Raw genomic sequence first — 62,567 nt, forward strand, 5'->3', positions numbered from 1 at the left:
ATATCTGTTTCACTTGGAATTTGCTGAGATACGCTGGAGATGGGAGGGAATTCTGTCTGCCGTTGTTCAGAAGAGTAACTCTCGCTGGTGTGAATCAGAGTCCGGCAGGCAGGGCACTTTAATATTTTGACAGGACAAAATATAAAGCGGTGTTTTATCCTGTAGAGAATTCACTAGACACGGGCATGGAAGTGACCGTAATCAATAAACGCTGCCGTATGGGGGGGTGGGGTGGTGGTGATTTATTTACAGCCATGTCTTATGTAGAAAGAAAGCTGGGATATTACAGCGGACAGAGAGTATAATGGGGCCCCTCAATCTTGCCGGGAGGGCAATATTGTCATTGTTGTTCCACTGGTATTCAAACATGCCGTCCCATCAGCCTCCAAAGATATCCCGCAACTGGACGGATGATTAGTTGCCGCAAATGGTCCTCGTCACCAGCGGAAACTGACGACTCAATAGAGCCGATGACGGACGATTCCGCGCTTGGCGGATGGGGTGCCAGGCCAGCCGTATCCATCATGATAGAGTTATTATTGAGCGTACAGAAAGACACGTTTAATATCATTAATGCCAGATATCCGTCACTCGCACATCTGGCATTCCCCTCCGTGTGCGATGGGGAGCAGGAAATGGGGAAGAGCGGCACAGAGAACAAATGAAAAAAGAGAGAACACTTGGGGCAATCCTTCCTAGCAGTGTCCTGGCAACTCTAGTGTTTTTGTAATTTCAAAATGTTTCTCAGCACCCCAGCTAGGTTCAATAACAGTTTACAGATTGCTTATGTCATCACATTTTGACAAACTTCTCTATCTGATTTGACCTTCATCTTTAGCCATCTGCTTGCTTCCCTTTCTCTCTCTCTCTCTCTCTCGCTCTGTTCTCTTTTCCTCCCTCTGCTATCAAATTCTCTGAGCCCAGAGCCGCCGCATTCCCAGTCTCCCCGGGTCTCATTGTTTCCAAAGCCAGCATGGCAGCATCGGCGGAATTAATATTTCCGCTCCCGTTTAATTACCTGCATGGAAATGCCCTGGGCCTTTGGCACCTCTCGGCAGACCGCTGTCAGGCTCGCTGCTAAGAAGCCTGGTGAAACCACGGATGCTACATCTCAGCCATTGATTACATTATGTATGACTTAATCCAATGAGTTATTCTGCCGATTGGATATTTTTGCGTGATTGGTTCTCCAAAAAGGCATATTTTCACAGATTCAGGTTCGCAGGGATTTTCGTAAGACGTTCGGTTGTTTAATTATATAACATAACAAAAATGTAAATGAATTATGATGAAAAAATAAATCGTTTCTTCATTTTATACAAAATGTTAATAATAATTTGGTGCAGATTTTCGTGAAGCATGCTGTGTTTTATTTGTGAGTTAGCCTTATTTAAGCGATTTTCTCCACAGTTTTAGTCGTAGCCAGCAAAATATCTTTCGCTCCATTCTGCAAGGACTGCCCACCTTCCAGGGAGCTGGCGATGGAATGGGCATGTGTCCCTCGAATCACCCCACCCCCAGTAACAGCTCTGTTCTCTTTTGATAGAGACAATCAGAGGTCACTGTCCAAGAAAGTTGAGTACTGATTGGTGGGGTGATGCGGCAGCTGTGGCTGGTAATCAGAAATTCCACAGCTCCTGATAGGTCGGTGAGGCCGGTTATCAGAGCAATATAATCCTGAGGTGATTGAAGCTTTCCTCCCCTTTTCAAAATTGGCAGCGTTCCACCACTAGGGGCTCTTGGCCACAATTGCTAAATCAGGTCCATTGAATTTGAATTGTGATCTGGGCTCAGTGTTCAGTCATAACAAGGTTTTGGTAAGTATAAATATTTATAGAATATCGGAAATTCTGATAATAACGGTGCATGTACAACCCCTCTAGGGTGAACATTGCCTCTTGCCCTGTGCTGCCTGGGATAGGCTGCAGCAACCCTGCATTGGTTAAGTGGCTTTGGAAGGTTATGGATGGATGAATGGATGGACAGATAGATGAATGGATGAATGGTTGGATGGACAGACATGCAAATATATTTTTTCATATTTGTTTTTGTTAAGCGCGAAGCTTGAAGTGCATTGATGCGCTTTCGGATAATGCTTTCAAAGAGGTGAAAAGGTCATGTCCGGAAAGTAAAAATCCAGACCAAGATTTTGTTTCAACCAATCAGTTGACTACTTTGTGACTGTGAATCTTTATACTCATCTGGTTGGTTGAAACAAAACCTTGGTCTGGATTAATACTTTGTGGACCTGAACTTTCCACCTCTGCTGCAATCACAAAGTTATTTGGGCTTTTTTTTCCACGCGTCGAGCGCAGAAACTTGACATCTTGAGCCCCCAGACATGCGCTGCTGTCGCAGGTAATGCATGCTGACGTAAAGCTGTGCTGCGTGATATGCAAAAATCTCACAGAAGTCAGCCTCTTTCTACCCTGTGATTCACCGCTTTAAACATCAACCTCCGGGTGAACCCCTCTCTTAAAAAGTCTGTGACAAATAACCCACAAATCACCCAGTACGGCGAGGACGTATGATCGCGAGCGAGGCATTTTTTCTCATATAATTTACATCATTACGGGTGACTCACACGGGACCCAGAACAAAATTCAATGGTTAACACTCACGTCTCTCCTTCTGAGCAGTATTTCAGCCGCACTGTGGGTCACCTTTCTGAAATGACAGCACGGTGACATCAATGTTAGCCCTCGGGTTTTGAAACAAATGGCTAGCCGATGCTGTGGTGGGGGCCGGAGAGGTAAACCCAGGCCCATTTTTCAAAAAAACAAAAAAACAAAACATCTCGCCACAAAGCAGCAGGTGAGTGTCCATATCTGGGACCTTTATGTTACCTGTCTTTCCAGGTATCAATAAGGGAGGACAGTTGTAAGAGCCAAACCAGCCGGATATCTGGATTATTAACACTTAACATTTAAACATAATTTTAAATTAATCAATTTGAACATATCTATGGAAGATACAAAATAAATAATGAAATTCTTAAATATATAAATTAAAATAAGCAAGCAAATGGTAAATACGTAGTGAATACATAGTATAAATGGTGCTGTAATTTCCAATTTGGATATTTCCAGGTGTTTGACAATAGCAATATAAGGTAGCTCTTGGAATCAGATTCCCCCCGGATTTCCTTTGTCTGACGGACACGTACCTACTGTGTTTTCGGGCCGCTAATCCTGTCAACACCGGTGAGTGCGTGCTGCGACATCCTTCACGAGAGCCGCTCCTCAACAGATAAAAGGATCCAGGGTTAGCCCGAGATCTGTAGAGTTTAACTTCATCTGTCACAAACCCGGTTAGTTTCGCCCACTGATGGCCACAATAAACACAAGTCCCGAGAAATTGAGCCCGCCTGCGGTCTGACATTTACTGGCGATTTTCATATCTCGGGCCTGGGAGATAGAGGATGTAATGTGTAATGCCCTTAAAAATGTCACTTTAGATATGAAATCAATTTGCATTTTACTTGTGTCTGGATAACATGCCCCAGTCAAAAGATTCCCAAGATATATATAGCTATAGATAATGTTGCTATGGAGGGAATGTGGTGTAAATAAAAGAATGAGCACAACAGGAAGAAAAAATGGCAGAATTTGTTCACTGAAGAGCTGATCAAATGAGGCCCAGGTGGTTTATGTCGTGTAGGGTGAGGATGTTGTTGATGTGCTCCTATCTAATGCCACCCTATTAAGTCACCGCTAGCAGTACATCTGACTTTGTGAGCTTTGATGGGTAGAGACACTCCTGGAGCTCCTGACTTCAGCAATACAGCAATACAGCAATACAGCATTAACAAATAAAAATAAAACAGTACCCCTATTATACACCTACTTTTCACTGGTGGTTACTATATTTAAAATGACCTCCAATACAAGCTCTAAGTATTACAGTCAATTAGGGATTCCAAATAGTAATTAAGATATTAATGAGAAATCAAACTGCCAGACTTTGTACCACCCCAGTGTTATGTCTTAATTTAGCATTGTAATTAAAATGTAACTTTGGAATTTTACATTTAAAACGGGCAATTGCTGAAAAATTAGTACAAGCATTTAATGTCATTACTCGGATGAAGGAGGGGAAGAAAATGATTAAGATTTTAATTCCGAATAATGGATTTTTAGACTTCCGTTTTCTGGAATTAATGAGAATATTTACCGCAAGTGGACCAGCAGCACAGGTATTGTTAATGATCGTCGCATCATTAAAATGACTCCTCAGCACCCTTATACACGGCGCTGAAGGGTAACTAGGTGACACCACGATGTCTTGCCACCAAACCTGGTGCTGACTAAAGACCGGCAGCAAAACAATCACAATGACCTGGAAGGTACCATTTTTAATGATGGGCTGGGGGTGGGGGGGTTGTTTTATTTGTAAGAAACCACGGGGGTCACTGGCTGTGACCACCTGCCAAGATCAGGATTCATTTAGTAGCCGCTGCATGCATGTCGACTCCAGCGAAACTGACGGATTTCGACAGTGTACGTGGGGGTGTCTGTCGGACACCGACAGAGAGAGTCCTCTCACTCGGCAGCCACTAGCAGGGTGTCAGTCGCTGTCCGTGAGCGGTTGGGGGCAGGGAGAGGATTTTAGACCCCAGGGACTCTCCTTTCCTCTTGGAATCTTGCTCAGCCTAACCTGGGGGATCAAAACAAAGGCTGAGGAATTTAGGTGTCATCGTCATTAATAAATAAGGTTCAGAAGCAATCATGTTATTTAAGCTAATGCATTTGAATAGAAAACTTTTTACCAGAGCCAAAAACAGACATTAAACACAGGATAAGTATTTGATTCACAAGTATCTATCTTTCCCCGTTATGGGATTATTCACCAGATTATTACCTTTTTTGACAATCAATTTATTTAGTGACTATTGACAGCTTTACTAGAAGTGTGTGCAATGGTGTTTCAGGATGACAAAACAACGACAGATAGTGGTGCGGGGAGAGAAAAAAAGAAGTTTTAAAGATTCATGAAGGTTATCACATATTTAAAACCATGCTAGTGTTCAAAGCAATTTCACAGACAGTTGAGGGACAGTATGGACAAAGTATTAAAAAGTATGAAATGAAATTAAATCTCAAAATCTAAATGCTTTGCTTTGCTCACTCATGTGTACTTCATGTTGCAGGCTGGTTAGCGCTGGATGTTAATACTCTACGTTATGTTATGATTTACTTTATTTTACTTGAATTTGATTGGTTACACCATAACAAATACCTTGTACTGGGGCTCCATGGGGCAAATAAAAATGATTGTGATTCTGATCTAGACTGTAATGTACACATTCTGGATGGTAGGATGTAAAATAACAGAGAGGGGTTTAATAAATACTGTAGAGCTAGTTATAAACATCCATTTGTAGAAATAAGTAATGTGTTCCAGACAGTGATGAAAAAAACATTCAAGTTATTGTGGAGCCCAGTTTTATTATTGAGAACCGAGTAACCCAACTGTTCACCAGTCAAAGGGAGCAGGGGGTGGTGGTAATGGCGGGGGGGGGGAGCAATGGCACTTATTCTTTTGGAGAGACTTCAACTGTAACTGGACCAGGGCCATGGTTGACAAGGAGCACCAGCACTAATTGGCCAATCTGGACACTGGGTGAGCAGAGACAGGGGGTGGTATGGCCTTACCTGAGCCCCCCCCCCCCAATGGTACCTCACTCAGAGCCAGTCGAAATTATGAAATGAGTGGCGCTCATTGTGAATTTTGATGGCTCCTAAAAGAAGAAAAAAAGTCTTAAAAACTTCCCCCCACAAAATTACTGGCTAACAAGCCAACTGTCTGTAGAGTTTTTGTGTTCCAGAATTCATACAGTTCAACAATATTTGTGACGGTACTGTTTTAATTGCTACATCAGGGATATATGAATAAACATGTATTTACTTACAAATAAAAAGTAGTGTCAGTCTATTTCGAGGTACTTTTGTGCCAATCACTAGGCCTTAAATGCAGAAAAGAAACCAGGATTCTGTCATCTAAATGTCCATTAATTACATGTGCATACAATGCAGAGGAAGGAAACAATGGTCACTGTAGTGTTTATCTGTCACAGTCAAGACTAGTGTGACAGCTTGGTTCCTCAACAGGATTTCAGACACAATGGCAAAGCTGACAATGTAAAGCAGTCAGAACTTCGGTATTAAAGCCTTAAAATCCTTCCCAAACACTTTTATTCCCTTAATGTCTGCAGCTTTTTAAGTGATGGGGGGGGGGGGGGGGGGTGGATTAAACGCAGAAATCTGAGCGTTGCGGAGCACAACTCGGATCAAAAACTACGCTTGACTGTAGTAAAATGCAGGCCTGTGTTTTGGGGGTTTACAAGTGCATGATGAATAGCTGTTAAAAAAAATAAACAAGAAAAAAAAAGACGAACTGGAAATCATATAAAAACTGGCAAGGAAAAACTTTATTTTAAAATTCAAGCTAGTTTCCATGTTCGGGAATGATAGGAATTAATAAGAAGTAAAATCAGTCAAAGTCATTTTGACAGTGTAAGTCTTCCCTTTATCTATAGGAGATGGTGCAGGGTCTTGTGTCGCTATCTAATGTTTCACACACTGATAGATACTCATTAAGTCAATTTCAACTTATGATGAACCAGAGACGTTAGTGGGCTGTTGTAGACTTATTCCTGTATGTTATTAACAAAGGCCTGCAACTTACCTGTGACTTAAAAAAAAACTACAGTACACTGAATGTGTTTATAGGCTGATCGTACATTTCTAAGTAAATATAACAGTCATTTCGTTACAAAAACAAATCCAGGCTTCTGGGGGGAAAAAATGAACAGCGTGAAGCCAAGGATTTTATTTTTTTTATTTCTGACGGCTTGTTTTGGATGTAGCTGTGTTATGCCACCTCTGCTTGACTTTCAGAGAATGCAAGTATTGCCAAAAACTGTGATATCTGGCAGCTCCTGTCTAAGATCTCAGAAACCTTCCACGAAACTGGCCTGTCTGTTATTGTAGGTACATGCGGTGATTAGTCTTTTTTTTTTTTTTTTTTTTTTTTGCTTTTAGGTTGATCTCTAAATACTGGGTTTATATGCATGATAAACATCCTGCTGAAAAAAAGGCATTTAATAGGTTATTAATATCACAATGTCATGCATTAAAGATGCCATCTACTTTGCATATATTATCATAATGTATTTCATAATTTGCATAGAAAGATATGTGTCCTAACAAACCAGAATTGCAACAAAAGCATCACTTTACATAATAAGTATCTTTAACGTTAACTGTGTTGTTTTACTTAAAACGTCCCTCGGTATTTGGATAAGTTTAATATTTAAATAGTTAAGCGAAAGACATTTTCTCCAACCTACTTCTACTAAGTAACAATTTCACTGTCTTTATATTGTTTGCATTTTTATTATGATTTCATTTTTTTTTTTTTTTTTTTTACCTTTCTTCAGTGTCTTTACACTCAGTGATTAGAGGATGAGATCCACCAAATTCAGCCATGCTGGGTGGAGATGAAAAACCGCGATGTAGATGGCAAAGTCTGTCGGAAAGCAGGCTCACCCGTGCTGAGCTATGCAAGGTGGAGGGGTCACTGTGGGCCTGCTCATACTTCACAATGAGCAGAAGCAACAAAACACAGTCTGTCCAAAGGAAGAAAAAAGCCGAGCTTAATTGCAGGGTTTAGTTTACAGTATTCACATTGCTGCAAGTTCAGTCATTTTTGTTTTACATACTGGACTGATATTACACAAGTCATTTCCAAGAAACAAGGAATATTGAGTTTTCAGGTGCAAATGATAGGACTGAGATATTTACAGTTTTCACCTAGGATATAACAGAGTATAAATAATGGCTGTTACTGGTTATTACAGTCTGTTTATATGCTAAATAAGAGACCTGATAATTAACACAATTCGAAATATAAAATATGGCAAATGATGTTTTCTGAATTTGGGGTCAATTACACATCACAGGTTTTTTCCCCCAAAAAAATCCAAGAAATTTTTTTTATAATTCGATACAAAGTGAATAAAATCTGCCTGCAGAATGAGGTTATTTTTCTGTCTTTAGAAAAACAGAATAATCAGAGGCAGGCTGCTTTACACAGCTCCCACAAAGGCGCACATGAAATACATAAATGTTTTGAAAATGCACTTAGCATCTCGGTATTTTAATCCCTTTCAAATAAGAATGTAAATAAGGAATAAGTGTCTTGAATAAAGAGCCATTGAATTAAATCTATACGTGTTTATTCCAGTTATGCGGAGAGTGAATAGGAATGAGCATTAAAAGATGGATAAAATTTATAATGATTTTTTTGAAAGCATGTAAGCTCGCGGTTAGAAGGCTGGAGTTGTAAGGAAAGAGGTAAACTCTGAACATTTTTCTTCGCGGTTTTATGAAGCTGGTTATGGCTTTGGCTCTCTCTCTCTCTCTCTCTCTCTCTCTCTCTGTCTCTGTACACAGCAGAGACACAGGTATAATCAAGGGTGTTATTTTAATATATGGTTGGGCCCGACTGATAATGAGACTCCCTGGTTATAATCAGGCTCGTGTAGCTTTAGAACGGACCGTTAATAAATGGGTCTCGTGGACGCAGAGCGCACCAGCCACACTTTTCAATTAATGAAGATGTAATTTTGTCCCGGGTCCCCCAGGATGCAGATTAAATATGACTGGAGGGCCCAATCAGACACTGCCAAACCCGGGCGGCGTTTCCAAACTCAGGCATGTCCGTTCCCCCCGCTCCCAGCCTACCCCCTGCCTAGCATCCATTGCTTACGCGCTGGTTTGTCAGCACTGCAACATTATTAGTGCCCGAGAGATAAAACTTTAAGTGTTGCACCCAATTAGCACAACAGTGACCATGCACTGTTCTCTGCCTAATGCCTGCTCCGGGAGAGTAGCTAGTTATGGGGGTCTGAGGAGAGGAGATGGAGAGAGAGAAAGAGTACGAGAGAGAGAGAGAGAGAGAGAGAGAGAGAGAGAGTGCACGCAAAATGGCTTAAGCATTCATTTTGAGTAGAGAGACAGGTCCTATTAACATTTAACAGCATTTGTGCAACTTGGTTCGGAGGTTATGATGCAAATGAGGAAGAATTAAAAGTGGCCAGGGGTTTGTCATTGATGGATTGCAGTCTGGCAGTGCTCACACTTCCCAGTGTCCATCAGAGGCGATTACTGTGTAATTAAACCTTATTTCTGGACTCTCCAGCGCATAATTACTTTGTGAATGTAACCATCATCTAAAAGCTACCAAAATGGTTTAGCATTTAGTCTAGCAGTCGTTCCCCAGGCTTGTGTCAGATATAGCCATCAGACAGTGCAAAAGAACTGTCACTTTTAATAAGAGAGAAAAAAATTAAATGAAACAGTATGCTTATTACAGAAAAATTACGCTTTCAAGTGGTAGAGTCCTTTCTGTCATTTGCATAATTTATTCTTTTTTCCCCCTCTCTCTCTCTCTCGCTGCAAGCTTTAGGCAATTTCCCTCACATTTAAATAGATCGCACATTTAAGGCTACTTAAGGAAAATTATCACTTTGCATATTTTAATTGTTGCGAAGGAAGTGAATCGAGAGAGGTGCGCGCCTCATCCTCTCGAGCTGCACGGATGTGGCACCGCCTGATTCGGCGCGGCCCAGCGCTGCAGCGTCGCCGATAACCTCCGAGTTCACGCACATCCACTCCAATTTCATCAGAATGCAAATGTAGCGGAGGGGTCTGGGAACAAGTGGATCTTTGATATTTACAAAATAGCCACTAATAACCCGAATGTAATTTGTTTGACATAACTTCAGGCTCTCTTATCTGCATTATTTTTTTTCCCGTTTGTGTGTGACAAACATTTTATTTTAGTTCTTGCCATGAAACATCTAAGAAAGCCTGGAATCAAAAAATATTCCTGGGATTGAAAATGCGATACTATATGTGCAGGGAAAAGCACGGAGCAAGGGAAGCGTCCGGAATGTCTGCAATGAATGTGATTGTCTCATTTGAAAAAAAAAAATGAGAGAAAACTATATTTTAAAATACAAAATGAATGACACTTTGTTTTTAGAACTAATAGAGTGTACAGAAAGCTTCCAAGATTAAAAAAAGATAGCAAAGCAGACAAGTCTTTTTGTTAAATGAGATCTCCCTGGCCAATAGCCCAGCAAGAGTGAAGAAAACAGGAACGATGAGTAACTGATCGATACGTTACGTTACAGCCTTGGCATTAAGTAATTGGTTGTTTGTTCACATTCCAAAACAACTTCCTGTCTCTAACATGAGTTTCCTGTACAACTGGATCCTATAAAAATGTTAATGCTGATACATCCAGCCCTCTAACTTTAAATATCTGTGGTCAACAATCATCTATTTTGTACTTGCAAGGTGTGACAACTTTGCTGCCAAATAGCCCAGCCACACCAGTATGTGCTTCACCCCCATCACAGAAGCCTGATGGCCACATTACGTCAGCGGGTAAACTCTAATTAGACTAGAACAGGATGCAGGGATGTGTCGGTAAGGTATATCAGCCGTGACATAGCCTTGATCCCACATTCAGCTCACAGGGAAACCAACATCTGCTCTCTGTAGGAGTACATAGCGCATCTCGGGGCTGGTCACACGGAAACACCCAACATATGACTTTAAACAAACTTTATCATACAATAACTCCATGCCAACAGCTAATTTATGCCAACAGCTACCAAGCAATATACTGCGAAAGTTCGTATTTCAGCACGAATTCATACAGAGGCCAAGCACTCACAGTACAAACCGTTTCCTTTCCGGTAGGTGAGTCTCGCCAATTTAACATCAGCATAACTGTGAGGTCTCAGTACTCAGTACTAGGCACCTCTCGCAATGTATGTACACAAGCAGTACTGGGTGTTTCCTTGTCTAACATATTTCACCAACGGGAAGATTCAAAGTTTTCTAATTAGCAGAAAATAGCTTCAATGTTATTTGCCAGCGTTTTAAGCGGTATATATGGCATAGGCTTGTTGCTCTTGTGGATAACACAAAAAAATCCACTATTAGTTCTCCTCTAATGGCAAAGGAGATATGCATTTTTTTCCATTTGCCATTATGAACTGCTACAATTCTACTCCACATAACTGCAATTCATGGTTATGTGTGTGTGAATGATTTTTTTTCCACCTGTGATCTAACTCTGGATATAATGCATTATTTTCATTTGTTGGTGTAAAATGTACTTTAAAACAAAAATGCAACGACAAACGTTTTTGTTCTGCTCCGCAAACGTTGTCGTGCTTTCATTGGTACCTTTTAAGGTCCCTGGTTTACCTGTCACATGGCATGTAGAAACACACATATATAATCAATCATAAAAGAGAATAGTCAATTAATATTCAAATTTAATTTGGCTATCTGATTCCCCTTCTTAATTTCTTTAAGTGACAGTGGTAGCCTGTCAGAGATACTGATGGCAAAACCAGACTCCTCATATACTCTGAAAGTCGATGTGCAGCATTACTGTGTGAACTCAAAGGAAAACAGATTAATTATAACTGGTAAGGGTTTAAGGACAAAATGTACTGCAACTTGTGTTACCTCAAAGTTAATTGTATAGCAGCTTCCTACACAATTCAAAGCAAAAAATGCCTGATTTACATTAATAATGCCCACAAATTATACGAATTCATTATGCTGCCGATAATTTAAGCTTACATTGTTTGAAGGTTGTCATTTTTTTTCCGATGGAGAGAAATGCAATCGTACATCATAATTGGCGCAGTAATAACACATTTGGTTTCTGCGAATGCAGAGTAATGCATGACAAAAAAATATTCTGAAATTGGACACTAACAACTGCAGGGGGAATCAGTAGCTGTATAGGTAGGGTTGTGTAAGAGTTTGGAAAGAAAGTGTTCATTCGTGTCACCTCTGATTCAGCCATGAATTTGTCTGTTACGCGGGAAGCTCATGAATTAAGCCGTCAGAAGCCCTGAACGTGACGGTCTGCAGCAATGAGACGCGCATGCAACCATTGCGTCAAGACACTCACAGACCTACCTAACGATACGTTTTCAGCAGACATAAAAGGAGAAGAGGGAAGTTTCAAGAAAACATCTTTAATGGATTCTTCGCTGTACTTTGTACCTCAGAATACATGAAAATACATTTAAGTCGACCGTAAGTATGGCAATATATACACACATATAAACATGTATGTGGTGCATTTGAACATGTATATATCAATAACAAATGTACACTTAGTAAGTTTGTGCAAGTGTGTTTTATATATATATCGCTTATATATAAAATCCCACACATACACACTGAATTGTACATGTGCACACACACATACACATTCACACGCGCACTACTACAATTCACAAAAGATTAAAGCGACGCATTATGTTCGTAAAATTGAATTTGCATTAAGAGAGACCGTGGAGGAGACCTATACAGTCCACAAGTTTCCTCAAAGAAATTTAGCATCATGAATTTACTCAGAAGTCAGTCAATATCCGGGGTTAGTGTGCTCTATCTTCCAAAACTCAATGACGTGTCTTGTCAGTTCCGTTGTTAATACTGTTCAGTGTAAGGACAGTCTTTTTGAGGTAGACTGTTCAAGTTCAAGGACAAATCTTTTTTAGTGTTTTTTTCCCCCAATATTTTCTTTTTGTGTGTTTTTTTTTTTAAATCTTTTTTCCTTTTTTTACAAATGCATGACATTCAGAGACAGAAAATAAATACTACATGTACAGTATGTAGCAATGAGGTAGAAATGGTTATAACAATGCTTGAATATAAAATGAATAAGACAGATAACACACACAAAAAACACAAAAGAACTTCCTTTGCAGTTTTTGCACAAAAAAGGGAACACAAATAAGAAGGGACACAGACATTGGCTTAGAAATTAAAATTCAAGTGATTTGGTTGTGTGAACATTATATGAATGTACTCATACGCTTGGTGCACAGGCGAGGGTTTTGAATCCCTTAGACTGTTGTTCTTGTCCCCCCCCCCAATAGATATTTACCAGTAGCTAAGCTGCATTTCCATGTCTCTCCCCAAAATGCCTCTTTCTCAGAGTGGAGTGACCCCCCATGCCTCCTCAAACAGCGGAAGTATGAAGAGATAAATATAGGAACAGGAACTGTTTTTAAATTTAGGCTACATTTCAGAATAATGTAATATTTTTCCCCTCTGTGAGCTTTTGGTGGATGTAAAGTTTTATCACTTATGTGCTGCTCAGGGTTTTGAGGCCAATGTGAAATAAGGGTTAATGGAGGGGAAGGGGGGGGGGGGGGGGGGGGGGGCGCGGGGGACAGTAAACAGCCTCTTTGTAAACTACCGTGATGCTCCATAGAGATCTTCACTGTGTTTTTTCCTCCCATTTCATGACAACTTACTGAAGTAATGGAACTGGTAAACATCTACAGATTTTTAACACAGCATGAATGACCCCCCCCCCCCCCACCAAAAAAAAAACACAAAAAAACTTGGTTAACAAAATCAAGAAAAGCCATTTTAGAACAATCCTGACCAACTGAAAATAAATCCAAACCCTTGATTCGCCTTTCAACAGTACATTTTGATTTGTTTCCGCCATTTATAACAATGAGCGATTTAGTATCACATAAGCCAGCGATTGATGACTACAGAAAACCAAGATAACAAAAATGATGAAAGTAGCTGCAATAATATTCATAACAATAACACAGCCGCGCTTTAATTTCCTTTTTTTATTTTAAATCATTGCATATTGGCATGATTTCACTGGTTTTTCTTTGGTGTCATTGTCCGTAATTATTTAAGCAAATCTGTGAGTGAAGAACCATTTGAGGATTTCACAGCAGTTTTGGGGGCGGGGTTTGAGCTCCAGTAGAACACCAAGAACTTTCACAGGATGAAGACGCTCAACTCAAATGGCAACGAGATGTTGCAATATTTAACGATATCAGTGTTTAAAAAAATCATTGCAATATATCAGAAGGTCAATATGCAGCTCAAGTGCTGTGCTAGGAAAGCTTTGCAACAATGGAACAAAGAGTAAATGCAAAATAAGAGTGTTCATTAATTGAGAAAGTGGACAGAAATGGTAAAGTCACAGCAGAGCTGGCTTTGTTGAATTGCCTGCTGCGTTACAGTGACCTCAGGCAGAATATCACTGCAGGACCTAGACTGGTATTCGTTCCACAAAGGACCAGAACCTTTCAATCTATTCGTGTCTCTGTGCCAGTTGTTGTGTCCTTTGCTCTAACCACCCTGTGTCAAGTCAAGACGTCACAACTCAACGCCAATGAGGAAGCGGCGAGCTACGGGAAAAGATACAACCTTAAGAGCGGCGAGGGGAAACGTGTAAACTTGACCCCCCCACCCCCTCCTGCCCGGTGTACCCGTTATATACTGCTCTACAAACATACAGTGGTAATTTAGTGGTACTACTCTACCACTATATTAGTGCTTAACAACAGTTTTTATACTGCCTCAAAAAAAAAACTAGTAAATAAATGAAAATTAAAACAAGTATACATTCAAACGCAAGGCTTAATTTTTGCATGCAGTTACGAGACTGACTGTCCTCTGCGCTTCCAGCTGGACGTTTATCAGACAATAATAGCTATCATGAAAAGAGCTGCAAGAAAGTTTAAAATTATACAAAAAAAGGGCAAGCAGTTAAACAGAGCAATATTCCGAAAGTGAGCTTCCCATTCCCGTGTTTGGGGAAAAATCTGATGTAAAGGTGACTAGGAGTGGTGGATAAGGACTGTGTGTAGCCCGTAACTGACTGACTTTTTTTTTTTTTTTTTTTACTGGCATTACTGAAGTTTTATTAAAATTTTTTATTTCCGTAATGGACTCTGCAAGACGCCGCACTGGAAAACCACCCTCACGCGTTCTGCTTTCGGAGTGTAATTAAACTGAGGTAGAACTGAAAGCAGGGTATAGAAGAACCTCAGGCATCGCTATACATGTGACTAACGGCACCAGCAAAATGGGATATCGTTCACTTTACGGCTATTAAATCCTTTCTGGCAGCTCTTTATCCTTTGTAACCCTTGAATACTTGGCTTCTGGTGCAAGAGCAGCCTGATTAGGTTGTTGATTTGCCTCCCTTATGTCGTCGAGGTCCTCAATAAAAAAAAAGGAACGCGGAAAGCTAGCTATGTGATTGGCCATTAGACAATTACCGTTGTGGTTTCGTCGTGTGCGGAGGGGTCGCTTTACCCCATCTTCACAATTTGTGTGCTTCTCTTTAAAGTGTACAATTGTTCTTTGTACAGTGGCTGAAGGCTGCTCGGAAGAGTTGTATTAAGTACTAATACATAATTTAAACTTCGAAATTTACACGTCGATCCTTGCCGCATGACAAATAAAACTATATTGATAAAATCTTCACCTTTAATACTCGCAAAAACTAAACTTTGCACCATCACTCCAGAATGCTTCTGGTACATTCATAGTCATTCATCTTCTTGCCAGTTTTTAAAACGTGTTGAGGTAAGCCCGCAAATTTTTCTCCACCCAACATCCCCCCCCGCCCACCCCCCAGTAACGTAAATAAGATGCCTAACCTAATACTTTCAGCAGTACATAGTGCTTTCGACACAATCTTTTGAGGTACTGTACAAATCACAATCGCTTTCCTGAGTTTTCGCAGTCAGAACATCAAAAGAAATGAAAGTCGATAACTTAAGGGCCCAGATCTCCATCACCCGACATGTGAGCATTTCATCCTGTTCCCAGATGACACTGCAGAACAGACAACTGAGGAATACTGTTGCTCTTAAAATGGCAAAATAATAACAATAACAATCAGACTGTCTCCTAAAAAACAACAGAGAATCTCTAAATTTAGTGTTTGGAGTTAAAGCTCTTTTTTTTATATTAGCACATGCCACCAATGTAGATTGTGAGGCAAACAAACAATAAACAACAACCAAATCAAAAAGCACCACTTCAGGCACTTGATAGCAACTAAATCTCAAGAAGAGCAGAATGATATATACACACTGGGTTTCCATCCTCTTGAAGTCAACCCACTTGCACCTTTGAATGAGATGCCCGACCTCAGCAGTATCAAGCATCAAAATAAGATTTCTGTGTGAGCGTGCGTGCGTGCGTGCGTGTGTACGTGCGTGCGTGTGTTACTTGCAGATTGCCAGCTCTCAGTTAAAGCACACTTATTTTAAGTCCCTTCTGACAGTTTAGGTGCTAAGATCACTGTTGTCTGTATACCCCCTCGACCTTCAAGCTGCGACACTGAAAGGAGAACCCTTCCAGTGGTACTCTTCCTCTAACAAGCTCACAGGCCAACTGGGTCGCTCCCTCTCGATCTCCGGTTCTCTCTTTTCATTGACTACAGCCAAACATTTTGTTCCACTTAATGTATGTGTCAAGTTCTTTCTGTGATATACTGGGCTGAATTTTACAAAAAACGTTCTCGAAGTCCTGGTAGGTGACTGGCCGCAACTGGCCGGGAAGGATGGCTGAAAGGTCCGCACCCGGCACAGCGTGCAGAGGTCCCACCACTGCCTCCTGACACAGGCGGGCCACGTCCAGCCCCGAGAAACCCTCTGTTCGCTGGACGAGCAGCGCCAATTCCTTGTCGTTGAGGCAGTAGTTGTGCTGCGAAAGCAGCTGGCTGATTATCTGGTGCCTTGCCGTGCTGTCGGGCAGCGGGATGAGGATCCGCTTCATGAAGTACCTCCGCAAAGACTCGTCAATCTCCTCGGGCTTACTCGTGGAGCACACGACTACCACGTGGTCCTCGGCTGAGGCCAGGATGCCGTCCAGCTGCATGAGGAGCTCGCCCTTGATCCTGCTCACTGGGCTCTCCTCGCCGAGCTGGGCGGACAGCAGCATGTCGATCTCGCTGATGAATACCACGGCAGGCTGCCGGCACCGTGCCACCAGGAAGGAGGCGTGGATAATCTTGTCTCCTTCACCCACCCACTTGGTCACCAGGGCAGAACCACTGAGCTGCAGGAACACCGCCCCCAGCTGGCTGGCTATGCACCGACCCAGTAGCATTCGGCCTGTTCCCTGAGGTCCAAACAAAAGAATGGTACGAGGTAATGCGGTGAGTCCACTGAACACATCCGGCCTCAACATAGGCCACAAGACCTCTTCTTTTATCGTGGCTTTGGCCAACTCCAGTCCAGCTATGTCGCTCCAGTCTACTGGGGGGCCCTGCTGAATAATCTCCGTGGTGACCAGCTCCACGAGGTGTGGGTCGCTGCCCTTCAGCTGCTCCTCTGCGGGATGGGTAGATGAGGTAGCTGTGCCGACGGCAGACCCCAGCACCGGATGGGAGAGGTGCTGCCGGTGCTCGTCGCCGTGCTCGCCCATGACGGGGGACGTGAACTTGCCGAACGGCTCACCCGACCGCGAGCTGCCCAGGGAGCTTTTTGTTGAAGGATAGGATGGGGGGGTTAGTGCCCTGCCGGACTGACTGCCGAACTTTCTCTGCTGATCCGAGGGCAACAGTTGCTTTGTCGGCTTAAACGCCAAAGATGACGCCTCAGCACTTCTGTCAAATCCATTCCCCCGGCCTGTGCTTGAAACGCTGTTGTCCCCCATCTGGTACATGGGGCTCTGAGTTGATCGCTGTTGGCTGTAGCTGAAATTTCCATAACTGGAGTCTATCTCTCCTTGCCCTGTCATATAGAAAGCCTTCCGCTTCAGGGAATTAGCCGAACTACTGTTCAGTGGTGTCGGCGCGATTGGCGCAAGACTGTGTGACTGGTAGGAGTAGCCGGGGAGGGTTGAGGGAGGCAAGGGCGTAGGAGCGGCTATACCTGACGGCAAGTAGGCAGAGGGAGGCGGCGCTCCCCCGGGGCCGTAACCCGGGGCAACAGCAGTCTGTGGAGGATACCCTGCCGGAGGGTAATTGTAGCTGGAGATGTTTGGCGAGCCAGTGTTGTAGCCCGGCACGAGAGCCGGGGGGGGAGGTGGGGGTGGCGGTGGTGGCTGCAGAAGCCCAGCGCTGTGCAAAGGTGAGGGGTGAGGCGATGGCAGGGCTGAGGCAGACTGCCCGCTATAACTGGAATGCAGGTAGGAGCCATTGTACCCCGGGGCATATTCCTGAGAGGGGAGTACGGAGTGAAGGCCCGCAACTGTGTGACTTCCACAGCTGCTGCTGGAGTAACTGGGCTCCGTCAGGTTGCTGGCCACCCCCGGCGAGCTGCCGATGCTGGCAGAGACGTCTGCTGGGGGCAGGGCAGCCGTCACCCCAGCCTTGCTTGCGGATATCACGTCTGCGACGCAGTTCATGGGGTAGACTCCCTCTTGCCAGGGTTCACTCTCCGATTTCCTGCCGTTGAGCAGCGGTGGGCCCCCCTCCGAGTAGGAACTCAAGAGGGCCCTCTCGTTGGGGCCCTCCAAGATCCCCGAATACTTCTCGGCATACTTCTTCAAGAGGTTGGAGGCAGTCAGCGCTGAGATGTCATCGTTGGCCCAAGAATACTGATAGGTGCGCTGCAGGTGTCCCCGGTAGGCCTCAGCCTTGTGAGCCGGCGAGCGGGTGGTGGAGGTGATGTCAAAGTGCTGCTCCGCCCACTGCGCATGCTCCGGCGTCCACTGCATCTTTACGCCTGGATTTAAAACACAAAAACATGCATATAACATATACAAAAGAAGTGCTTAGCATTACGGCTAACTAAGAGGGTAACATTCCAGAAAGAATCATTAGCGAAACAGGGGGTAGAAAAACAGCAGTCAAACGACCCAAGGACTTAACTCGCTTTAGATGTCATTGAAACCTCAAAATATATCTTTCCCACAGGCTAACCCCCCATATAACAAATACGGGACCGCTTGCTGACAGATCACATCGAAGGCACAGCCCTGATTTGGGACCCAGCACCTAGTTAGCGCAGTATAATGCACCCTGCACAGACCGATATGACACAGACATTGCAGGTCACTCTATAATCCAACTCTCATCTAAAGCGGGTCCGAGACGGTTTCAAATCAGCTTCACTGGGTGCGGCGAACCAATCTCCCGGGCAGCGCTCCGGCGCTTTCATCACACAAAGCCCACGGCTCGGTTTGAATTACAACGGCCCTCTCACAGCCTCCTGGTCTGTGGTGTACAGACTTGGGGGGGGGGGGGGGAAGGAAAAAAATAAAACCAAGTCCCACTTGTCTTTGTCTTTCCGTAGCCCCTTTCCGTTGTTTCCACTGCTCAAGAGGTGCAATCCGTTTACTCCACCTGCAAATACCAGCAGACCACCACCGGAGCCCCTCGCTGCTGCAGTGACGGGAGATGCCTCCCATGCAATAATGAGGCCGGTACATTAACAACAACCCTCTTTTTTTTTTTTTTTTTGTCTTGCAGGTTTGCTTTCTTTAAGCCGTTAACGGGCACGTTTGGGGTCCCACGAGGTTCCCTGGGGTCGTGGTTATGAACCATCGGCGGATACGCAGCTGTAATCGACAGGCCGACTCCCTCCACATCACGTGGCCCCAGTATGACCCCCGCCCCCCACCAATCTCCAAAACGGACACCCCTGTCAGCCACACCCCCCCCCCCACCCCCGTACCCCACCGCAGGCCATGAGATGATAAGCCAGACTAAAGTAAAATGCCTGTGGGAGATGCTTCCTTACCACTGGTCCAGCCCATTTTCTGTAGAACGGCGCGATCTTCAGCTGCCTGGCTGACGAATCGCGGAGCCGTCATGGGTTCAGACTCACAGGCAGAAACGTCTATATACACATCTGCAACTGTCCACTTGAGGTGTGCGTATGTGTGTGTGTGTGTGTGTGTGTGTGTGTGTTGGGGGGGACTTGCAAAGCCACACAAGAGCAGCACGCTGTTTATTTGGAAACAGAGCAGCGTGCCGATTCCCACATGGCTTCCTCCCAGCCGTTTCGCCGAGCTGCCGCGCCAGACGCCGGGAGCTAATTAGCGGGATGATGCTGCCGCTAATTGTGTTAATTTACAAGGTTTTAGTCAAAGGGAACCGTGCTGGGGCTGCCGGGCCTGTCAGGCTTCCGAGCGAATGATTAAGAAACGGGGGAGACTGAGAACGTGGCGGCAAACACGTCAGCCGCGAGTAAAGGTCCAATCAATCAGCGCTAAATAAAATTAGCTTTCGGAAGAGAAGAAGAAATACAGCATATAAAAAAATAATTCCCATATGAACGAGCAGTATGGTGATCACTCACTTGGAGATTTTTCACTGCCACCAAGAACTGAGCCATACCCGAACTGTACCGCAAACTGGCAGCTGACATGGCCCTACATAATACCAAGGCGAAAAGCGTGACCTAATCGAGCTGGTTGAGTCACCACCATCTGATTGGTCGAAATGCAGGGAGATACCGCTATTCCAAGTCGATGCATAGATCATCTGAAGGAAAAAAATTGTATATTCTATATCTTACTCATTATAATCAGAGATTGCGATGTATTGATGCTTTCCTTATAACTCAGAACTAGAAATTTCCACCCACTTACTTAAAAAAAAAAACTGTACAATGGCTGCACGGACTGGACTCGTAATGCAAATTTACGGAAACAAATGTTAATTCCACTAGCGTTTGATGCTACCATAACACAGTGATGCTCACAGACTTGCTGGTGCAAATTAGCTCATGTATGAGTAATAAGTGTCTTTTCGGTTTTACGTCACTGTCGCGTTTCAAACCCGGCAACAGCTTTACTGAGCCGACCCTCCTGCAGTGGAAAACCTAAAAGAGCTGGAACCGTGCTGTAACTAGTCTCCCTTCACAGTATATTTTGGCTACGGCTCGGTTCCTGTATGTTAGCGGAAAAGCACCTACTGCTGTTTATACAGAGAAAGGAAGTTACACCCAAGAATGCACATGAGGTCATCATTAAGAAATTGCTAGAATAAGACGGAAAACATAGTCAATGGCCACAAGATATTGTTAAACACATATACTGTACCTAGACAAAAGCAAACTAATTTGATTTCTTCATAGAACTGAACCAGATTATTAGTTCATTATTTGCAGCCAAATAGAATACTTTAATTTTCCATTCTTTATATGGAAGCACTCCACATAGTAATAGAGCTTTAAAAAAAAAAAAAGTACGTATTACTCACTATTTATCAACTTAAATCATTTCCAGCCTGATTTTTTTTTTCTGTTAATAAAAAACCCATCCTTTCACCACACAGAGTCATTACTTCCCTGGACCCTATCACACCGAGAAGGGAGTGGGAGGTCCTTGGCGATACCACTCTGAGCGAGACGCTTCAAGAAGCGGAAATCCCAGGCAATAAGCACATTGAAAAGGCCTTGCAGTGAAGTTAAGGCCTATCGCATTAATGGATTTAATGAGACATTTGACACGTATAGAAGAGAACTATTTGGTTAAATCCATTCCGGCTTAATTCAAAAATTGCTTAGTTACAGTCCCGAGATTCTCTTTCATCCCATCCAGCCCCAACACAATGACTTTCCACAGAGAGACACCGGCGCTGATATTGCGAAACAGGACCCGCAATTCTATCTGTCTGAATACGTCGCAATTATTTCGTTCAAACAGCGCAAGATGATACATCCCTATAAAAGAGTGCTTGGTGTAATGTCTGCAATTAAACATACTTCCCTCAGCACTGCTTCTCTCCCCTCCTTCGCATCTGTACATATCAGCTGTTTGAAAGCTTCTGGCTAAGTGAACTTTAACAGGTATATCCAGACCCACGTATGTCAAAAGGAAATCAGAAATGGAATCAGAGCGAGAACAATGGCAGGCTAGGGGAAATATATACATATTATATGCAATAAAATATAAAGCCGGTTTCGAGGAGATGCGCCACAGATGAAGGAAGGGGAAGCTCACTCTCTCTGACCGAAGACAAGCGATGCATCACCCCGTCAGGCTACGGTGAATGTGCCGGAACTGGAACTGTGACCGGGGTGACCTCGTACATGCCGCATTAGCAGGCACCGACGCAAAGCAGTACTGGTGAAATCGAGCATTTAGGAAGAATAACGTGTGGAAGGGTGACAAGGGGCTCGGTCTGCACGCTTCGGGTTTGAGCGCGCAAGGATGCTTGTGTGGTCAAGAGCAGTAAAGAGCAACCCCCCCCCCCCCCACGCCAATCCCCCCATGAACAAAACAGGATTACAGACATACTAAGCATGATTGGAGGATCAGAGCCGGTTGCTGAAAAGAAAAATAAAACGCATTCTTCCTTTTGTTAATTTCTCGCCGCAGTCTATCTATCATATGCTTAAAATGCTCCACTGCTTGTGTAAAAGAATCCACAAACTAACTCTTCATGTTGTGTTGGTATCGCTCAAGGGAGCAAGGTTCAGCTTTCAGCAGGGAGAGAGAGAGCGAGAGAGAGAGAGAGCGAGAGAGAGAGGGAGGGAGGGAAAGAGAGAGAGGAGAAAAAAGGCAGGAAGCTCTGGCACATCGGCAGTGAGAAATAGAGAGAGGGAGGGAGAGTGAGAGACAAAGAGAGGGGAAGAGAGAAGCCAGGACGAAAGTGGGGGGTTGGGGGAGGTGGTGAAAGAGAAACACATTCAGAGATGCAGTCACCTCTAACTGTGCCAGACAGGCCAGCCTTAAACACACAGACAAACAGATACATGCAGACACTAGCGTGCATATACATGCACACATAAAGGCACAGACACATACAGTCACAGACACATAAAGGCACAGACACACATGCGCAAAGACATATGCACTCAGTAGTCTCGACAAAGTCCTAAATTGCACAGCATTCTGTGGAAGGTAATAATCCTGGCTATCAAACTTCTGTGTCATCTTGTCATGCATATAACATTAAAAACCATATCAAATTCTTATCATACAGAGTTATCATACAGAAAATATATTTTAGGTCATTCTCACGCCAAGAATGTACAAAAATCAAATAGTAACTGTACATTCATAACACACATATATGTGAAATATTCTTAATTTCAGCTGGAATAATTAGCACATGTTCCACTAGTAAAACAGTTCCTGATTGGCTCTAGGACTTCAGCTCAAATTCCTCCGATTAGTAGTTGTCAGGCCACTCAAAATGCCTTTGTATGATTCAGGAGTGTCCACCAGTCAACAGAACTATCTCAGCAACCCCCCCGAAAATCTGACACACCAAATGAGCATCTCCCCCAATGGCTCCCAAAACCCACAAAAATATGCAAGCTACGCACACACACACACACACACACACACACACACACACGCACACGTTGGTCTACCTATCTAAATGGGGACCATCCATTCATTTCTATGGGAAAAACCCTAATCCCAATCACAACACCCGTACCCCCTACCCAGCCCTAACCTTAACCATAAGAAACCACCCAAAATACAAGACTTTTGAGACTTTTTTGACTGCATTCACAGACTTTTTTTTTTTTTTTTTTTTTAAACTGAGGTTATCCAAATGGGGACCTCAAAAGATGTCCCCAAAAGTAGGGAAATTTCAGGTTTTACTACGCTTTGGGGACAATTTGATCAAATGTGATCTATGCAACCCACCCCCCTTCCACCCACACACACACAAACACACACACACACCAATTTAAAGCACTAAGTACCATTGTTCCACTTGTCATTATTATATCAGGTGCCTTTGAAACCTGCCGCATTTTATTTTCAAAACGCGCAGCCTCCATGCTGTCAGCATGGCAAACGGACGTGACGTGACGGCAGCTACCCCAAGCAGTTTATAAAGAAGAATGTGTTATGCATTTATGCAATGATTATTAATGTGATTTAAATGAATGTGCAACTCATTGACCTCAATGATCTGCACCTAGAACAACACATTCTTAAGAAAATATGCCAGTGGGGCGGGGGGGGGGGGGGGGTTGCTGTCAGAAAGTTTCATTTTATCCCACAAGAAGTGATGTGGCTTATTAGACTGTTTATTTCCATTGTATGTTACAATGGACAGATTCTAGGTCGAGGACAATTTGTCAAAACATTTGTCCAGGAAGAAGATGTCAGCACAGGTTAAGCCACAGAAAAGAGCAGAACTGAAACAAAAGTATCAGCTAAAATTAGTTTAATCATTCAGTAAAATCAGATACAATGTGATGAACAATTAGCTTTTCACATTCAGTTGTAATAAAAAAAACACAGACCTACACTAAGGAGAATAAAATATTTGCTTCACAATGACAATAACGTTGCAATTTAGACAGGAACACGAGCGGCTTTGAACATTTGAGTATTAAAAACTACATTGGCTAAAGAGAACTGCAATTGGAAAAAAGTGGCATCTCATAGCGGGTGAAAGTTGAATCTTTCGGCTGACATAAAAACAATTACGCATCATGATTAAATAGTGGAAGGCAAAGAAAGGCTCTTTATTCTGGATTAAATTTGTATTTTATTTAATTTCAGTTAGCACAGTCATCACCAAAGAAGCCTGGGAAACAGAGAGGCTGACCTTTTTGGGAACTGTTAATCTCGGTAGCCTTTGCTGTTTTTAAGCAAACACGACTGCGCCTTTGCTCTGTCCATCCAATTTCCCAGTGCGTAAATTGGACCGCCGCTTGCACAATTCTCTATTCATTACTGTGGTGCTGAAAGGAAGCACAGAGGTGGCTGAGCGGTTTTGGTTTTTTTTTTTGCGTGTGTGCAATGCCTTCTAGCAGGATTCCCAAGCATCAAGGCACCTATTTTTTCCCCCTTCTTTCTTGGGGGCTGCTGAGGGGGTGGGTTTTTTTGGGTGGGGTTTGGAGAGGGTGTGTTGGAGCTGTCGTAATTGAAACGTGGCCTAATCAGACTCATTACTGTTTTCGCCAATTTGCACCGCCAAAGATGCTTATTAGGTAACTGTGTTTAATAAACCGCTCTTTAGAAAGAGAAGGAGGGGGGGGACTATAATGAGCTCTTTAAAGTCAGTCTTCAACACGATTATGCGCTGGAAGTGTGTTCTGCTGTGCAGGAGCAGACTGCTGCATTTAGTAATGTCATAATTAAGCAGCGCAAAAGAGCGGCTCTGCCGAAGCATGCGACGCCACAGCCGCGGCCCAGCAGAAGCGCCGCAAGACGGGTCGGGAAAAAATATTTATAATTACTGATCATTACAGAGCTGGGATTTTCATCGGCGCATGTAAACAACATTATGCGGACTTCTCATTTTGCTCTACGTACACAACAGAAATGTCTTCTGAAGGTAGGGTCACTATGAAAATAAAGGTGCAGAGTAGACAGACGCCAAACTGCCAACGCAAAACTTACAAATGCTGTTTGATATGATTATTAATGCAATCCATTTCAAATATAAAAATAGATTAAACAACAAATTAAACTGAATCTAATCTGTAGACGACTGAGCCCATCTTACATAGGCCTATCAGTCTGAAACTGTTTTAAATTAGATTTGGAAATCTACGCACCAATCGCTGAAAGAATCTTGAAGACCAGGCAGCGCCACTTAACCCCCAATTTAGTCAAATGTTACCGCTTGGGTCACAGTCGTTGCCAGCTACATTTTGCATCCTCTGCCCGGAGCAGGGGCTACAGGAGGAGGAGTAACCAGCAGAAGTGGAGAACGGTTATTCAACTGGGAGGAAATCAGAGACGATACATGACAGTCCCCGAATTGTCATGTTAAATCACACAACAAACCTCACACAATGAAACAACCACAGCTAAAATAATAATAATAAATAATAATAAATAATAATAATAATAATAATAATAATAATACTGGCACCCTACCTGGAGTGTAAAATCATTTCATTAAATACTCTAAACAGAATTAATTAACTAATTACCCTTTAACGGGTGTCAAATTGCAATCAACATCATTTCAGGGTTTTGCTTAATTGACTGAATTCAAGCTCAATCAAATTTGCACTTTCCAAAAATAAGCCGTCAAAACATGGGAGGTGGGAATTTTATTCACATTAGTGCAGACGAAACACATGCTGTTCTGCGTTACGCTTGAAAAAGGTAACTGATAAACGTGTTTAGATATTAAGTGCATGTCAGCGCGGCTGGGGCAGAGGCGCTATAAATTTCAAGTGCCGGCTAAGCTGTCACATCTGCGCGCCCTTAAAGTCCCCGCCACCCCCTACCGTTTCCTTGATGTAACATGGCATGTAATTGGCATTGTCTGGAACCGATCCAAACACCGAATAAATAAAGTAAAAGATTAGCATGTCTCTAAACGGAAGCCCACCAAATCACTGTCTCTGCGTTTCTTCACTCATCCCCTTCCCTCACTCTCTCTCTCTCTCTCTCCGTTTTCCTTCCTTCCGAGAGGATTGCTCACGCTTCCACGGGGGCACTTCAAAGCCGCTCGCAGTCGGACAGCTTACCGTGATCGGGAGTCAGAAAGACACGTGTGTGCAGCCAAATTTAAGGAGTGCGCCCCGGCGGAACCCCGACTGCTTATCCGGCAACAGACATAAGCGAGGTGCTCACACATTGTTCAGCATGTAGGCGCAGCACAACTTGCACTTAATCAAAATATTGTCCTCAACTGTCCTGAGGAGCGTCTGGTGACTTCCAATGCCATCACAACTGCAAAGATGACACTGTCATACCAGGGAAAATAATACTAAATAATAATTAAAATGCTATTAATGAAAGGTTTGCAGGGGGCAACGCTATACACATCGAGCACCATTACTAACTTTTCAAATAACTGTTATAATACTCAGAAACACTGGAGGGGCGTGGATACCCTGGCAGATTGAGGGGGCCCAGCACTTTATAAGGGCCCTAAAATATAAGATTTCATTTGATCACTGTTCACTGCACGGAAATCTGCATGGTCCATCTCTGGGAGTAAGGTATATATTATACAAATTGTTGGTCTTGGTACATACTGATTCCTTGAACTGTTGAGGTTGCCCAAACTTGTTGGTATCACAACACAACACAACACAACTGAATTAGCACCACTCAGGGGAGGGGGATTGCAGCTTATCCTCCTACAGGACATTGGTGAAGCAAACTATTTTCTTTTATCTGAAAAATGACAGGCTACATTCAAGTGCAGTTAAAAATAACCTATTGAGGAATGGGAATACAGAAAAGAAAATGCAGACATTAATCCACACTGGGTAAACCCGGCAGAGAGGGAGAAATGTGCAGAGGCACACACTTGCAGTTATCTGCAACATGGGAAGACAATCAGTCTGGCAGTCAATTTCCTGTGACAAGACCAGTCTTTGTAATCACAGTAACACTCATGCCGCTATTCTCTGAGCAGACACTGTACACGCATGGCCTACTGTGACAGAACTATAATCATCTCAATCTTGTAAACACCTATTATGAGTTTGAAGTCCCTACATCCTTAACTGATACAATATTCCCCTTTTCTCTGGCTGAAAGCTCAATGCTTCACACAGCAAACCCCTAGAGGAAACAGAAGGAAAAACACACACAGAGTGTAGTGTATCACAGCAACACAATACCCCTCCCCTGCCATGCAACTCATTTGTATCTACTACAGTAAATAAAATGAACAAATAAATTGCCAGGGTATGCAATTTCCCCCCTGACAATAAGTCATTTACACAATATTCATTTTGAAAAGCAAACCCTATTGTGATGGTTAGATTAAACCCCCCCCCTTCCCATTTCTTTCAAAAGACCCATTTCCACATGAGTGGTCCCACGAGTGAGCACAGAGGAAGCTCCGTAGAAACCGGAACCTGGGGTTAGGCGTTATTGATACGCCTCCGACTTTCAAATCCATATCAGCTGGCCAGTGACACTTTACCTATTTGTTTGTCCCATAATTAAAATAGATCCCATTGCTGATCCGTGATCCTTTCAGAGAGTGATGCTAACACTCTGGATTCCTGTCGCTCTCTCACTGAATTGTCCACACATCATTTAGATCACCCGGTCCCCCACCCCCCTCCATCAGGCGGGCAACTGTGCGGTCACATTTCCATGCTAAATTATCAAAATAAACATTATTTTTCACCTGTTCCTTGCTTATTGCACTAAAAGCCTCCCCAGTCTCTAATGCAGCTACCCACCTGTATAAATAAAATGAGATAATTATTGAGTGAATGTCCAAGACATTATGTCCACAATACACCTTTTACTATGGCAATTATAAATCATTACAAACATGCTTCTTTGTGATATTAAGTGCTGGCTAACTACAGTAGATGCATCATATTTCAAGAGCTGGCAATATACATGAACACAGACAGCAGGAAGAGTAATGACTATCCATTATCTTATATTGCTTGCAATAATAATTTTCAAGTGTGTCATTTCGGGAAGTATCATCTATTAGATGTCTGGAACAAAGACGTTCGTATCTAATCCGAAATTACTATTTAAAGGTCATTACCGCAGTTCGGGTCACAAAGAGACCGCATGCCAGTGACCTGTCTTTTTATTGTCTTTTTCAAACTTCAAAACTTCCAAAGTTAAAAAAGAGCAACAGGCAAAGAAATAAAACATATGAAGTATGATCAGTTGTGATCCCATATTCATAGATCTGTACTGTGTGTGCGGAAAATACAAAAGTATATTACAGGGACATTTGTGTATTATTAAGGGATATGTTAAAACCAATGCAGTGTCAAAGTAACCGGGAATGGGGATATATACAAATGAATCTAAACAAATAAAATATTACATCGTTAAAACAATCTAAAAACTAAACTAAAACTTAAAACTCTTTGGATGTCTGCCCTAATCTCCAACAACTACATGCATCAACTGAGATCAGGGAAGATCCCTGGACTCCTGTATAGTGATAAATGCAAGATGTCAATGAACCGTTTACCATCAATCACAAGGCCTCTCACCACTCACTGTTCACTACAGCGGAAACCCCTGGACTCGTAGGACAGACTCCTGGGCGCAAGGCTCGGGGAATACGAGAAATGGTTAAACTTGAATTTGGTGAGTGGGGAAGGAAGTTCACCGGTTAAGAGTTATGCCAGTGCTGATGATCGCCAGAGGATGTAGCCGACAAAAACTGACAATTCACCAAATTAAAAACGCAGGCTGGGCAGGACAACGGTCAACAAGGTACCCTTGAAACAGAAGCTTCTCGGGATTGGTTTAGATATTCCACCTGGTGGGATCAACGGAGAGCTAAAAGATTAAGGTCCTCAATCACGCAACTTTTTTTTTTTTGCTTACAAAAGAGTATTAAGTTCGGCACCTGTACCTTCCCAGTTACTACTACCACTATTATCACTAGCTAAACAAAAAAGTTGCAACAGAATATGGAATACGTTTGATTTTATTTGAAATTTCTAGCAGCAAATAGTTAAAAATCCTCTGTACACATTACCATACATTCACTCACAACTCTAGCCTAACAGAATGTTGATGCCGTGTTGCTTTCACAAACAGGTGGAAAGATGTCATTCCACATCAAAACATGGTGACCGACTTAAGAGACTCATGCATTTAGCCCAGTGATTCATCCTTGACTTTAATCCGTAGACAATCAAACATTAAGGAGACACAAACCTTAGACATTCTCTCTAAAGGGCAGAATAAATCATAATCATTAGATGAATCACTTATCTGTAATAAGGTGGCTAATTCCCCCATCCTTTCTTGGCTTGAGGCCTGTTTTTCCTTTAGTATAAGGCTTGTTTAATTACACCCTGATTTAAAGCTACAAGTCTAGATCTGCTCCAACGTAAATTGTTGTGTATTCAAAGAATGCTTCTGTTGCTGACAAGCTTCATGCAATGTGTTTATGCCCAGTAAAGATCCGGGCATTCAATGGTGCACATTGCAACCACAACCCCAGAATCAACAAAAAATGGCTTTTTTTGAACCTATATCAATAGAATTGTTCTTTAGTTTGAAATCTGGAGCCAAAAAGAACAGTTTATAACTGAAATATGCCTGCTTCATAATCATACACTTTGATGATTGTTTGAAGATTGTCTTTATATCAAAACATTGATCTAGACGCTTTCCCTGTATGTGAAAGGCGCTGGCATGGACTCGCGGATTCGCCGTACAGTCGATGTCTTTGAATAATTCATCCCGAGACGCCACGAGGCGGCCGGCCTCTGCCGCAATTGCTGAGATGCAGGATGGGAAATGATCACACTCAAATGGAGCATGTTATAAATACACATTTCAATATTACCCTCCTTCTGTAATCCAGTCAAGTACCACACAGCAGCTACACATAATTATTAAAATTTAACAGAATATTATCCAAATAGTTAGCCAATTAGCCTGCTAGATACTGGGTATTTAATTAGGTATTAGCTTATACTTTCAAACCGCTACCTAGCATTAATCAGTGTCCTGGCCAAATTTTTGGGACGTAGATGGAACATACTTTTGTCATCTATTTTTAGGTATTTTTCAAAGCCATAAGAAATGTAAGAAATGCCATACTATTTTATTCATTTCTTTATGTGTGTGTGTGTGTTTTCAGTGTGAGGGTGTTCTTTCTATAAAGCATTCGTCAGTGTTCAAAGCGAATTGCTTTTAAGAAGTAAGGCTCTGAGATGGAGGCTTCTTTTCAGAGCCATGGTGGCTTATAAAGCTACTTATCAAAGAACAGAAGAAGTGACTGTGGAAGCAGCAACATAGTCGGAATAGAAAAAAAAAACAAAAAAAAACAGAAGACCAAAGTGTGTGTGTATAAATATCATACTATGGGTCCTTTTTCTTAAATAAAAAAATAAAAAACTGTTGCTTGTTATTAGGGCTGGTGCAACAAACGGAATTGTAAAAAAAACTGTTGTATTTGCTTAACCATATGCAGAAAAAGATAGGCCTTTAGATAAATAAAACAAAAAATATGCCGACATCTGTGAATAAAACTGGAAAAAAACAGCATAATAAAATCACAATGTAACATAATATTTCATCTGACAAGAATAATGAACATTCAATAAAGTCCCTAACTGCGTTAGGGAGCGTGCAGAACAGCGGGTGTCCATTGTTAACAACCCGCCTGCCTTCTCAGGTTACTGGAGCCGACTCGCCCGTCGCCTACCTCAGAATGGATATCTGAGCCGCGCTCTGTAGCTCTCTATCGATCGCCTACCCCACCCCCTTCGTTAATGTACTTAGTTGCGAAACATCATACTGTACAGCCTAACTTTGTTAGGCCAAAAAAAAAAATCCATTAGCGGGTCTCATAAAATGATCAAGGAATACATCATTTCTGCTTATCAAGTCAGATTTGAGGAGAAAAAAATAGACTAGTGGAACAAATAATTTTAACGCCTTATACAGATCAATACTCATTACTAAAATAAAGGGCGACTTTGGATAAAACTAGTACCTTACAGTACACAGATAGCATGAGTTAATTTATATTTTTCATACTCATGATTCATTTCACGCCTTATTCACAGGGATCATGAAGTAGCCATGTCTGAATACACACCCTACACCAGGACCCCCCCCCCGGGGCGACTTGAAGAACACGGGCTGCCTCGAGTTGCCCTTTTCACATTCGATACAGTTAGTCCTGGGGGGGGCGGGGGGGATGCGGAGAACATCTGCGAAACGCCATTGCACCGTCCAACTGCCGATCATTAAACTGTGACTCCAGAGAGCAGCAAAAGCGTGAGCCAAACTCGCCCTTAAGTGTGGTTAAAGTCCAGCTCCGCATCCCGGTGTCAAGGAGCGGGATGGGGCTGGGGGTACAGCTGCAAGCAGGGGCCAATCTGCCTCCACGTGTTGGGAAGGGTCCCTATTAAAGCCTATCATCCCCTCCCTCAATTTACAGCAATTACACAAGTATCATAAAAGCAACACACATTCAAACAAGTGCTGTGGAAGTCCACCTGCATCCAGGTGCATAGGGTGTAAGCTAGCACCATGCCTGTGGCAACCTCTTATCATCTTAAATGTGCCGAGCATTGGGATTCTGGGAAGACTGCTCTGTAGGGCTCGGCAAACTCAGCAGACGGGTATCCCTCCTCTCCGGGGAGCATTTACTCACTTCAAGGGAGCAGAGCTAGATGATGCGACCCCACTGAATGTAAGGCTCATTGACCAAAATGTACTTTGTAGGAATGGGGAAAAAAAAAAAAAGAGACACAGGCACCCCCCGTGATATTCCTTTAAGAACGTCCCCACCAAGGGCCAGCTGAGCAAAGCGAGATATCGGAGACAGGATAGCATAGATCCAGAGAGATTTCTGTGGATCTAACCACCGCCGGTAGCTACTACCATTGTTCTGTGTTCTTTGACAGTTTAGGTACACATGGGAGAGCAGTAGTCCTGACTTCAAAAGTCAGTTCTGCAGCAGACGACAAAAGATTGCTGGCAACCTTGTTTACCTGGTGTCAACACATCAAAACACATTACCAGACACTCAAGATTCTAAAAAGCAAAACTGCGTGTTAATGCATTTTAATCTCTGTTAATGCAATACCAGTACTATCACTTATGTTGTAAAAGCTCAAATCATTAAATCTAGACCCATAAAAATGCAGACCTATTACTGGCCGCCAAGAGTCTGTCACGATGTACTAGCGACATGCGGTCAAACTTGCTGCTCGCAAGACAGAGGTCAGTTCTTAAGAGGAACTCAATGAAAGTCAACAGAACTTCAGGATCTTGTGTTTAGTCGTCATATATTAGTTTTACATTAATCCCCAAGAAACTCACAAACAGTTAAGGTCAACTCTGAAGAAATTTTTCCCTAACCCCCCCAACTAAAAAAAATGTACTCTGGAAAAACACCCCTGCTGTCAACATCGGATTCTGAAGACTGTTCTCCTCTGTGGTGCCAGACTGGGTGTGTACTACCTTCATTAGCAGCACTTTGGATACGAATATACTCATTTAATACCATTTCCCTGAGGCTGAATAACACCCTTCCTCTTTCCTTCGACTCATGGTATTATGGCAAGTTTACCTCAATAACAACACTTTTGATGGACGAAAATGACCATTATGTTCTTCTTCGAAAACATTACTCACCCAGATAATGGCATTGGCTAGATCCAATGCTTCAAAATAATAACAAAAAAAACTGTATTTAATTGCAGCCATTTCTGGCAGGATTAATAGGTCACTCAGAGGTAAGAGATTTGAATCGATGCATTCACTTTTTGTCTTTGACCATCACTGATCCTGCCTGATTCATGTATGCAGTTTTTTCCTTGTAGCAATCAAACTATCTTTCAAAACCAAGAGTCATGAAATAACTATGCTTTTTATATATTTTAGGTGACTAAAACTTTTACGATGAATTAAAAAGGCGCCCGCTATTGCAGTCCAATTAATGGGGAGAACTGCAGCAGACAATAGTTCTGCAAACTAAGTTTCCTTTCCTGCATCCTACACCAGAAAGTCTGCCTATCAATCAAAAGTCAGATACAAATTGATGCCTTTGTACAAAACTAATGCAAACCATTGTTTTTAATTATCTTCACCAAACAGTAATTAAGAGCCTTTGCATAGAAGACTAATTAGAAAAAGAAAGCAAGTGGATGAAACGGTCATTAGGTAAAAGGGACATTATTTGTCCACGGCTTCGAGAATAATACTCTCCGTCTGAAGTTTTGGCTTGCTATCGACTACCATTCAGGAATAAGGTCGCTTCTCAAACATCTGCTGGACAAAAGGTGAATGTAGGCAACCGAGGCAATCTCTGGCCAATAAGACGGCGAAAATCTCCCAGCTCTACTGTAATAAAGTTGCTGAGGAAATAAAAAGGTGGAGAATGTATAAAGGGAACTTCTACAAGGAGAAAGACTGGGAAATTGCTTCGCCCACTGGCGGGCCTCCTTCGGCGGCTCCCAATTGAAGAGCGCCGCGCGACAAATCCGCGCCAAGTTAGCTGCGATTATTAAACATCCGTCGCGGTCGCGCCGATGCTAACGCGCCAAACGCTAATCTGGCGAAGCCGCGTGAAAGCTCGCGCTGGGCGAGCAGTCCGGGGGACAGGGGGCGTCAAGCCGCACACTCCCAGAATTCCCGCGCCCTTACCACGCGCCGATAATGTAATGATGCGACCGCGTAACCTGCTTTAAATATATCACTCCTACTCAAACAAACAGCCGGAAACGGGCCACTTTTATATAGGTTTTTTGTATAAAAATGAGAAGAAAAAAATAGCAGTAGAAAGAACTTCAACCGAGTTCTCAACTGATTATTTTCTGCTATAACCTAAAGCCACGGCATGATCAAGCATAACGAAGGTCCACGCGAGCATTATAAAACATCTCTCTATAAAACAAGAGAAAAAAAATGTGTAAGAAAAAGAAGAATCTGTGAACTTGGACGGTACTCAGCGTGAAAGACACTCTTAAGCACTACGGCAGGAGCCTGACACAGACGGATCTTTTTTCAAAGCTAAAGATTTTTCATTGCCGGGGTTTAGCTGTCATTCCAGTATTGATCTGGAGAGAGACAGAAGGTGTTACTCAGCACTAATGCCACCGCGCAGTCAAATGTGCAGCTGAGTTAAGGGGGGGGGAACAAAAGCACCACTGGGGCTTAGAAATAAACGCATGCTACGTGTCTCCGTGCAATACAGCTGTTTGTTTCTCTTATATAAGATTTAAGTTATTTACCTTATAGTGTTCGTCAATGTAGCTGTGACAGGAGAATAGCCAAATCAACGGCAAACCCCGATATATAAGGCTAACCTACGTACGTAACATACATGCACTGCGCTAACTCCACGCAAATAGGGTTAATAAATATGAATGGCTCCCATTTGAACTTCACTTTTACACTTATTTAAGCACAGAGGTGGCAGTGTCTACATTTATTCATGGGGAAGGAGAATCGTAGTTTATTGGTGTGAAAGTAAGTTGGCAGACCTGGGGAAGATCTAAGAAGCTGGATATTAAATTGAGATTATAGTTCCCTCTGATCTGCCAGTGTATTGAAGTTTCTCTTTTCATGCACCTATAGGGCCGAGTTGGTCAGACTTTGCTCCTTCTACATTTCAAGACTCCCCCCTCCCCCAACCCCGACGTTGTTTTGCACCATTTTTTCAGAACCGATAGTCTGCAGTACAGACAGACACGAGAGGTACGCATTGATGTAATAGACTGCGGCAGACCACTGGTCACCGGCCAGCCTAATGAACAGAGATAGGAAAATTATTTGCAATAAAAGCACAAGGCCGCGAACGTGGTGGCAGGGAGCGCTGACGCGTGCGCAGTGACGCCTGTGCAGTGGCGCCTGCGTGGGCTGCGGCCCGGGAGGAGACCTGCTGAGTGGCCAGAGATGTGGAGGAAATGAGGCATTGAGGGCAGAGGATCAGAACCATTGCAGAGGACTCCTTCACACATCGGGAAATGACCGGAAAGCACTCCAATCCCCACAGAGGTCCACGCACAGCAAGATTCCTTGAAGGTCTGAATCGGCCGGTTCGGGCCAACTTTCACGCGCGTGGATGTTTTTGGTCGTGTTGCCAGGGAGCGTACGGAGTGGAGGACAGAGGAAATAAATCCACTCGTTGTGTCTGCTCATGCACCCGTGGAAAAAGACAAATCGTATCGGCATCAAAACAGGGGCTCAACCTTCATTTTTCGGTATCTGTAAAGTGATATCAATGGCGAAGAGCGATCCACGCACACGGTAACAGAATCCAATCTGATCACAATTGTAAACAAAATCTGCGCATTAAAAAAATAAACGGCCACCTTTCATTAAGTAGACGGGCGGATAATAATCAATGCAGCCGAATAACGATTAATTCGGAGAGCGCTGCATTTGCGTGTTCTCTGTTCGCCCAATTAAAAGCTAATTAATTAGATACAATTCTATTACGGAACAAATCCCACTCATCAATACACTCAGCCCAAGGTCGTCCGTTGCTCAAACGTAAATTGACTTCAAGGATCTCGCCAGACTCGAGGACATGACGGTGGCATCGCAGGTTTAAGAAATGGAAGCGGAAGGCTCTCAGGTGACGATACAGATGAAAGGGAGGCAGAAGGGGATACGGCTGAAGGCATTGATCTGCAGCAAAGAATGAATATTAGCAACAACAACAAAAAAAACACTTCTGTTTGATGATGCCTGTCAATACCACTGCCCACCAATAACTGTGGGTTAATCAGTAGACAAGTACTCCATAACAAGCTTTTGTTAACAGAACTAGCTATGCAAATAACTGATTATACAGTATAGTTCAATTTCACAACCACTTTACAAAAACATTAAAAACCGTGATTTAAATTATATTGTCAGTGCATTCCTAAAACATCATAATATAGACATGTTAAAATTTGGCATCAAAGTGAACTGGCAAATGGGCACCCCCCCTCCCCAACTCCAATTAAGGTTTAATTGTGTTTAATTATTGTTTAATCATTCTATTCAAAGGAAGGTGACTTGAACAAATATGTGCTACACGAAATCAATGTGGTTCAATGAAGTTCATTACTTTTTTTAAATTATTTGGATTATCAATTGAATTTAATTAACGCAAAAGCCGTGATTAGCACCATCAATTCTGTTTACAAAAAGGTGTGACTAAACTCATGAATCCTAAACTGGAACTGCAACCCGTATACAAAACAGAAAATGCTTGGCTTGGCGCCTGCCCAAGGGGTGTTTCCATTGCTAAACGTCTAGAAAATCCCAGTTACTGGTCTTTCAGTAAGGAAACCGCACTGAATATTGCGTCACGTTCATTTAAACACACGGTAAATCTTCACTCAGCCCACCCCAGTGCTGTTCTGGCTTGCTGGAAAATGGGAATTCTCTTTCTGTTTGTGGGGTGGGAGAGAGGAATGAAATGTCCAACTCGGACGAAAAAACGCAGATAAAAATGGCCTGATGTTGTTTGTAGTACAGATGTCATAGGAAGCACTGTGTTATGGGACTAGGAGACAAAGAACAAACAGCGAGTGCACTGGAAGCATGGGTAACAGATGAGGGCCTTTTTGGTTAGAACAAAATAGCACACAATTATGGTAGCAATTATCAGTCAGCTACTGCTTCAGTTGTAATTCCATTACACATCTATATCATGGAAGCGTCAAAATATCCTAGCATACATTGCTAAATGTATGCTGATTTTGCCTCCTCACGCCCCCCAAAGGAAGCATGATCGCAAGTACTTAACACTAGGGAAATCTGCTTTCACAACGACAGCTAGGACTTAAAATGATTAACTGGCGACAGCAAGTCAAGAAGGAAAAAAAAAAAAAACTTATGTTACCGCCGCAAGCCGTTTAAGGAGGAAGTGTCATGTTAACGCTTCTGGCACTTCTGGAAACACTAAAACACATTTTTGAACATGGGACAGATGAAATACGAGGAAGAGATTACCGGAATCACTTAACCCAATATACCACACATGACACGTCTATAGAACACAGTTATAAAAACAACATGCTTGCACATGAGTATCGTTGAATCCGAATTATAGGATTTCAGTAATAACTTTTGGATTTTTTTAACCATGGCTTAGCACTTTCTGGTTTCTTCATGAGTTACACATAAAAATGTTTTATTTAGCTTGCTAAATCACTGCAATTTTTGCAACCTTTCCTGCCTTTTTTGAGTAAGTACAAAGAAATCCTTCTTTTTTTTGCAGACTGGGTGTTATCCAGGTGTCCAGTCATCTGTCACCAGTTTGCATACAGACGGTGACACTTCTGTTCAGTGGCAAGTTACTGTCACTGGGTGGTCAGCAGCTGATGTCCGCTGGGTACAGCATGGGCCCTCCCCCCGCATAGGTAGCCCATGGGAAGGCCAGTAGGACTGCCGTTGACAGACTGACAGCCGTGCACAGTCTGCTGGGGGCACTACGTTCCACCCCCCACATATCACTCATGAAAACGCCTCTTCCCAAGGTGGAGGTCTTTTCAGATAAACCCCCGACTTACTCCACGCACATCTGACTCACGTTACTCTAATATTGAACCTCAACAGAAACTCACCACTTAGAAGTTGGGAAAAAAAATACAATTTTGGCAAACCTGCTATTTTTTTTATGAAAATATGTGTTTCAAGGGTACCACAGTAGTACAAATGCAGAATGAATTAAAATTGATATTTTATGTCTTACACTTACAATTAAGTACAGTTTTTGAGACACTGAGAGCAGGTCTTTTGAATAGTAAGCAATAAAAACATATATTAAGATTCTGAAAAAGTGGGACGGCTGCCTTTTAATGGACTGCGGCAGCCACGTGTCACGACGACGTTACATTATTGATAAACCTTTCTTTTGTGCAAATTAGCAGGTCTGTCATGCACTAAGGGGTCAGGAAGTATACCCTGCGTATGGCAATGAACTCGGAACTTTCCAGAAGAGTCCGCCGTTGATGCCACCCTCCACCTTGATGTCTGCTTGTCAGCCTTCAGGAACTAAATTTAAGACCACCTTCCCCAACTTTAAAAAAAAATAAAAAAAAAAGATTTGAAAGTGAAATTAAACCAAATGGATTTACAAAATGCATCATTAATGAATAGGAACTCTCCTCGGACTGGCTCGCTCACTCCAGCAGGTCCAATTCCGCTTTGCTTGGTTTCATGTTGCATCGGAGGACGAGATCGATGCCATTTGTCTAACACACAGGAGGAATGGAATCTATTCGCCGCTTTTATTGAGTAATTAAACACCCATTACTGTCCCAGGCAGCAAAACAATAAATTTGATAAGTCATTCAGAGGGAAATACTGTGGCGGTCAGTCACTATTCCCAGGCTGCTTGAAGTAAAAAAAGAAGGAAAAAAAAAAAAATTCAATGACATTATGCAAAGCAAAATGTAATATAAAGAGAGGTCATTAAAGGTTTTAAGGTCCCCAGGTAGCCAGTGCTTTATATTTTTATGTAACCGTTTTAGGTCTTTTTTGCAGTTTATATAAAGGTATGCCACTATCAAAAGCCTAAACTGTATCCCAAATAATGTAACCCAGATTACTTTCTACACTTCACATTTTTTACACACATTTACACACATGCACATGCATATATAATTTTTCGTAGCAAGGCAGAACCTTTGGGAAATATATATCAACTGCTTCAATACAGATCATTCCTCAGCTCAAGATGTACCTTTGAACTAATTAATGTGGGGGGGGAACACACTTTCATCTGGCCTATTTCTATGTTACACATACTTCATATGCATTCTCAATTTAGGTCTGGGGCTATATGGATTACCTATATACACGTGGTACTCGTAGTTCAATTTATTAAGATACAATACTGCTGTCAATAAAACGTGCAAATAAGAACGCTTGTGCATCTGACCCATTACTGTAAAAGTTTTTTCCCCCCATTCCTTTAAGGTCACTGTGGATCGCCCCCCATGGAGACTCATGCAGTTTTCTGGATTTCTCTCACAGCAGGAAGAGAGGACGATGATGAAAACAGGGAACAGTACGTAGAAATGTACAGCGTTCATCATGGGAGATGAGAGCATGTAGGAATCTGAAACGCCACAGCATGAAATGAGAGCATGGCATCAGTAACGCTGAAGGTGTCATGATCAACACTTAAGTGATCGGAAGCCAGGGGTGAGTCATTCGCTTCACAGATCGCCACTGAGAGATGATGCGAGACTGATCTGTTTAAAAAAGTAGCCTCTCTGCTTCCTCAGTCTCACAGCCAAACGGCATCTGACCATCGCAGTCCAAAACGATAAGCCCTGCTGGATCCTGGAAAGACGTTCCAGAACCTTTCTGCATTATATGTACCAACTTTATGCTCTGATAACCAGCAAAAAAAAAAAAGCACACTCAGCGAAAGTTCGGTAAATCACCCATGTACTCAGGAACAAGTCTAAAATAAAAAATATAAATCTCTGATGTATATGAGCCATCATTCACGTCCAATAAATGGTATAAAAATAGTTATGGCGTCTGCCGACTATGACATATATATAGACTGATGATAACTGGTGCATTGTTAATAGCAGCTTTTCCTGAATGATCTCATTTGATTTACAGCTTATTTTATTGAGGCGTCTTAACCTCTGTGAAAGGCACTGTTCATAGACACTGTTCTAAAGCCAATTAATAAACAATTGTTAAGTAGTGATGGTGCATCAATCTGTTCTGCATCTGCTGCAAAACTAGGAAAACTAACTAGACTTTTGATATAAAATTTCACTTGTCATGTACCGAATCATTTGCTTCCATCAGTGGAAGTAAACATGAGGGAACAAACACGGGAACAGAATTTCTGTCCTAAATTAAATAAATATCAGTCACTACTGGAGTGGTTCTTTGTCTTTCTGGAGTCTTTTGCCAACCAGTTTGTAGAAGAATATGGTATAAAAATCCCCTTTCTGCAGTGAAAAGCTAAATACTTCCTTATTAATAAACCGTTCCTTCAGAAGTTAGAATAAGTCAAAATCTATGATCTGCATTTCATTCCTGACAGAGCAGACTGGATTATTTTGTTGTTAACTTGGTTGCACACTGGATATCAAGGACTACAGTGCCTGCTAGTTGTTTAAAAATTACATTTAATTTGCATTTTACCCTTTGGTCAAATGCAGTAAGGTAGCTGTGTACTTAAAAATGAAAGTGCATTGGTATATTTTCCCACACCGTTCTCTCTAAAATTAGGAAAGAACATGGAACAGCCTCCCTCCCTTCCATATTTATACAAAAAGCACCCAAATGGGGTGAAAGTTATTCTGGAGGTTAGTAGGTGAAATAGTTAGGCCTGAGCAGAACTGGTGAAATGAGGCGACCCCCCATCAATAACCAAAATGCACATGTAGCGCAAAACTATGCTAGAACAAGTAACTCAACCACTAATAAGACCCAACTGATCTTTGCTGCCCTATGATGGAAGGCAAATGTAGAAAAAGGTAACAAAAGGATTAATTAAGGAACAAGTGCTACATTATAAGAAGTGAGTAAAATGTTTTTGAGATAGAATTTGACAAAAGAATTAATGTATGAAATTTGAGGTTATGATCGATTTCGGCCTTCGCAAATGTTCCCCAAGATGTAGATGTCCATTAGGACTTAGCGCTGCCCACTGGCTGTTTGCTAACAATGTTGGGTTTCAGAAAGCTTACCCCTGGCAGCTGGCAGAAAGCTCGCTGTATTAAAGGATGCGTATCAGTCGTTAAATGTGTTCGCCTAGGCTGGCTGCTTGCCCCTTTGGTCTTTAAGCTGTTTTCTCGAAGCAATGATATTTCTATTATTACAACATCAATAGAGTTATTTGTTGCCTACAGTGTTTGGGACATTTTGGAGGGTGGGGGGGGGCTGCAATCAAAAGATACAATCTGCTGCTCTCTTTTTCAGCGAGACTGGTGTTCGAATGAGATGAATATCAGCAAACATCCTTCCCTGCTGCCACTTATGAATCACTTCCATCGAGGATGAAAGGTACACGCCGTTCTATGAGGGACTTGTGGCTCCGCCAAAAGCCCATCGCTCCACTGGGCCTCTGCTGTGCCACACCGACCGGACAACATTCTGCATTCCACAGCCGGCGTATTGCTGATGGCAATTTGCAAATAAAATTAAGGCCAAATTATTATTATTAGTACACATAGTAGCGAAACCAAAAATGACCAGGGCAATCCACAAGGACAGCCCTAGCTTACTACTACCTGCTTCAATACTTACTCACAAACACAACAATAAATACTACAATATTTTCAATTTATTGAAAATTATTTCTTTCCAAAGGTGCTTTTCTTACGTACTATAATAATATCAACAACAAATTGACTGCTATAATGATTTTTTTTTTCTAAATTTAAAGAGGGTGAGATAAATCAAGTTCCGATAAACCTAGTCTTAGAAAGAAAAAGGAAGGATTTAAAATGGAATTACAAGCAATGCAAATATGTCCATGAATTTCAGTGTTAGAGATTTACAGGCAAACGATGAGCTGAGCAGAACATGTGACTGGTGGTTCCATTGTGGAGCACACCACAGAAAACATCCCTGAAGTGGCGTGAAGATAATGAACATAAACGTGGTGATAAACCTCGCAAAGCTTTGGAAGTTTCAGGACATGTAATAATAATGTAATAATAATAAACCTCCATTTTAAATTACTCTAATTCCATGTGGACACCTGCTCTTGCCATCAAATAGGCCACACACAAAACAAGCTACATATAAGGCGATTCACGATCAGTGCCAAATTCAGACCAACACCCTTAACATTCAAATATAGATCAAAAGTGCAGAGCAAGGAGAATGGAAAAGGAAAAAAAAATACATAAAACATAGCTTGTGGATTGAGGGTATATATTACAATATATATTCCAATTTATAATACAACTCAGCCTTTTTCTTATAAGCATTTGTTACACATACAGAGTGGTATCTCAGGGAATTTGAAATGAGGGTTATCTGTTCCTAAAATTGCCTTTAAAAGTGTTACGTTTTAAATGAAACTGAAAAATTACAAATCTCAAAGTCAAGACAAATATCACAGTTACACGGGGGGAAAAAATGACACTAGGATATACCTAATTAAAGTAGCCCCTTCAGGCTCAATTTAAATGAAATTGATTATACCTTTTGTGTACAAAATAGGGTCAGCTTTAACAGTTATTTTCTTGTGCGTGTATGAGGGGGAGTGGAGATTTGCTGAAAGACCCCAAAAAACATGAAATCTACCCCTAATCCTCCAGGGAATGTTAATTAGAATTCAGTTTTGCTGAACTGAAAAGAAAAAAAAAATACAAAATACAAGATATTCATCAAGTAGCATTACAAGATAATTGCCTCTCAAACACAGGCTACTGTTTAGGTTTCATTTTTCTTCCCTATGACAGCCTCATAAAAAGTCCCTCACAACATGTTTGCTTTCGTCTCCTAAGTGCTTTGGAGACATTTTGAACATCTGAAAAATACCGCATGCAACAAAAAACGTACTTGTTACTCGATTTAAGATCCTAGCTGTACTCTTATAACACAAAAAGAGTCACATTTGCCTCACTCGCAAAACACTGCTATTCACAAATGGCTCTTTGTTTGGAAGTATTTATCATTGTTGAAGCAACAATATGCCAGCTCGCTAATTCTCCTTTAATGTCAATGGTCCATTCAGCCTTCTCAATGAGCTCTGTTGCCCACACTCCTTTTTTCATATTAAAAACAATTTTCAGCATGACTTTCTTGGCAGCCTCCCCATAAGTAACAAAAGAGGCTGGCGAGTGGGCAGAAGAGGGAGAAAGAAGAAAAAATAAAACTCTTTTGTCACTGTCATTGACAGTTTCTGCGGTGCAAGTTTCTAGTTCCATGTGCATATTCCCAAAGTGCTGCTCTATCAACTAGGCAAGCAATTAAAACATTCTGGTCTACCTGGCAAACAGGAGACGTTTTTCAAATGCTACATGAAATACATCATAATTCACATTAATAGAGGCCCCTCAGCGATGCGTCACAAAACTGTTATTAAACATACAGTTTTAACTAGCAATGAAATGAAATTCCTTGAACAGCGAACACGCGTCCCTGGTTGACCATCACAGCATTTCCCAAATAAGCCAAGTTTAGCTAACATGGTGCAGGCCCACGCCCCCTAGCCCCCCGCCCCCTAGCTCCCCCATAACTGAGATGCACTATGTACTCCAGCCTATACAGACTTCACTCCAGAAAACAAACTAATCTCCAAAAATCAGGCCTCCTCCTCATTCACTACCATCCTTTAATCTGCAGGAATGAACTACATTTTAACCGGTTCAGATGTACCTTTTAGAAAACTGATACAAAAAGGTTTCCTTCATTTTTCCACTTTTTTATTTGGGGCAGACTAAGATTTGCATTAATAATAGGTAATTTTTCTAAAGAATATTGAGACAGAATAAATGAATGTAGGATAAATAAAGACTGTAACCTTCACCGGACTTACATATGAGTGATTAACTTTGGGAGCCATGCATGTAGGAGTTTGCAAACGCTTACTAATTTAATTACTTAAGCAAGATGAAAAACACATCATAGGGGGGGAAAATGTCCAGTTTGTCTTATAAGAAGATATATTCAGCTGTATGGGTCGTGAATGGAGTCCGCACTTCAGTGAATTACGTGGGTTATCGAGAACTCTGGGCGTAATTACTGAAGAACAAGCAATTTGAAGTTTCCGAAGTGTCGTCTAACGTAAATGCCTCCTAGGGATTCGAGCATCGGAGCATCATTGCTGCTTTTCGATGAAACACGACTCAAAGGGCTCATTTCAGATGCCAGCAGAATTCATTTTATATTATCGTATGGATAAAAACCAATTAAGGGCTACGGCTTAGGTTTTTTTCCGCTTTAACAACATTTTCATTTCATTTATCGACCTTTGTTGGCAAAGAACCATCCAACGGCACCTTCATGAAACACCCCCAGTAACTCAAATATTAAATATATTAAAATCAACATGAATCAGTTTTTTTCTGATGCTCTTCATTCTATATTTCTGAGAGATGTGTTGAAGATGTTAGTGTGCGTAACATGGTCACACACAGTCTGAAACACTTGCTTCGTTAAAGGCGAGATGCAATTACCGTGTTACGTACCCTCGTTAGCAGCGGCTCCAAATCCTCCAGCTGATGACCAAAGCAACAGCAGGCCTCCTCACCGCATCCTTGCAGAGCACCTCCGCCACTTGCTGTGCCCAGTTCCCCCCACCCCCACCCCCCGTCCCGCAATAAGCTTACACAACCTCTTATTCCCGACGCTTAAAAACCTCTACGCCAGTTTAGCAAAGCTTTCTCTGTGCTCCCTCTCCCCCCTACAGGCCACAGACTGAAATTCTCCCGGCTACCTGAAGCGCTTCATGTTGATCTCTGGCAAGCCGCCAGGGCTGTCAACCGCGGGAGCGCGGCGGAGGACGAGGGAAACGCCGGGGATTTATCGCGGAGCACTGACACTCTGAATCTCATACGACTGTCCCACTAATTAAGACCCAAACTTCTTTTATGTGATCTTTGGTAGTACATCAAAATAATATCAATTTGAGTCAATTAGGCACAGAACACAATGACTCAATGCATTGTTCCAGAAAGATTTAAACGAAAGAGGGGAAAAAAGAAAAAAAATCAAATGAGCGTTTTCACAGCTTTCATATTCAACAAATGAAAGCAAGCTGTCTTGCATATCAATGTACAATTTTACCCAGACACTAATTTCAATATTTTAATTAGAAGAGTAAGGTCTCGTTTGCCAATAAAACATACCAGTTAAGTAGTATTCATTTATAGGGATCTTAAGCAGCAGTATTTTCTCCAGCAAAAGCGGGACTTAAAAGGTCTTGAGCATATTTAACCTCTTCAGTCCCATCGCGTGTTGAAATCTGTTAATAGCTGAAAAAATTCTGAGGACTAGCTCTGTAAAGGCCACTAAAATGAGCATGTACACTGTGTGCTTTCTGCTTAAAATTCAGAATTTACTGTGCACAGCGGGGGGGGGGGGGGGGGTGAATTAAGGATTTGATTTGATTAGAACTAGAGGAACTGCATTAAAAAAAGAGCATTAAAAAGAGTATCTATGAAAAAAAACTTGAACATGAAAGCTTTTCCTTTTTTTAATTACTTTATTAACACTCACGTGAGACAAGCCACTGAGCAGAAAATTGGAACGAGTCCCAAAAGTATGACAGGCCAGAAGGCCTCTGGCCTCCACCCCCCACCATTTTGCTCCCCAGATCACATCTGACCAATAACAGGATTGCATCAGGCCTGGGACGCATCGCCACGGAGACCACCACCTTTCAGACCTACGCATCACTCCACTCGGGGTAAAAACACATTTTTAAAAGATGGCACCGTTCACGACGGACCACTCACACGGCTCACAGAAACCTGCACTCGGCAGAGTAGGAACCACCCGGCGGGGGGGGGGCATTTGAAAGAACCACTGATTTGTTACACAAACACAGTTTAGCTATATTAACAGAAAATACTGTTTCCCACAACAAAGCTACCAGCTGAGTTTTGCGCTCAAATTTTACTCTAGGTCTAGTCTAGAAAAGCGAATATTTAATCTGACACACTTTTACGCTCTTTGAAATGAAATGTAATAATTATATGGTTTACGCCCCATGTTTTGCAGTAACCAGAGTTCCAGGGTTTGCAAATTACCAGAGGGAAGAAATCACATTGTACAGCCTTGCTTCCCAAAGCAATGACAGCCAGGATAACGCGTCCATCCTCCCTAACATAAGCATATATATGGGATTTTATATTTTAGCCACAACGATGCACATATCCTTGATTTACCTTTTGGACCCCACAGTTAGATGTACATTACGTCTGCTGGCCTCAGTACAGCCTAATTCCAGGCCGCTGGACAAACGTTTCCTACCGCATTTCACAAGAGCTACGGAGAGTGTGAAAACAAGCAATCACCCAAGAGGACCTGGGAGAGAACCCTTTAATGAACTCAAAATATGTAAATAAAATAGAACCGCTGCATCTGAAGCATGGCTGTCTCGGAAAGAAGAATGGCAAAACAAAAAAAAAAATCTGTCTTTCAGACTGGCATGATATACTGTGTGGGCAACATGGATCACTGGATCCCTTTGAACCAAAGAGGAAAAATATCCTATCACAACAGCCATTAGGAATCAAAAGTTACAGTACCTAATTAAAATGTAAACAGCGTAATGAAGACATCTGTGTTTCACGCAAACGCCTCTTTCCGTGCCACTTGGGGTATGCTAATTACTGAAGCAAATCTATGAATGCACGAGAATCCCATACAAGCCCAGATTAAAGGCATTACTGCTAAACCTAGTTCTGTACACTGGGGGATCGCCTCTTCTCTCAAACTCCCAGTAGACGCCAGTCTACCTAAACTCCTTAATAGCATAGATACAGTCAGAGAGACAGAACAAAACCAACAGTTTGTGGCTTGGAAACGCAAGGGGGGGGGGGGGGGAGCGGGTTGTTTATTGAAATTATTGAAATTGCAAGCTGAAGATGACAGAGAAGGTCTGAGCAATCTAACAACATACTGCAAGAAACAACCGATAATTTACATTATGGATCCAGCCACCAAAATACTGAAACATAGGACTACACAAGAAAATAAATGTAAAGGTGTTAAGAAATTCACTTTGGATCATGCACACACACAATTTATATATATATATATATATATATATATATATATATATATATATATATATATATATATATATATATATATATATATATATATATATATATATATATCATTCATGTAGTAAAATGTCAGTAAAATGTTAGTTTGTTATGAACTTTAAAAAACATTGTTAGATTTTTGTTATAGTTCAGGCCTAATCAGATTGGAACGGAGAATAATTTCTTGCAAACAGGAAGACAGGTCCTTAATCAACCTTTTGAGTCATAAATTTCACCTTGATCTGATGCTTTTGAAAGCAAACCATAAATGACTAAGACAGTATGTAAGTATATATATATGTATATGAGCATATAAAGTAATCAGCGTTTCATATCAAGAATAAGTTCATGTGGCATGATCAATCAGGCATGATTAAAGAGCACAAATGTTTATGTGCTAAAGCCTTGCTGATTGCTAAAGGGTCTCATGCACAACAAGCACTGACACACACACACACACACACACACACAGAGTTAACCCTGCAAACACTGCAAAACAGTGGTTATAGTCTTCTGCAGACGCAGAACTATACATATCTTGCTAACCAAAGTTAAGCAGGGGGACCCAAATTCCAACCCCCACCCCCGCAAAAGGAGGACAGCAACACGTGAAGAGGTAGCATCCTGCAGACAAAAACAAACATATGCATAAAAAAAATCTCTATACAATACGCTGTCAATCAGAAAAGGGAGGGGGGTCTGTCTAAGGGAGACAGTTTCTGCGTCTAAATGAGATGGTGTGTTGCGGGGGGGTGGGGGATGGGGGAGATGTCAAGGATTCACGGTCCTTCATCTTTGCAGTAGAGCAAACACGTCTCTCAGTATAGCAACAGACAGCTGCTTCCAGTTTCTAATACGCTCCAACTTAGATCACTGAAAGAATTGTCAGTGCGCAGAGAAACACACAAAGATAACACAGGCAACTGGCATGAGGGAATGGAGAGACTAAAGAGAGGGAGAGAGAGAGAGACGAGGGGGGGACAGAGCTCAGAAGAAATGGGATTTGTTCTATTTCCCTGAGTCTGGCTCCCATGGGGTTCCCTGGCTGTTCAGATGGAAACCACAAAAGACAACACTTAACATATTTGCTTAAAGATGACAACCTCACGTGCGTTTCATGTAAGCCGCCGCCTCGTCAGGGCCGGAGATATGGGGAGGGATAACATTCATTATGGGCGCTGACAAACCCCGCCACCCGGGCGTCTTGATTGCCCCATCCGTTTAAGCGGGCCCGGCGATCCCCCCACGAGGACATGCTCGCGGGGGCAACTTAAGTTAGCTGCAAGATCTTCTCTTAATGGTCAACATTACGACGTGATAAATATCATCAGTCTAATGTTTTCACATAATCCTGGCGGGAAATCGCACTACCCTCCCCGGGCACTCCCCCCACCCGCAAGCCAACAGAATCTTCATTCCAGTATCCCTCCATCGGCGTGTGGATGAAACAGCTGCGTGCGGACCGGCGTTGTTTGGCGCCTTTCGTCAGGTGACGTGCCCTAGGGCCAAAAGCGATAACTACTCAAGGCTAGTCGACGTTATCATTTTCCTCCTCATTATCCCTTCGTCAGGAGCTATTAAAGCACGGAGCCGGATTAAGATAAATATGGCAGTACGGCCATAACGGATAGCTACGCGTACCACCGTCAATTAGTCAGAGCAAGTTCCGACAAAAGACACGCAAATGCGAACACAGTGATGAGATCTTAATGTACAATTATTAGCTCCAAATAGGCCGTAAGTTCCTGAAACTGGCCATGCCCCCCCCTCCCCCAAATCTTAATATCACAGCAGGAGAGGCACTATATACAGCATGCTATGTGGGCCACTAACCATTGCAAGTACCGCTGCTTCACAAGCTAATCATTTACCAAAGGACACATTAAGACCCAGCAGAAATGCAGATGCTATTTGTACATCTGAAAACCTTGAGCCATATTTGACATCCTGCCCATAATTTGAAAAAAAACCCATAATAATCTTACAAGCACCTGAGCTACTGGCATCTTTTAATCTTGGGTTTACATAATCCTGGTTTTACTGCGATATTTGGATGTATAACACACACACACACACCCCCCGGACTGAAACAAAAATAACTGGTTATTGACATCCGTCAAGCTCTTTCTCTCCTGCTTTTGTACGGTCTTTTAAATTAAAACAATGTACATGTAATTCACACACATGGCTGTGCAATGTGTATCTACACAGAGAAAGTTCATACATTGAATTTTAAGGTATTTGCCTCACCAACAAAGACAAAAACACAACAGCCGCACACAGTCGGCAACATGATCGTTCGGCCTTCATAGTTCAGACAATTTGCTCACTCCGGGACTTGGCCAACGTCAGAGCCCCATCCAGCCTTATAGACACACCAGTAAAATCTAATCTACACCTTTGTGAGGCTTCACAAAGACTCTTAGAGGTTTCTGAAAATACTTGCTTACACACATTATATCTGTTATCCAAATTTTAGAAGGTTCAACTAAAATTATATTGGTATATGGTTTAAATAATTTGTGACCCTTAAACCTCTATAAAAATGGACACCGGACCATTATAAATACAGAGGAAATCTGCACATTATAACGTTAGAAGAGGATTTCTTTATAAGGCAAAGTGGATGGGAAAAACGTCTCGATTCAGTTGGCATTGTATGTTCCCTGTTGCACTGTTAATGGTGTGTGTGTGTGTGTGTGAGAGAGAGAGAGAGAGACATTTAGCCAACAGTGAAATTCTGTGGTAACATACGTGTCCCTTTGTAAAGTTGTAAAGATCAATAAAATGTCTATTTTCCAAGTATCTAAAAATGAACATGGCACAAAGAATAACTGCAAAAATTTCTGTATTCTCTTTATATACATATACATGGAGCAAAAATCACCTGTCGGGAGAAAATGGTGTATTTGAAAGTATATCAAGACTATTGAAATAAACTTCTCGATCCAGTTGTCTCTTTTCCAAGACACCCTAACAAAAAAAGAGGCTCCCTTGTACAAATAAGCTCAAAGGAAAGCACAGAAAAAATGAAGTGGGGGGGGGGGTGGTCAACGTCCATCAACAAGCAAGCCACAATCACACTGTGATCGCACCGTGGCGTTACCTGTCCAGCTCTGGCGACCAAAGTCAGCACCAAACGGCAAGGGGCAAACCGACAGCAAAATGTGTGTATGTCTGCAAGTCAACTCGGGTCAAAAATGAAGATTTCAGTCCCGCAGTGCTGCCCCCCCCCCATAATGTATTAGCACATGCAGTATGAATTATTGTACCCTTTTATGTGTATAGGGGTGGGATGATTAATTAATTGACTTCCAAAGAATTTGCCTGAAGTCCAGTATTTGCCCTTAAAAACGAAGTCACATGATTCTGAAAAGAAATCAATTATCTGAAATACAAAATGACTCCAATTGTACAAGCCACAAGCCGTTCAACAGAAAAAAAAAGCTTGATTCATGCTTATTGCACACTGTCGCATGACAGTTACCACATGCTTAATAAAGCCTCTTTTATATGCATTATTTACATTAATATTCAGACAAGTCTGAATGGTGTGTGTGTGTGTGTGTGGTTTTGTTTTTTTAATTTATCAGGCCAATCCAGCTGTCATACTTATGTCCCTTGTATGCCTGGTTTGAAAGACTTGATACTAGACCAAGTACCTCACAGTCCTGAACTATACGGCAACTATGTCTTTTACTTGTCAAGAAGTGCGGTAAAGTAATAAGGAAATTTATCAGGCATGGAAAGTGACAGTAAGAAATAACGACCACAAGACGACACCTTCTCCTTCCCCTCTGAACAACACCTTCGTTAATAATAGATATTAAATACAAACTGTAAGCAATACAATAACAGTAGGAAAAGACCAAAGAAATTGTAATTCTGTCTCTGACTTTCAATAATTTAAATCTTTCCGTTTAACTCTTTAACTCAGCATTGTTGCTTTCAGCAGATGGGCCAGAAACCCAAAGACTCATGTTTGTTAATTTTTCTGTTAGAAAACAAAAATCAATGTTATGCAAATAAAAACAAGACAAATCCAAATCCACAAGAAATCCAAACGGCAAGACGAGCATTGAAATTAGTTTGCAATTTAAAAAATGCTGATAGTGCTCATATCCACAGGCTATAGGTTTAATATATCCCTAAATTGCATAATATTACCATGACACATAATTCATTAAATGTCATAAAAACAGTAACCCACCACCTGCATCAATATGTTGAGTTACATTTTGTATGGTGGCAAAAGTAAAGTATTATTTCAATTATCAAAACCAAATCCCTTTCTATGGCACGGTGAAATTTTACCATATGACTGCAATGAACGTCAGTCCTTATCTATATTATAGATAAAGCAATATATGTTTTACTCACTATTAGCACTGACTAATTCAGGTGACCTGTTCAACATTTCCAACCTGCAGCTTTGCATGACAGAGCTCAGGATAGTTTTATTAACCAAAAGAAAACAGCACACATACTAAAGAGCAAATGTGTGGAAATTAGATCCAGGGCTTAAAATAAACACTGTTGTCCGAGTGGGATTTTTACAAGGAAATAGCACTTTCTTGACGGTGTTAGGGTCCTCCACATGTGACTGGCATGTGGAATTTATTAACACGTCTCCTACGGGAAGACATAAGATTATTCAATTAATACGGCTACTCTTTATTGGTATCAATGTGTCGTTAACTTTTTTTTGTATTTGCTTTCAAGAAAACCGCACGCAGCAAAACAAGCAATGCAAATATACAGAGAAAGGAGGGATATCAGTGCTATTTATGAATTACTTTCCCGGTATATTAATGCTGATATCAAACTCCGCGGTAAGATAATAATAAGCAAAAATCATCAAGACAGCGAAACACAGCTTCAAAGTCATGCATCCACTGAATATCTCTTTATCGTCTATTCTGCTACTTGTCTCCATCTAACACCATTATTTTTTCCCCCTGCATTTATGGTCTTAATGAGTACCAGGCAGACGAAAAACAAATCTCCATCAAATATCCAGTTCGGAGGAGTCCCGTCCCGGCCCCGATTTAAAATGTATAAATGCGATATTCCGCTCATCAGAAGCAAGCGGACCAATCTGCTCTGAATATATATTAGCGCTTTAACATGTGGACGGGGAAATCTCCCATCTGGTAATCACATCCCCTAGCAGAGCAGCCCCGAGCTCTCATCCCCAAAACATATCTGCTGTTAAATTATGTGCATCTAAAACAAACATCTATACAAAAGGGCCCGTTTGATATCAGCGAATCTACACGCGAGAAATGCCATCAAAACCAGTATTTATTGTCTGTTTTTCCAAGACGAAAGCGGTTCTGGATTCACACGGGGAACACTATTGTAGCGTAACTGATTACTATAACCTGCCAACTATTTTAATTCAAATCAATTTTTCTATCATCATAACAGACATTTTAAAAATCCATATTGATATAAATAAAAAAAATAAAGACGTGCAAACTGGCACGTGTTGTAAATGAAATTTAACATCCATATACCGAATCATTGAAATCTCAGATTGAAATCGCATGCATAATTCGAACGATGACATCTACACTAAATACAGCATGTCACAATCCCAGACCCCAAGCACACATCAAATGGAAAATGTATGACACACAGATACACACGAGCAACGAGCAGACATGCAAGTATTTCCTAACAAATCCCCCCTCCCCGATATTTACCAGAAAAAAAACATTAAACACAACTGACACACAAGTACAACAACATTGCAAACTATGTAATATAAATATCATTCTACCCCGGCGTGAATGAGGAAGATCTCAAAATTGACATACCATATACACTGGTGCTACTGAGCATTTCTTGCTGCAATAACAGAAAAAAGGGAAGAAAAAAAGCTGAATCGGAATTTTCACAAGGCGGAATTCCAAAGGTTGCTTTTCATTAGAGCCACTTTTCCTCTCCGCTATCGGATTTCACTGCCTTGAAAAACGTGGGCCCTTTTCGTCAGGTATTCATTTAACCTACATGCATATAATTAAGGCAAAGCAACACCAACAAAAGCTCTCTTGGATAACAACTGAAGAAAGAATGGGGGGAGAGAAGAGAGGAAAAAACACACACACACATGACCACGAATACAAGTCCATGTCAATTTTACTCGAAACTGCCGTGGGGTGCAGGGATAAAAAAAAAAAAAAACGAGATCTGAGTGCTGTCGGTGCCATTAAAACACACATTTTAGCAGCTCTCTGAGGACACGAATATACGCACCATGCTGTCCCCTTCTACTTTAAAAATAGATATGTCTGCAGTTGCCCCCACACTGAGAACAGTGACATTGTATTTATTTACCAGATTTATCTATGCAGTGATCGCGTCAACTTTTTACACCCCCAAACAAAGATCACATAAATTAACTTCCACTCTCGAAAAAAAAGTTACTTTAAAACAATCCCAAACCCCACCCCACTCTCACTTTCTCATTAAACAGCTAACACATGGATCCTAAAGGAAATACGCATGAGATTTTTCTAAGCACATACGAGCCTAAATATGATACTTTCCAAGCACTAACGCAAGTCTGGAAAGAAATAAACGCCCCGAGACTGACGCGTAAAATCACACTGCGAATTGAAATACTGGATGATGCACAGTGAGGCCAATTGATGTATTAAAAACATAGCGGTCGCTCTTCCGTGGAGCAGCTCCGGTATTTATTTTTTAATTACACTGATCTCGGATGCGCTCCTGCAAAACCACTTACCTGTATTTTGTGACAGGGCAGCCTCTCGGGTTAGGGTAACATCGATCCGATGTGTTTGCTGATGAATGGTTATTCGGGTTAAAGGAGGATGCTTGCCATTTGAAACCATTCCAAGTTAGTGAAGGGAAGACTGAGCACAGCCTCTGCCATGTTGGAATTTCAAACCCAAAACAGCTGCTCTGGAGGAGCCAGCGTGCCTCCGACTGCGCAGGCGCACTGGCCGAAAGAGCGAAATTCAAATCACCCGCACCTCCGTACGAATCAGAATCAGAATCGCAATTAGAATCAGAATCAGAATCAGAATGCTCACACGCACCTTGAATTTGACTACGGTTCTCAGTGGTTCTCATATATACTGTAGATAAATATGCAGAAGACAAGACAAACAGTCCGTTTGATATATGCAACGTGCTTGTATACATCTCTGCCTGTTACTAATGGCTACTGGCTAGGTCTTCTTAGGCAAGTGGTCTTTGTTACAAAAAAACTAGGCAAAGTTTTCTCTTATTTTACTTGAATTGCAAAAAGTGGAAGTAGGAAATTTTCTAAGGATGCATATTAGACATGACAATGATTTATCCCCCTCCAATTTGGTTTTATGTCTTTATTTAAGTTACACACTTAAAAAAAAAATTTATTATTATTTTCATTGATCAGAGCCCCACATTTTACGAGCCTAATAGGAAGAATCAGGCCTTTAATGTCAAAGTCAGAAATGTTCGAAATTAGAAGTTAGAGATGTCGAAACTTGAAGGCTATTTTGCATATGTCTTAGGGGGTACATTTTCTATTAATTAGCGGTTTAATTGGCAGAACACCAACTGGCGGTTGCCTAATAAATGCTTATAAGTAAAATAATTGGTCTCACGGATGTTGTACCGTGGGAATGCTTATGAGTTTCACGCCAGGATATTGCCCGTTAAATGCCATAAATAAAATACCCATGATGCCTTGTTCACACTACAGTTCACGGATTATTCGTTTACATGTACATAGGCTACGTATATGTAATGCCATTCCAGATAGTGTATACTAGATAGAAACACAGACACGCATGTGTGGGGTGAGTGCATGTGTGTGGGCACTCGAGATACTGTTTTTAGACAGTTATGCTCGTCTGCCACAATGTTCTACACTCTGCTTAATAATCTAGTAGTATATTTCCCAATGACAATTATAGAACAAAAGGAGAATTAGTAATTTCAGTCCTAATTAGTGTGTAAATGTCCTGTCCCAGATAGCTCATAATTAGATGATCAGCGGGGAGACATGATTTGAAAAAGACATCAAAAGAAAAACACAACTGTCAAGTGAAGTTCATTGCTTTAAATATTACTGTGACTTTGAGCTCTCAATCTACTGGGCTATCATTCATATGCCATAATTAGAGTGTTTAAATTAATGTTTCAAATTTAATTTTGAGAAAGGATAGCCATTTACAGTTTAGTGAAAAGCTTTTTTTTGTGCGATACACAGTAATTGAAGAATATTGAACACATTCTAGAACAAAATCCTTCTTTTTAAAAATGTTGCAATCTTTTTTTTTTGTGGCCGTTCTTGTTTTCTTAAGTCTACAGGGGCAGAAAAACGGAACCTCTGTTTGACATGTAATCCTGAAGTTGGCACCCATGGTCCCAGAATACCTTGTGAACCTCATGAGCACAGGCCTTGATATGATGCATTGATTGAGCCCGGAAAAGTCCCTGCAGACCCAGAGCGCCGACTGCTGCAGATCTGCGGCTCATGGGAGAATTCCCACCCGAAGGCAACGCTCAGCCACTCGACTGCTCTAACAAATGATGGCTCACACACTCCAAGGTAATAATTACTGAGCCGATTCAGCTTCGCACAGCTGATACCAACAGCAGCTGTGGGGGGCGGGGGGGCGAGCGGTTGGGGGGGGGGGGGGGTACGGTTTCTTGTTTCTCTTAGTGCTAGAAAGGAAATGGGGAGGTAAATAAATCAATAAACAAACTACAAATAGCCCTCACTTGCTTGAAATGTATGGCACCCTGACTAGCTCGAGTGCAGAGGGAGAGTGCGGATGGTGTCGCCGATGTACAGAAACCAGGGTAGCTATTAGGGTGCATGTTTTGATGCACCCAAGAAAGCAGAGATGTAAAGACTGTCATCATTGCTGGAATGGCTCTGCCAAAAAGCATCCAGGCCCGGAGTGGATACATGCAGCTGCAGCCACGTGACATTTAGCCTGATCCACATCATCTGCTCAGAAGCTCCTGACAGTTTTTTTCTTCCTTTTTTTTTTTGTCGTTGTTGTCTCCCGTGGACTGGAGGTCATCTGCAAACTTCCAGAGTGCGTTTCTAAGGTGTAGCGGTGTCCGGTGGCACGTCGCTCAGACAGAGGGGCCCCCCGCCCTGTGCTTTTTGTCCTTGTGTCAGCAGGCAGGACATCCTGAATTATTTTGCTCAGCTGCTACCCTGCTCTCTTGGCGGGGAATGTCAACAATGTCCCGAAACAATCACCGCTTAGATTTTTCCATGATATGATCATTGGAAAATGATCATGATGAAAATGATATGATCATTGTCTTATAGAAAAAACTCATGTAGACATAATCAAACAAATCCATTTCCACTAATCCTTGTCATCCAATGATTTGATCGAGATCAACTATTCTCGACTTTGTCCAAATTTACATATCTAGTCAAACTTCCTTGGATTTCCTCAGATAAGCCAAACATTCTGTATAATCAGTTCTGGATTGTATTATGACCGTCCACTTAATTCCATCCATGGGGGGGCCAGCCCATCGCAGGGCACACTCACACACCATTCACTCACACATGCACACCTACGGGCACTTTAACAACTCCAATTAGCCTCAGCATGTTTTTGGACTCGAACCCGGGTCCCAGAGGTGTGAGGCAACGGTGCTAACCACTGCACCACCATGCCACCCCACTTAATTCCAGTCAGCAAATATATAATTTCCCCCACCTGTATCTGGAATTGTACTACGGCTGTATAATTTCATGAATATTTGACAATTTATGTGCTTTGATAGAATAATATGTATGTTAAAGTTATGGAGAAAATGCCTTGAGGTGGTTGTTCTCTCTCCGTATCACTAGGTCAATACGTTTTACCATTTGGAACACTTGTATGCATTCAGTAAAAGGCAGGATTCAGACAGAACGCATATATCTCTTCATTGAATAAGAAAATGCTGCAAGACTGTTTGTGGCAGAGACTCATCCACATAGCAAAACTGTTTATCTCTTCGGGCCTGAGGTTAGGGGTTTACCGAGTCATGTGACAGGCTGTATTTTAACCTTCTGCCTGCAGACTCTGATGTCACCTCTGATCACTTCAAGAGTGCAGTGCCTGAATTTCTTTTTTTTTTTAATTCCCTGCAAAACATTGCTTTAGAGAACAGAAGTCAGAGCCTGTTAATAATGCATGATTTTCTGTTTTTTTTTCTTCTTACCATGATGAGTGTTGTCACATGCATTAGTAAAAACATCACTTTTTGAAGAGATGAAAACATTGAATGTAAATATGTCTAGCTTTAACTTTCCATACTTTAATTGCTATTAGTTGTTGAAACTTTATGCATTTGGTCAAAGTAATACAGCAAAAAGGCAGACTTACTAATGAAATTTTTAATTCAGATGGTCTGACATTTACACAGATCCAACAATATTCACATTTCCCATAAAGATAATTGACATATTTCTCACTTAATTTCAATAGCATGTAATAGAGTTACCTTATTTTTAGAGACTTATAATGAGTAATATGTTATCCATCATTATTCAAATGAAAAATGTCAAAATATATATATTGAATGAGAAAATACATGCCAAGACAGTACAATAAAATGGAACCAGAGATATAGCTCACATCTACTGAAGAAATTTCGGTATCACATCATTTTATAATGTTATAATATCTGCATAAAGGGCAACTTCTGAGACACCCACCTAAATAAAATCTGACAAAAATGCTCAGGTCTATGCACATAAAATAAAGCAACATTCAAAGCAGGGATCTCCACAGGGCCGGAACCAGAGATGAAATGAAAAAGAAAAGCGATTCTCCTGCCATACAATGAAACTCAATGACTGCTAAAGAGAGAGTGTGAGAGAGAGAGGAACGGGGGGGGGGGTGTTGAGATTGAAAAATGAAAGGTTTAGCTTTTTTCCCCCACATTGATGGTGCGTAGCCGACCACCTTTATGGACTGTGCCTAACATTCTAATGGGGATGAGCTTCAAGTGGATGGTGCCCACCGAGGATAAGCTACAAAATCTCACAATAAAAGCAATGTGATTTACAGTAAATTCCACAGGGCTGACAGCATCACAGCTGAGGGTATAAAGAGTCCTTTCAATGACGGGCATCCGTGCCGCTCTATCTACAGTCTCGCGGCGGGGCTGTGCCGCTTACCACCAATGACTTTGATAAATAACCGGGAAGTCCCACTGTTGGCTCAAAACTAGAAGTTGTTCAGCTGCAATTCTGCATTTGTCCTGCTTTAATGGGTATGGAAGTGGCTTTAGCAGTAATCTGTCAGTGATTGATTAGGCCTGAGCAAATCCTCACTCAGCTCTCTCTCTCTCTCTCTCTCATTTTTTTCCCTTGCAGGCCATACACTCCGAAGGCAGCGGCTGAGAATCGATGGCGGGACGGCAGAGTTGGGCGCGTGGGCTCTATTTACACGAAGTACAAACAACGTTAATTCCAGTCCAGTGAGTGTCTGGCTGGGAGGTGAGGGATAGGTGGGAGGTTGAATCGGGATGAGAAAAAGGAAGCCGAGTGATCCGGGTTCCTCCCAAGAACCGGACCGGGAGTGGAAAAGGAACACGTTTTCCCTAAGCTGTACTGCTGGCGTTCCTGGCTAAAGCCTGCTGTCAGTTATAATTCTGTCTCCTCTCATGCCGTTAATTAATCAACGTCATGGGTTTTTTTTTCAAGTACCGGTTATTATGCTGTAGTGCTACGGCTGACAATGGATATCACAAGTCATATCGTTAGCAGCTATATTAACCTTTGGTATCATCCACTGATGGCTGGGTGAGTTAGCGTGATGGTAGCATTCCATGGTGCCAGTCAGCAAATAGCTCGCTAGCATGGGACCTGTAGCACATATCACTGTTATGGCCAGACAAAGCTATGACTCTCATCAAATACATACGTTTTCACAGCTTCTTATATGGTTCAATGTACCTTGAACATTGAATATCTTACCAGGATAAACTTTTCATTTTAAGGGGGAAAATGACGATACTGGTTTATTGCTTCTTCTCAATATTCACTCTGGTTGTTATTTCACAACATATATCAGGCACTTCATCAAAACTTGCCTTTTCGTCGTTTTGCTTCCAAATGCTTGGACTTCAGCTGATAGTTGACCAACTTGTCCTCGAACTCCCTGTTTCGCGTTCGGCTACCACCCTGGTCTGTTGTGACCTATCCGACGCACGGTATACTTAAGGAGCATGAAGATGGAAATCTCAGAACTGGAAATGATTCCTCTCTTTTACTGTAAACATTGAGATATGGGAATGAACCAGCATTTAGGAATATGGCAGTAGGTGTTGATATCAGCAGGAGAAACATACTGACGCTGTAATTGCAGAATGCATATATTCTGCATGGAATTCCACAAGAATTTCACTACAAAAGTGAGCCAAAGTGTCCGCTTGTCACATCACAATGAATGCTGAAGTACTACGATTTTCTTTGCTTATGCATAATAAAAACAAGTGAACCTATTTTCAGCTGGAATTCCTTTTTAAGCGACGAATTGCAATACAGAAATGAGCACCGACTATAAATGAAGACATCAAGCTGATGTTTTATAAGCATTAATGAGCAATGATTATTTTAAATGCAGCAAAATTGAAACTAAAATTTAATCAACACAGGGAATAAAATGGCGATTAGGTTCTTAACAGAGTTTTAACACAGCATATGAATGCCAACGATTCTTTACCATGTTTTTTTTTGCATCTTAAAGTGCAAATCTGGAAAAAAACTGAAAAAAAGAATAACAAAAATGGCTGGATTTCTCATGGGTCTCCACAATTTGAATTCAGTGTCTAAAACAAAGCATTCTAATAATGCAATTCATTTTACATTCAAAGAACATTTTGGTTATTTTTAAAGCAAGAGGTCTAAGGCATAAAAATTTGTGTATGAATTTTAATGGAGACACTTAAATGGTAATTATTCCACTCAGCACAAATGCAGGTAACAAATGGAATTCAATCAGTGTTCATGCATAATGACCGTCATTACGAGAAAAATAATAATGACATCCTATCTGCATTAAACCTGCAGACACTTCACACAATGATCTCAGGCCCATTATTGATCTCCATGGAGATAAGCAATTGTCACTTTTTCAGCATTGTACGTGAATGTTAAATACATCACATTTGTTTGCGGCAAACTGTTTCAGCGAACACCAGAATCCACCTAATTAGCTACTCGAAATGTGCTTACTTGTTCTCGGTAATTGAAAATCGGATCCAGGGAGCATCGTTGACCACCGCAATACGCGGTATGGAGGCCTTCCACGTTTCACGAGTTTAATTCGTAGTGTTTCGAAGAAATCCCAGGTATGCGAAGGGGTCGTCGCAGTGAGGTCCAAGCTCAGGGGGCAGAGATGACTTTGGTGTGTATGCTGGTAAATCTTGGAGATGGGGGGGGGGGGGGGGGGGGGGGCGGGGGGAGCTTGAAATGTGGAAAAATATCAAGCTGTCTTAACAACACAACCTGCATGCCATAGGTACTGCCCTTTAACTGTGAAAAGGGATTTCCTTTATAAAAAAATCCAATAAATGTGTTGTTGACGTACGTACATATATATGTACTCATTTCTATTTAGTACTAATTAAATATTGAATAATCGGGCCTAAATTCATGGTCAATGAGTGGAATCTCAAATTCTGCTGCATTTTGGCTCCAGATGTGTGTTTATTTAATTTTTTCCGACATCCCCTTAATAAACACATTTCATCATTTCCTGCATCATACAAATTCTGGGAAAATCATGTTTCACTGTGATGGGTCAAAATTTGCACCTTTATTCTGTAGGGGAATTCTCTTGGAACCCTTGGATGTTATCTTGCTGTTCTTCAGAATTTACTGACTGCAAATAAATTCCGATACACTGATCACAATGTTATGACAGGTTCTGTGTGTTTTTTTTTCTTCTGGTGAGTCAACCCCATGCTGGGTTTATATCTGAATAAAAGATTTGACCATTGTGGGCACACACTGCCAAAATAAGCCTTGGCAGATGTTTCACTTGTCATGAAAGCCCCCTTAGACTGAGAGGCGTACAGTATGGGGTTTGGTGGAAAAAGCAACGGAGGTGAGCAACATTGCAAAAAAAATGGAAACTCTGCTGTGCTTCTCCAAACATCTGTAGCTAAATGAAGCACATAGGAAATAGCAGAGATAATAATGCACTACAGCAAGACAAAAAGGAGAAACAGACGTCATGGATTAGATAGTGAGTGTATGCATATGCCAAGAGAGAATGGTCAACAGCGCTCTGGTACAACCTACTTGACACGGTCACCTTGAGTGCGTCATCTATTCACAGGGTGGCAAACGGACCACACGGGAGGTAAAGGGCCGTCTCCGGCTCCTCAAACACGTCTCTGCTGCCATGAAAACAGGCGAGGAGACGACAGAAGTGCCCCTAGCCAACGGTCCGCGGATGGGGCCAAGCGAAGAGGAGGAGGAGAAGGAGGTGGCGGTGTCGACTCTGGCCAAGCGGTAAGGATGTAGCAAGAGCAGTCACACGTGCGTGAAATGCACAAGAGCAGCGCGCAACGTTTGTGGCTCCATAGTGCATGACACGCTTGCAGTGAAGACTGGGGAAATAAACGCAGCAGGCCTAAGATCGCAGGACCATGAAATAAGCAGTTGTTTTCACAATGATGCTCATATGGTTGATGAATGATGACTCTATAAGGGCACTTGCCTTTGCAAATGAGATCGAGCGTACAGTTTATGTAGACCTAAGTGCATTTTCCTATCACTTATTTTGCATTGTTTGCATTTATAATGAATCAAAACTTTATCATGAATGTTACAAAGGATGGTTCAGTTCTGTAAGGAGATCTTTAGAATATTGTGGATTTAATAAATGTTGATGTTATACAAATAAACAATTTTTTTCAATATGATGCTGTTTTCTTTGTTACAATAGCTTAGGGTTGCCAAACAAACAAACAAGCAAATATCTTAAATTTAATAAATATCTCCCTATATGAGCAAACAGAAAACACGCATAATGTTATTTATTCTCCCAACTTCTTATCCTGTATAGCAGGGTTTCCCAACCAGACAGTCCAAGTTTTTGCTCCTTCCTAGCTCTCGGTACAGAAATGTGGACTGTCTGACAGGGAGCTCGGAGGAAGCAAAAATGTGGACCGGCTGTGGGTCCCTGAGGTCTGGGCTGCGAAACACTGAGCTACAGGGTCACCTGCAGCCTGTCCCAAGCAATATAGGGTGTGAGACGTGGGCACACCCTGATGAGGATGCCAGCCCCTCACAGGGTATATACACATGAGAGAAAATGCAAGCTACACACACACACACACACCCACATACACACACACACACACACACACACAGCCTGGCTGGGATTTGTACCCCCAGCCCTGGAAGTGCGATGCAATAGTGCTATCTATTAAACCACTACAATATATAACATGGTATTCAAAGCTTAGCTTGAGATAATTACAGAACACTCACAGTTGTTAGTGTTTCTTAGCAAGCAAAAAAATTATGATTTTGCTTCTTGTTGCTTTTGAAATTCTTAATATTTGGCTTGTATTGCAGATCCATTTTTCCAGCCACAGCAAAACATTCACATAAAGAATAATAAAATCTTTAATCTGACATAAACAATATAGATGTAATGGATTA

General features: G+C 41.8%; 1 protein-coding gene and 1 long non-coding RNA gene across 3 annotated transcripts; one reads left to right on the forward strand and one right to left on the reverse strand.

Moving 5' to 3' along the window:
• Positions 1-13,289: 13,289 nt before the first annotated feature.
• Positions 13,290-53,807, reverse strand: fign (fidgetin). Its single transcript, XM_049015359.1, has 2 exons — positions 53,655-53,807; positions 13,290-18,553 (listed from the first exon to the last, which is right to left on the reverse strand). The coding sequence occupies exons 1-2, from the start codon at positions 53,761-53,763 to the stop codon at positions 16,311-16,313; spliced, it is 2,352 nt and encodes a 783-aa protein (XP_048871316.1). The 5' UTR covers positions 53,764-53,807; the 3' UTR covers positions 13,290-16,310.
• LOC125742973 (uncharacterized) lies at positions 34,402-44,770 on the forward strand. 2 transcript variants are annotated; one of them, XR_007398243.1, is made up of 4 exons: positions 34,402-35,216; positions 39,171-39,341; positions 41,091-41,174; positions 44,536-44,770. It is a non-coding gene; the product is annotated as an uncharacterized LOC125742973 (long non-coding RNA). The 2 variants fall into 2 exon arrangements; XR_007398248.1 differs by lacking the exons at positions 41,091-41,174; positions 44,536-44,770 and adding an exon at positions 39,425-39,736.
• Positions 53,808-62,567: the final 8,760 nt, after the last annotated feature.

The sequence above is a fragment of the Brienomyrus brachyistius genome, chromosome 1 (assembly GCF_023856365.1).
Source record: "Brienomyrus brachyistius isolate T26 chromosome 1, BBRACH_0.4, whole genome shotgun sequence".
In the NCBI taxonomy this organism is placed as follows: domain Eukaryota; kingdom Metazoa; phylum Chordata; class Actinopteri; order Osteoglossiformes; family Mormyridae; genus Brienomyrus; species Brienomyrus brachyistius.

Bases quoted from the DNA above. Each gene is read 5' to 3' on its own strand.
- fign (XM_049015359.1), bottom strand. From the start codon at position 53,763: ATGGTTTCAAATGGCAAGCATCCTCCTTTAACCCGAATAACCATTCAT. The intron at 18,554-53,654 runs GTAAGTGGTTTT...TTTTAAATCCAG, and splicing joins TGCCCTGTCACAAAATACAG to GCGTAAAGATGCAGTGGACG.